The sequence below is a fragment of the Heterodontus francisci genome, chromosome 41 (assembly GCF_036365525.1).
Source record: "Heterodontus francisci isolate sHetFra1 chromosome 41, sHetFra1.hap1, whole genome shotgun sequence".
In the NCBI taxonomy this organism is placed as follows: domain Eukaryota; kingdom Metazoa; phylum Chordata; class Chondrichthyes; order Heterodontiformes; family Heterodontidae; genus Heterodontus; species Heterodontus francisci.
The window spans coordinates 10,111,038-10,181,813 of record NC_090411.1 but is presented as its reverse complement, the minus strand read 5'-3'; the positions used below and the strand labels follow the sequence as shown (position 1 = coordinate 10,181,813).

Sequence of the window (70,776 nt, the reverse complement as noted above, 5' to 3'; positions counted from 1 at the left end):
TTCATCAGATGGTCTGAAACGTTAACTCTGCTTCTCTCTCCACAAATGCTGCCAGACCTGCTGAGTATTTCCAGCACTTTTGGTTTTTGTTTCAGATTTCCAGCATCTGCGGTATTTTGCTTTTATTTAAATTTCTGATGTTTTCTCCTTAACCTCATTTGAAAAAACAGTCAGTAAGACATGTCTTTGATTTACACTGCAAAAAAGCAGTTTCTTTAAAAAAAAATCAGTCTAGTTAAAGTAAAGTGTTTTGAAAGTTCAAATTGGATTTCTACTTCTTAGTGAACATAACTTCAAGGCTTCAAGACTGAAGCTCATCTTTAATGAAAAACACTCTTTGGTGCCTTTCATGGTTGCAAAACTAAATTTTAATCATAATAAATCCACACCTTCACCTTTAACTTAAACTGTAATTCGATTTTTAATATCCCATTTCTGGGTGCACAATCTTAAATTGAAATGAACACACGCAACGATCACATTCACACATAATTCTGTATGTGTGCGTGTGTGCATGTGTGTGTGTATGTGTGTGTGTTTGTATGTGTGTGTGTTTGTATGTGTGTGTGTCAGTGTGTGTGTGTGTGCATGTGTTTGTGTGTGTGCGTGTTTGTGTGTGCGTGTATGTGTGTTTGTGTGTGCGTGTATGTGTGTTTGCGTGTGCGTGTATGTGTATATGTGTGTATTTGTGTATATGTGTGTATTTGTGTATGTGTGTGTGTATATGTGTGTATTTGTGTGTGCATGTCTGTGTATTTGTGTGTGTATGTTTGTGTGTGTATATGTGTGTGTGTATGTGTATATTTGTGTGTATATGTGTGTGTGTGTGTATTTGTGTGCATATGTGTGTCTGTATTTGTGTGTGTGTCCGTGAGTGTATGTGACAATTTTGGGATAAGGCATATTGATAAATAATAATTGATTTTCTATTTTAAAGCTACAAGAAAACCTGTCACTCTCTGGTTATTTGACAGAGAAAACACAAAGGGGTTAAAATCCTAATAATAAAAAAAACACTTGCTGCAGTCAAGTGGGAGTTGAACAATGGGAAGCACCCACACCCCTCACTAGGTGGCCATAATATAGCCATGAAGTTGAGGCCGTGGGGATACTTGCAGGATGTGTGATAGACCAGTCCAAGCTGTCAGGTGCTGAGGGAACTACAATAGTTCAAGTACTTGTTCTGGGATCTTCAGTGACACAGTCACCAAATCAGCCCCATGTTGAGATTTCAGAGGAAGAGGTGTTCATTGCAGGAGTCGGGATGTACCAGCAGCTCAACATGATAGGCAGCTCAATCCTCTGGATTTGAACAGACAAGAGGTGACGAGTCTTTGTCAGGAGGTGAGGGAGTTGAAGACGAGTCTCTGTCAGGAGGTGAGGGAGTTGAAGACGAGTCATTGTCAGGAGGTGAGGGAGTTGAAGACGAGTCTTTGTCAGGAGGTGAGGGAGTCGAAGACGAGTCTTTGTCAGGAGGTGAGGGAGTTGAAGACGAGTCTCTGTCAGGAGGTGAGGGAGTTGAAGACGAGTGTCTGTCAGGAGGTGAGGGAGTTGAAGACGAGTCTTTGTCAGGAAGTGAGGGAGTTGAAGACGAGTCTCTGTCAGGAGGTGAGGGAGTTGAAGATGAGTCTTTGTCAGGAGATGAGGGAGTTGAAGACGAGTCTTTGTCAGGAGGTGAGTGAGTTGAAGACGAGTCTTTGTCAGGAGGTGAGGGAGTTGAAGACGAGTCTTTGTCAGGAGGTGAGGGGATTTGAGGAAAATAATTTTTACTCAGAGGGTGGTTGGTATCTGGAACACACTGACTGAAGAGGTGGGAGAGGCAGGAACCCTCACAACATTTAAGAAGTATTTAGATGAGCACTTGAAATGCCATAGCATACAAGGCTACGGGCCAAGTGCTGGAAAATGGGATTAGAATAGTTAGGTGCTTGATGGCCTGCACAGACACGATGGGCCGAAGGGCCTGTTTCTGTGTAGTATAAATCCACGACTCTATGACCCCCACCCCAGGGCTGCTCGACCTGGATTGCTGAGCAGAGGGAACAATATCAGCTAACATGGGAGCAGGACGGAACCCAGCCCTGTCCATACAAGCAACCGTCAAGCTGAGGCACCGGTGCTGTTGGGTCCTTTGCTGAACCGGGGCACAATCTCTCGCATTGGGTTCCATCTCCCTGCCTAAGCCCCTCTGCTGGGCTTGTCCAGACATTGTCATGCAGGCCCCCACATGCCAGGAATGAGGCACATTAATTTCACCATATGGACATTAAATTTCAAATTGCTGCTGGAAAGAAGAGAAGGCCTGTGACAAGGGTTTGCCAGGCCCCTGGCTGGAAAGATATTTTTACATATTAACAGACAGTGCGTGGAACACAGGAGCTATCCGCTGCTTCAATATAATCCACAAACAGACGTGGTCAAACCAGTTAGTCACATGACTAACCTGCTTGGCAATCTGGGTTTCTTTCTGAATTTCAGCCTTTGAACTGGCAGAAAGCTGTTTGATCCTGGAAAAAAAGACCTCGCCTCGCTGGCTCGCCACAGCCTCGCCTGTCTGCTCCCATCTCTTTCTTTGGGAACTCCAAAACTCACTGAAGACACATGAACTCCAAGAGAGAAAAGTCTTCTACAGTGAACAAGGTTTGAGAAGAATACTGGGCCCCAACGAAAAGCAAGATCTACCGACAAGCAAGAACTCTACAGTGAGCTCGAAGAACCGTAACAACAACTCTTCAGATATTGCTTCAAACTTTTCAACTTAATTTTCTTCTGCTCTTTTCTGTCTCTATTTGCATGTGTGTATCACATGTGCATGCTAGCGTGGGCGCGTTGTGTATCCGTAGGCGTTAACCGAATTATAGTTTAAGTTCAAGTTTAATAAATTTCAACTTTTCTTCTTTAAACCTAAGAAAGCCTGTTTGTGCTGGTTTCTTTGCCTTATAATTGGAAAGCGGTGAACAATGATTCACCAAGGGGGAGCTAAAAACACAGTGTGTTTAAAATTAAACCCTGCTACGGTAAGACCAGGTGAAGGCTGAAAGGGAACCCTAGACCTCTTTCTCACCTGGTCGTGACAACGTGAACACACCCATCCCATCCCCACCGGCTGTCTAAGAGAGAAAGATAGAGGGAGAGATATACCAGAGTGACTGACTGGGCAGAGGGAATGAAAGGGAGATGAGCTCAATAAAGTGTCTCCAAAATTAAACAAAATAAAAACAATCAGTTCACGCAAGAGGATTTCAGTATCTGTAGCATTTTGACTTTTGTAAAAAAAAATCATTCTGAGCAGGGGTGAGGAGCTGAGAATCGAACCAGTGGCGGCAGTGGAGAGACTGTGGCTGCTATTTCCACTCCTATCCTGCAGGGGGCGCTCTGACTCTCCTCCTGCCCCCTCCCTCCGCACCTGGCCATTGGGGGTATTTTCAGATCCCAGTGATTCCTGATGCCATTCATTTCATGGAAATCGGGGGATAAATCTTCCAATCATGAGCTGGAAACACTGGGTCCCGCCTCTGGGCTGCTCTCGGTTGTTTTGTTTGTGGATTAATTGAATCATTGATGTAATCGGATATATCACCAAAATCTTCAACTGCTCTCTGAACTTGGACAGAGTCCAAGTCGAACTTATTAGCGAGAGGCAGCATGGTTTTGTGAAGGGGAGGTCGTGTCTCACTAACTTGATTGAGTTTTTTGAGGAAGTGATGAAGATGATTGATGAAGGAAGGGCAGTGGATGTTATCTATATGGACTTCAGTAAAGCCTTTGACAAGGTCCCTCATGGCAGACTGGTACAAAAGGTGAAGTCACACGGGATCAGAGGTGAGCTGGCAAGATGGATACAGATCTGGCTCAGTCATAGAAGACAGAGGGTAGCAGTGGAAGGGTGCTTTTCTGAATGGAGGACTGTGACTAGTGGTGTTCCGCAGGGATCAGTGCTGGGACCTTTGCTCTTTTTAGTATATATAAATGATTTGGAGGAAAATGTAGCTGGTCTGATTTGTAAGTTTGCGGACGACACAAAGGTTGGTGGAGTTGCGGATAGTGATGAGGATTGTCAGAGGATACAGCAGGATATAGATAGGTTGGAGACCTGGGCGGAGAAATGGCAGATGGCGTTTAATCTGGACAAATGTGAGGTAATGCATTTTGGAAAGTCTAATGCAGGTGGGAAGTATACAGTAAATGGCAGAACCCTTAGGAGTATTGACAGGCAGAGAGATCTGGGCGTACAGGTCCACAGGTCACTGAAAGTGGCAACGCAGGTGGATAAGGTAGTCAAGAAGGCATACAGCATGCTTGCCTTCATTGGTCGGGGCATAGAGTATAAAAATTGGCAATTCATGCTGCAGCTGTACAGAACTTTAGTTAGGCCACACTTAGAATATTGCGTGCAATTCTGGTCGCCACACTACCAGAAGGACATGGAGGCTTTGGAGAGGGTACAGAGGAGGTTTACTAGGATGTTGCCTGGTCTGGAGGGCATTAGCTATGAGGAGAGGTTGGATAAACTCGGATTGTTTTCATTGGAATGATGGAGTTGGAGGGGCGACATGATAGAGATTTACAAAGTTATGAGCGGCTTGGACAGAGTGGATAGTCAGAAGCTATTTCCCAGGGTGGAAGAGTCAGTTGCTAGGGGACAGAGGTTTAAGGTGAGAGGGGCAAAGTTTAGAGGGGATGTGTGAGGCAAGTTCTCTATACAGAGGGTGGTGGGTGCCTGGAACTTGCTGCCGGGGGAGGTGGTGGAAGCAGGTACAATAGCGACGTTTAAGAGGCATCTTGACAAATACATGAATAGGATGGGAATAGAGGGATACGGTCCCCAGAAGTGCAGAAGTGCAGGCATCAAGATCGGCGCAGGCTTGGAGGGCCGAATGGCCTGTTCCTGTGCTGTACTGTTCTTTGTTCTTTGTTTCATTGTTCTTTGAGTCACTCCATAAATAAATGTGTTTGTGCAGCAACTTAAAACCTGCAGCATATATCCAACATCTTCAAATATAAATTCAGAATTGTTATAATCCCTGGGAAAAGTTCCTGTAATCTTATATATTCTTCCAAAATGAAAGTATACGAGAGTATGCTCCTGGCCGGCAGCATGTCAGAATCCATGAGGAAGGGCATCATCACCCTCATCTACAAGCGGAAGGGGGAGAGGGCAGAAATCAGAAATTGGCAGCCCATCTCATTGCTTAATGTTGACTACAAGATTCTGTCCAAAGTCATAGCCAGTCGAGTCAAGTCTGCTCTGGAGTTGGTGATTCACCCCGATCAGACCTGTACTGTACCCGGCAGGAAGATCTCTGATAGTCTCGCGCTACTCAGGGACACGATCGCCTACGTACGGGACAGGAGGGTGGACACCTGCCTCATCAGCCTGGACCAGGAGAAGGCTTTTGACAGGATATCGCACACCGACATGATGGACGTGCTTTCCAAAATGGGGTTTGGGGAGGGAATCTGCAATTGGATCAAACTGCTCTTTGCAAAGATCAGTAGCGCAGTCTCATTCAATGGGTGGGAATCGGAAAGTTTCCCGATCAAATCTGGAGTCAGACAGGGCTGTCCTCTCTCCCCGGTCTTGTTTGTTTGCTGTATTGAACCCTTTGCTGAGTCTATTAGGAAGGATGCGAGCATAAGAGGGGTGACAATCCCAGGCATTGGAGGCACTCAGGTTAAAACCTCCCTGTACATGGATGACGTCGTCGTCTTCTGCTCGGATCCGCTGTCTGTGCGCAGACTGATGAGCATCTGCGACCAGTTCGAACTGGCCTCGGGAACCAAAGTTAACCATGGCAAGAGCGAGGCCATGTTCTTTGGGAACTGGGCTGACCGATCCTTTGTCCCCTTCACCGTCAGGTCAGACTACATGAAGGTGCTGGGGATACGCTTAGGAATGGCTGGGGCGTGCACCAAAACATGGGAGGAGCGAGTAGCCAAGGTACAACACAAGCTGAGCTTGTGGGGGCAGCGATCTCTCTCCATTGTGGGTAAGAACCTGGTCATCAGGTGCGAGGCGCTCACGTTGTTGCTGTACGTGGCGCAGGTCTGGCCCATACCCCACTCCTGCTCTGTGGCAGTCACCCGAGCCATTTTCCACTTCATCTGGGGATCCAAAATGGACCAGGTCCGGAGGGACACGATGTTCAAACCTCTGGATAAGGGCGGGAAAAATGTCTGCGGCTGCATCAAGCTGTGCGTAGACCTCCAGTACGTAAACTCCAAGTGTCACTACGTGCTGAGGTTCTATCTGTCCCCGGTGTTGCAAAGGATGGGCCTGGTCTCATTACCGCGGAACGCTCCATGCAGTTGGACCGTGCCATACCACCTATCCTTTGTGGAGCAGTTTCTGCAGGAGAACACCTTTGACCACCGATCCATCAGGCAGTGGTCTGCACGGAATGTCCTCAAGGCTCTACGGGGGAAGGAGACGGTGGATCCTGTTGGATGGTTCCCCGAGCAGACCGCCAAAGTCATTTGGCGGAATGCCTCATCACCAGAACTTTCAAACAAGCACCAAGATGTAGCTTGGCTGGTGGTGAGAAGAGCCCTCCCCGTCAGATCCTTCCTGCACGTCCGAAGTCTCACCCCCTCCGCACAATGCCCCCTTGGTGGCTGTGGTGGGGAAGAGACGGTTGCCCACCTCCTTCTGGAATGTGTCTTTGCAAAGCAGGTGTGGAAAGAGATGCAGTGATTTTAGTCGAGGTTCATCCCAAGCAGCTCTTTAACACAGGAGTCTGTGCTCTACGGGCTGTTCCCAGGGACGCACATCGAGACAAACATCAGCTGCTGCTGGAGGACTATCAATTCAATGAAAGACGCCCTTTGGTCTGCCCGAAACCTGCTGGTCTTCCAGCGCAAAGAGTTATCCACGACCGAATGTTGCAGACTGGCACATTCCAAGGTCCAGGACTACGTGCTGAGGGACGCACTAAGGCTTGGGGCAGCCGCAGCAAAGGCTCAATGGGGAAAGACCACAGTGTAAGGTCCCCCCACCAAGCTGAACTGAGGGGCTGGATCCTTGGGAAACCCCTTGAACTGCATCGGGAAACTTTCTGTCTCCTGTATAATGTAAAAATGTATCTGGCAGGACAAATGTGAAATGGAAGGAAACTGATCACCTTTGCACTGTTTGTATTTTTTGACTTGATGCTGTTTTAAACTGTTTGGGAATGTATTTTTTACAGATTTCTATGAATAAAGTATATTTTGGAAGTAAAAAAAACTGTTCTCATCAGTACTTACTTGGCAGAGAAGAGACCATGATCATTGCCTTTTGATCCTGGGGAAGCTTTGAGTAAAATGGCTATAACCAATTTTCGAGCTTCGGGCCAGGGAGTGCGCAACACCGTTCGGGTGGTCGTGAAGGACAAGGAAGGAGATGCACCGGTCGATCGCACCTTCTTCATCAAGAAAATTCTCTTCGATTGCTGCGGATTTCAAGCGACGGACGTCTTCTGCCTGCAGGATTTCCCCAGCAGTGGATACTTCGACGTGACGTTCCGGAACGTGGCGGGATGCATCAAGTTCCTGAAGGCGTTCAAGGAGAAAGGGGACCGGGTGCCACTGTCGATCCTCACAGCGGAGCCGCTCTTCACGCTTCCGTCACAACGGGACCGGGTGGTGACGATTCACCTCTGCAACCCCCATGTTCCGGTGGTGGATGTACTCACCTTTCTCGCCAGGTACGTCGAGGTGGCCGGCAGCAGCACTGATGTCAAGGACCCCTTTGGGATTTGGACCAGCAAGCAGCAGGTCAAGGTGACCTTGAAGGTAGATCCCAGTGGACCCATTATCCACCCTCCCTCCAGCTTCGCTATCGGGGGAAGTCGAGGCTTCTTGGTCTATGCTGGGCAGCACAGAAGTTGCTGCACCTGTGGCAAATCTGGTCACATGGCAGCCAACTGCAGCACGGTTGTTTGCAAGAACTGCAAGGAGGAAGGCCATCAGACCAAGGACTGTAAGCAGGCTAAGTGTTGCAACTTGTGCGGTGCGGCAGGCCATCTCTACAAAACCTGCCCCAAACGCTGCCTCAGTTACGCTCAGGCGGCAAGGTCCAAGGAAAGGCCGGGAGAAGGTTCGACGAAGGCGTCCGGTGTTCGAAAGGAGACCGGCAACCTTCTCCGCAGTGAGGAACTTCAACCTGAGAAGGAGAAGGAAGGGGAGGCAGCTGAAACCAGCGACCCAGCACCCACCCAGCGCCTGGAATCCCCTCCTCTCCAGACAGAATCAATGGAGGAGGAGGCAGCAGATGGACAAACAGGTCAGTGGCAAGTGGTCCAGAGGAAAACCACAAAGAAAAAACATCCAAAAGCAGAACAGGCCACCACCCAAACCAGTGGCAAGAGGAGGTTACCATCTGAGACAGACGACAGCAGCTTCTCTTCACTGGACGAGGAAGTGCTGGAAAGACGGCCCCTTCAAAAGAGGTGGCAGAACTCAAAGGGGCTTGCTCCGTCCACTCGACCTCGTATTGCAGTATCTCTGGGATAAGCCCTGATGGATTGGTGGTGAAAGATGTTTTTCTGCAGAAACCTTTCCAGGAAGGATAGGTGGTAGGGCACGGTGGAAGTGGATGGAGCATTCTGTGGCAATGTGGGGAGACCAGACCCATCCTTGACTTCTCCCAGAGATACTGCAATACCAGGTCGATGCGTGGAGTGGACTGAGCAAGCCCCTATTGTTGGAGAAATTTTCTTAGCTTTGCTAAGAAAATTACATAACTTTGTAGAAGCAGAAAAGCAGGAGACAGCTTGTAGCTAATCTAACCACAACCAACGGTCATAAATTGTAGACAGAGCAGCTAACCACAATCAGACATTACGGCCAGATATGGTGTCTGGAGTGGGCATTGAATTAAGGAACGAGCTTGTTATTGTTGAAACTGATGTTTCGCTGACCTCGGACCCTGCATGGTGCACCATTACGTAGGCAGTCTTGTGGGTGCTTATCTAATTGTGAAACTGTTAGCTCTGCCTTTTTTTTATACTATATAAGTCCACGGCGATCTGTAGCTCTTTGGGAGTAGCACTGAACCGCATTTAAGTAAGGTGTGCTCCCCCATGATATCATGCAATAAAGGGTTTGATTCTCAACGTCTGAGTCCGGAGAATTTGTTCAACAATTGGGCACAATCTGGATTTTCTTCAACAGTTTGGCGTAGTCGGCAGGATCCCTTTTGTATGGGATCCTGAATGAACCTAACGGGGATTAGGAACCTAAAGTAGAAAATCCAGTAAAATGTGGCGAATTCGGTGCAGTAGTAACAAATTCTGGGAATTTGGTGATCCTAATTTGAGTTTGCACGAGCTGTTCCTCCACCGGGTGGAGTCAAGAGGCTGTGGGACAAAAGGAGTTAGGACAACCGTCTGGGACGGTGAACGACTGGGTCTGTAACTAAACTACCAAATTGACCCGACAGGCACGTGATCGTTGCTCCTGAGTACACGAGCCGGAATCTGGCCCTAGAGAGAGAGGCTGTGGGACGGAGGGAGAACGAAAGAGCGTTGGCCTGAGAGACAGGGGTGTGCCGGTTAGCTGACCTTGAGAATTTAACATTAACTGCGCCTGTTCGTATCCTTGTGTCTATTTGTTTGTTGTGTCTTGTTTGTTTTCCTTTGTTTTAATGCTACTTGATTCATAGAAAAGAACTCGTAAATTTAGAAGGTTTTGAGAAAGTAGAAGTAAGAGTGGACTCAACGGCTTCCAAGAAGGAAGGGTTGCTCCCGGGGACAAGTAAACCATGTCCTCTGGAGAAAGGCGACCCGCGTCCGTTTGCCCCCTCGAAGGAGACGCAGAAGCGCCACGGTAAATATGTGTTTTAAAGATAGGAATGTTTTAGAGTAAAAACAAGTAACTGTGTCTTTGATTCGACTGTGAGAATGTCGGAAGCTTCCGCGAATGAATTGAATATCTGGGAAGAACAGCTTGTATTCTGTAGAACTGACTGTTGTTAACTCTTTGTTGTCTGGCTTTAATGTTAAAAGCATGAGTCTATTAAGTTGTTTGGAATTGAATGAGTGTGCAAAGTGATTGTTGAGTGTGTTCATTTCGATTTAAGATTGTGCACCCAGGAATGGGATATAAAATTGAATTATATTTTAAGTTAAAGTTATATTTTTAGTTGGTTTTGCAACTGTGAAAAGGTAATGAACAATTTTCTGAGGGATAAGCTTCAGCCTTGAAGGTCTGAAGATGTCTGGCAGAAATCTAATTTGGGGTTTGGAACATTGTTTTAATTGGAAACTCTGCTATTGTTTTATTTTACAGTCTAAATTTGAAGACATGTTTTACTGACTGTTATCTTGTTTTAAGGGAAAGAAAGGATAGAAAAGGAGATATAGGAAAGATTCTGTCTGTTTAAAAAGCTGGTGTTAAATCTTTTGTTGTAAGAATGTTAAATAACTTTTTCTTTAGCGTTTGGTTTTATTACAGTCATTTGAAAAGGTGCCTGAAGAAAGAGCAAGAAAATGATGTAATTTACCTATCTTTTAAAATAAGCACGTGCTATTCTGTTCTGTGTGTAGTTAATAAGTATTATAAGTTAATAAGTCTGAATTGAATTAATATTGTTAAGGTTAATTGATCTGTTTAAGTTGAAGAACTGGAAATGTCATTTGCAACCACAATGAACTTTCAAGTTTAGCATGTCGAGTTTTGGAGGAGTCTTAAGTTTCGGACAGGGGACTCACTCATATAACATCGGCAGTTTTGATTTTTAAATATTATTGCAATGAATTGGAATTGGAATCATCTTTGTTGTAAAATTCCTTGGATTAGGAACCTCTTACAAAAGATACTAAAAAGTTTGGAAACAATTGGAGTTTAATCTAAAATGCTGTCTTTCCTGATGGAGATGCTTTCCTCTGAAGTTGAAAATGTTACACATGATTTTGTTGTTTTTAAACCCTAAGGATACCAGAAGGATTGAAAAAAATTTAAAATGGATAGTTCTTTTCGATCAGAAAAAAAAGTTTTGTAAAGTGACGAAGCTGAGAATGTTTTGCTCCGCCCCCTTGGAGACAAACAAAGAACTTAACCCGCTGCAGCTTTTTGCATTGCTGAGAGTCAAATTTATACATATTGGACATTGCCAAATTTTACATTTCTAAGTTAACAGATAGAATTGGACAAATTAACCCATTGGGCTCAGGGGCAGAGCCACAATGGATTCTTTTTAAGCAGGTGACGGCAGGTTCCAAGGCCACATGAGAACTGATGCCACAACAAGAGATCCAGCAGCTTTGAGAATTTAAAACTTAATTGCAGACATCAAATATCATAGCATCTTTATCAATAAGACAAAATGCTTGAGAAGGAAAGCATTTCTGTCCTTAACATACAACAAGTACAACCAAGTCTGGGCATAAGAAATTGGAATCAATAAACAAAATTTAATTGATATGAGCGGTTATTTTAAAGCACTAAAAGGGAAATTTATCTGATATTTAAGAGGACAATCAAAGTTTTAGAAAATAACAAATCAGTGGTTTACTGTGTTGGACATTAGCAATGGGTTCTGGTCCATACAGTTGGCACAAGAGTGTCAATATAAATTTGCATTTACGTTCAAGGGACAACAGTACATCTGGACATGTCTCTCCCAGGGATTTTATAATAATCCATCGATATTCCACCTTCCTTCAGAAGGACAGAGTGAATGTTAGGCTGAAAATGTAACCGATAATGAAGGAAAAGGTTTCTTATTTGGGAATAGTAATAACACAGGGAAAGCATGACTCAGAGCAAAAGTGAGTGCAGACAATCCTCGAACTCCCCTAGCGCAAGATATTAAAGCTCTAAAAAAAAAGGACTGTTCCTATTTCTGGTTATGAGATTAAACAGACAAGAAGCACCAACCCCCACGGTTAATCCCACATCCGAATTACCGACGAGTAAGGTTACGACCCAACAGCCACAAGTGACTGGTCTCCCTTGCCCGGTCTTGACTACAGAACTAGAAAATAGACTTGCGATAATAAAACCTAATAAAATTGTATATGATAATATAAAGCTTGAGTTGGTACCGGTAATATTGATTTTCTCAGATATCCAGCTACCTGACTGGTGCCCTGAGAAGACCCGAGAATTGTACAAGGTATTACTGTAACAATTGTTGAGACAGGAATTTGGTAATGAGAAAATAATAAAGGGAAAGAGACATAAACGCAGTTTAGTGAATGACGCAGCCACAGTCCTTAATACAGGAACTTCAATTGTCAATACTATAGATTTGGAAAATGTGGACCAGAAGGTTAGAACTCTCAGTCAGCTAGTAAAGGATATTTTTTTTAAAAGGAACAAAAGGCACAGAAGTGGTGTAGCTAAAGTAGGACAGGATCTGTCAAAAACAGTGACAGGACTGGTGAGAGTACGGGAAGGTCATGCTCATACTATTAATGATATCATAGAAAAGGTAAAGGAGGTCCACGACATTTCAAATAATGAAAGTGTTTGTAGTACATATGGTCCGTGGATGTTAGAACAAACGAAGGAAAATTGGAGGCAAATTGATGCAGGACAGGTACCAGTTTGGATCAATTACACCCAGTTGGAGGACTTAGCTAGTCACACAAATGATAAAATTATCAGGTGCCAACTCAGAAAACTTAAGGTATGGAAAGGTCAGGAATGTGTAATTACAGGATCTATGAGTATTGGAGTAGTGTTGGGAATACCTGTAATTCTGAGAGATAAGTTAGGGATACAATTACATGAAGTAGAAAATATAGGAGCGATAAGGGGAAAAGATTACATAAAATACAATGATATTTTACCATATGTTGTGGAAATTGGAAAAGAGATAATTGGAACAACATTGTCCATTGTCTGAGTGTAGTCTGGAAAACCAGGTGATCATATGTCCTCATCCTATATATAAAACGGCAGAATCAAAATGTGGATTTAATACCACTGTAAATTGCACCATGAAGACTAGGAAAGCATTGTCAGGACAAACCCATGTGGCCTATATGGGAAAGGGGAGATATTGCTTAACCACCACAGCGAAGGAGTACCAGTATGGACATAAACGGACTTGTCCGGTGAGCAACAGTACATTTTGGTTCAACCCACAAATACCAACCCGAGTAGGGAAAATGGAGCTGGTACAGATCCATGAGCAAAAGACAGAAACGATAACTGTGACAGAAAGTATAAAGGAGGATTTGACAAATTACCTCCGAGAATATGAATATACTATTCAGCCATTGCCCACACGCTTGGGTAAAGAGAGATAGCAGCGAGAAGTCATTGCAAGCTGGAACAACAGTCGAAGATGCTACAAGATGAGATTGACAAGATAAATGATTCTACCTGGCAGGAGGACTTATGGAACTGGGGGTCAAACGTGCAGATACACCCCTGGTTGAGAATTATCTCCCATGTCCTGCCAGTGGTTTTGGGTATCATGGTGTTAGATGTGACATACTTAATTTGGCAACTTAAGAAATTGATTAGGCAATGCAAGAGGATGTATGAGCACAGGTTGGACAGCTACCCGAAAAGCAATTAGTGTTCGAGCTTGCTCTGTAAAAGGAGGGACAATTAGTTATGCCATAAAAGGGTAATTGGATAACCTTCTCATATGTACTTAAAGTGAGCAAATGAATGATCAATGTACTTTATGAAATTGTATTATGTTTGTACAATCGATTATGTAACAATGATGTTTAAATGAGATGGTAAATGTACAAGTGTACCACCTTTTATGTTGTAAACAAGTGATTGAAGCCCCTGCAAAACTTATGCCTTTACAGAGTTCCCGCTGCCCCCTTGTGATATAAGCAGGCGACGTATTGAGTGCGACCCCTCTGGGTGTTGAAGGCTGTTTCTAGACAATAGAGACCATTAAAGGCACCTAGGTGGGATCAAGGGAAGGATTCTGAAAAGGGTTGTAGAAGAGTCAAGAGGGGACTGTGAGAACAGAATTTTACAATTTTAAGAACAGAGATTATGGGAACATTTAAGCTGAGATTAATCAATCATGTATTGCTAGCTTGGCCTTGCGGCTGCTACAGCGCAATGGCAGGAAAGATATTATGCTTCAATGACTACTTTAAATACCTCTCCCCTCCACTTACGATGATATTGTGTTATCATGGCATGATAAAAGGAGGGATTGTTGGAGAAATTTTCTTAGCTTTGCTAATTATTACATAACTTTGTAGAAGCAGAAAAGCAGGAGACAGCTTGTAGCTAATCTAACCACAACCAACGGTCATAAATTGTAGACAGAGCAGCTAACCACAATCAGACATTACGGCCAGATATGGTGTCTGGAGTGGGCATTGAATTAAGGAACGAGCTTGTTATTGTTGAAACTGATGTTTCGCTGACCTCGGACCCTGCATGGTGCACCATTACGTAGGCAGTCTTGTGGGTGCTTATCTAATTGTGAAACTGTTAGCTCTGCCTTTTTTTTATACTATATAAGTCCACGGCGATCTGTAGCTCTTTGGGAGTAGCACTGAACCGCATTTAGGTAAGGTGTGCTCCCCCATGATATCATGCAATAAAGGGTTTGATTCTCAACGTCTGAGTCCGGAGAATTTGTTCAACAATTGGGCACAATCTGGATTTTCTTCAACACCTATTCCATCTCCCTGCCCCAAGAATCAATTTAATATATGGTCCCCAGATAAGGGGCGTATCAGATATTTTTCCCCAAAAATGTACTTTATTCATAAAAATCTGTAATAAAAAAAATGCATTACAAAACAGTTCAAAACAAAAGTGCAAAGGAAATCAGTTTTCTTCGATACAGGAGTGAGTTGTCTCACAACCCTTCCATTCCAATTTATATGTCATGTACATTTTACAGCAAAGCCATATCTGGTGTATACAGCCCGAGGGGTTTCCCATGGGTCCAGCCCCTCAGTTCAGCTTGGTGGGAGGACCTTACACTGTGGTCTTTCCCCAATGAGCCTTTGCGGCGTCTGCCCCAAGCTTTAGTGAGTGCCTCAGCACGTAGTCCTGGACTTTGGAATGGGCCAGTCTGCAGCACTCTTGTCGTGGATAACTCTTTGCACTGAAGACCAGCAAATTTCGGGCAGACCAAAGAGTGTCGTTCACCGAGTTGATGGTCCTCCAGCAGCAGTTAATGTTTATCTCGGTGTGCGTCCCTCGGAACAGACGGTAGAGCACAGACTCCTGTGTTATGGAGCTGCTCGGGATGAACCTCGACAAAAACCACTGCGTCTCTTTCCACACTTGCTTTGCAAAAGCACATTGCTGAAGGGGGTGGGCAACAGTCTGTTCCCCACCACAGCCACCTGGAGGGCAGCGTGCGGAGGCGGTGATATTGCAGGCGTGCAGAAAGGATCTGACGGGGAGGGCCTTTCTCACCACCAGCCAAACGACGTCTTGGTGCTTGTTTTGAAAGTTGTGATGATGAGGCATTGTGCCAAATGACTTTGGCAGTCTGCTCGAGGAACCATCCGACAGGATGCACCTTCTCCTTTTCATTTGGACCTTGAGGACATTGCGTGCAGACCACTGCCTGATGGGTTGGTGGTGAAAGGTGTTTTTCTGTAGAAACTTTTCCACGAAGGATAGGTGGTAGGGCACGGTGGAAGTGGATGGAGCATTCTGCAGCAATGTGGGCAGACCAGACCCTTCCTTGGCAAGATCGGGGCATGATAGAAGGTCAGCAGGTAGTGAGACTTGGTGCTTGCGTAGTTGGGTTGTAGGCAGAGCTTGATACCGTGGCACAGAAAAGTGGGCACGAGGATGAGGGGGAGGTTGTATAGGTTTTTTTGTGCCAAGCTTTATGCAGAGGCTTGAAGATGGTGTCTGTGCAGACAGGGTCCATTTTGGACATGGCGATAAAGTGTAAGATGGGTCGGGTGAGCGGCGTGGCGCAGGGTAGGAGTGGGGTATGGGGTGGCACATAGAGTAAGAACGTGAGCATCTGGCAGCTGATGAGCAGGTTGTTCGGCGCAATGGAGAGAGAGAACGCTGATACCACATGCTGAGTGTGTGGAACAAAGAACAAAGAACAGTACAGCACAAGAACAGGCCATTCGGCCCTCCAAACCTGCGCCGATCTTGATGCCTGCCTAAACTAACACCTTCTGCACTTCCGGGGCCCATATCCCTCTATTCCCTTCCTATTCATGTATTTGTCAAGATGTCTCTTAAACGTCGCTATCGTATCTGCTTCCACCACCTCCCCTGGCAGCAAGTTCCAGGCACTCACCACCCTCTGTGTAAAAAACTTGCCTCGCACATCCCCTCTAAACTTTTCCCCTCGCACCTTAAACCTATGTCCCCTAGTAACTGACTCTTCCACCCTGGGAAAAAGCTTCTGACTATCCACTCTGTCCAATCCACTCATAACTTTGTGAACCTCTATCATGTCGCCCCTCCACCTCCGTCGTTCCAGTGAAAACAATCCGAGTTTTTCCAACCTCTCCTCATAGCTAATGCCCTCCAGACCAGGCAACATCCTAGTAAACCTCCTCTGTACCCTCTCCAAAGCCTCCATGTCCTTCTGGTAGTGTGGCGACAAGAATTGCACGCAATATTCTAAGTGTGGCCGAACTAAGGTTCTGTGCAGCTGCAGCATGACTTGTCAATTTTTATACTCTAAGCCCCGACCGATGAAGGCAAGCACGCCGTTGGCCTTCTTGACTACCTTATCCACCTGCGTTGCCACTTTCAGTGACCTGTGGACCTGTATGCCCAGATCTCTCTGCCTGTCAATACTCCTCAGGGTTCTGCCATTTACTGTATACCTCCCACCTGCATTAGACCTTCCAAAATGCATTACCTCACATTTGTCCAGATTAAACTCCATCTGCCATTTCTCTGCCCAAGTATCCAACCGATCTATATCCTGCTGTATCCTCTGACAATCCTCATCATTATCCGCAACTCCACCAACCTTTGTGTCGTCCGCAAACTTAATAATCAGGCCAGCTCCATTTTCCTCCAAATCATTTATATATACTACAAACAGCAAAGGTCCCAGCACTGATCCCTGCGGAATACCACTAGTCACATCCCTCCATTCAGAAAAACACCCTTCCACTGATACCCTCTGTCTTCTATGACCGAGCCAGTTCTGTATCCATCTTGCCAGCTCACCTCTGATCCCATGTGACTTCACCTTTTGTACCAGTCTGCCCTGAGGGACCTTGTCAAAGGCTTTACTAAACTCCATATAGACAACATTCACTGCCCTTCCTTCATCAATCATCCTCGTCACTTCCTCAAAAAACTCAATCAAATTAGGAAGACACGACCTCCCTTTCACAAAACCATGCTGTCTCTCGCTAATAAGATAAAAGAGAAGTTAGGAAGTAAGCAGCAATATAAAAAGCTGGGATATACACTCAGTTCTAATTTTACTTTGTAAAACCAGGGGACAGTGCAAACACAGACTCCCACTACCACTAATTTTGCAGTCAAGTATCCCACATTTGGGGATATGACAAGCATCAACACACTTTTTTTTTCCAAGATATACTTTATTCATAAAAATCTGTGAAAAATACATTTCCAAACAGTTTCAAGCAGCACCAAAAAATACAAACATTGCAAGGGAGATCAGTTTCCTTCTATACAATTATGAGTTGCCTCACAACCCTTCCATTTCACATTTGTCATGCCATATACATTTTTACATTTTACAGCTCACAAAATTTTCCCGATACAGTTCGAGGGGTTTCCCATGGATCCAGCCCCTCAGTTCAGCTGGGTGGGGGGACCTTACACTGTGGTCTTTCCCCATTGAGCCTTTGCTGCGGCTGCCCCAAGCTTTAGTGCGTCCCTCAGCACGTAGTCCTGGATCTTGGAATGTGCCAGTCTGCAACATTCGGTGGTGGACAACTCTTTGCGCTGGAAGACCAGCAAGTTTCGGGCAGACCAAAGGGCGTCTTTCACTGAATTGATAGTCCTCCAGCAGCAGTTGATGTTTGTCTCGGTGTGCGTCCCTGGGAGCAGCCCGTAGAGCACAGACTCCTGTGTTACAGAGCTGCTTGGGATGAACCTCGACAAAAACCACTGCATCTCTTTCCACACCTGCTTTGCGAAGACACATTCGAGGAGGAGGTGGGCGACCGTCTCTTCCCCGCCACAGCCACCGCCGGGGCATTGCGCGGAGGGGGCGAGACTTCGGGCGTGCAGGAAGGATCTGACAGGGAGGGCCCTTCTCACCACCAGCCAAGCTACGTCTTGGTGCTTGTTTGAAAGTTCTGGTGATGAGGCATTCCGCCAAATGACTTTGACGGTCTGCTCGGGGAACCATCCGACAGGATCCCCCGTCTCCTTTTCCCGTAGGGCCTTGAGGACATTCCGTGCAGACCACTGCCTGATGGATCGGTGGTCAAAGGTGTTTTCCCGCAGAAACTGCTCCACGAGGGATAGGTGGTACGGCACGGTCCAACTGCATGGAGCGTTCCACGGCAATGTGACCAGGCCCATCCTTCGCAACACCGGGGACAGATAGAACCTCAGCACGTAGTGACACTTGGAGTTTGCGTAGTGGAGGTCTACACACAGCTTGATGCAGCCGCACACGAAGGTGGTCAACAGGATGAGGGCCACGTTGGGTACATTTTTCCCGCCCTCATCCAGAGATTTGAACATCGTGTCCCTCTGGAAACGGTCCATTTTAGATCCCCAGACGAAGCGGAAAATGGCTCGGGTGACTGCCACAGCACAGGAGTGGGGTATGGGCCAGACCTGCGCCACGTACAGCAACAACGTGAGCGCCTCGCACCTGAGACCAGGTTCTTACCCACAATGGAGAGAGATCGCTGCCCCCACATGCTCAACTTTTGTTGTACCTTGGCTACTCGCTCCTCCCAGGTTTTGGTGCACGCCCCGGCCCTTCCAAACCATATCCCCAGCACCTTCAGGTCGTCTGACCTGATGGTGAAGGGGACAAAGGATCGGTCAGCCCAGTTCCCAAAGAACATGGCCTCGCTCTTGCTGTGGTTAACTTTGGCTCCCGAGGCCAGTTCGAACTGGCAGATGCTCATCAGTCTGCGCACAGACAGCGGATCCGAGCAGAAGACGGCGACATCATCCATGCACAGGGAGGTTTTCACCTGAGTACCTCCGCTGCCTGGGATTGTCACCCCTCTTATGCTCGCATCCTTCCAAATAGACTCAGCAAAGGGTTCAATACAGCAAACAAACAAGACCGGGGACAGAGGACAGCCCTGTCTGACTCCAGATTGGATCGGGAAGCTTTCCAATTCCCAACCATTGATTGAGACTGCGCTACTGATGTTTGTGTCGTGCAGTTTGATCCAATTGCAGATTCAGTCCCCAAATCCCATTTTGGAAAGCACGTCCATCATGTAGGTGTGCGATATCCTGTCAAAAGCCTTCTCCTGGTCCAGGCTGATGAGGCAGGTGTCCACCCTCCTGTCCCGCACGTAGGCGATCGTATCCCTGAGTAGCGCGAGACTATCAGAGATCTTCCTGCCAGGTACAGTGCAGGTCTGATCGGGGTGGATCACCAACTCCAGAGCAGACTTGACTCGACTGGCTATGACTTTGGACAGAATCTTGTAGTCAACATTAAGCAGTGAGATGGGCCGCCAATTTCTGATTTCTGCCCTCTCCCCCTTCCGCTTGTAAATGAGGGTGATGATGCCTTTCCTAATGGATTCTGACAAGGTGCCGTGCAGGAGCATACTCTTGTATACTTCCAGCAGGTCCGGGCCGACCCAGTCCCACAGGGCCGAATACAACTCAACCGGTAAGCTGTCGCTTCCGGAAGTTTTACATGTCTCGAAGGACTCGACGGCCTTTGTCAGCTCGTCCTGAGTTAGCGGTTTGTCCACTCTCTCCCTCCTGCTGTCATCTAAGACCTCTGTGATAGATGACAGGAAGGACTGGGAGGCTCTGCTGTCTGTGGGCTTTGCGTCATACAGCCCAGCATAAAAGGATTTGCTGCTCCTTAGTCTGTCGGACTGTGAATACGTTACCGAGCCGTCCTCTTCCTTCAGGCTGCTGATAACAGAGCTCTCTCTGTGTACCTTTTGGAAGAAGTAACGCGAGCACGTCTCATCCTGCTCAATGGAGCGGACTCTGGACCGGAAGATGATCTTGGAGGCCTCCTTGGCAAAGAGCGAGGCCTGCTGGCTCTTCACCTCTTGGAGGTCCTCCTTGACCTCGACCCCCATTGACTGCAACCGGAGTAGATTTTGCATAATTTTCTGGAGTCGGGACAGTTCCCTCTGTCTCTCTCTCGCCTTCTGAACACCTTTGCGGATGAAGAACCTCTTGTTGTTCTCCTTGATCGCTTGCCACCAGTGAACTGGAGACTCAAAGAGGGGTTTCACGGTCCTCCAACCATTGTAATCCCTTTTGAGTTCCTCAACGTTCTCTGGGGTCAGCAGTGTCGCATTGAGCTTCCACGTCCCTCTGCCAACCCGCTGGTCGTCCTGTAAGTGACAGTCGGCCAGTAAGAGGCAGTGGTCGGAGAAGAACACCGGCTTGACGTCGGTGGATCCGACCGTGACAGCACGGGACACAAACAGGAAGTCAATCCTGGAACGGGCAGACCCGTCCGATCTTGACCATGTGTATCTGCGCTGCGCTCCGTCTGCAGGTTTGCTGAAGACGCCGTGCAGTTTGGCATCTGGTTTTTCATGCAGGGGTGACATCGGGGGCGTCTTGTAGGCAGCAAGGATTGGGCTGTCTTCTACTGTTTCCCTCTGTTCCTCCTTGAAAACATCACTACTCCCGGCTTCCCGGAGATGAGGTGCACCAAACGTGTCTTTGCTCTTGGTGTCCCGGAGCTGGGTTGTGTTGGCCATGTCGTTAGGTGTGGCGCCTTGGGGTTGGGGTATGTCAGGCCCATCACAGCTTCCCGTGCCCGGGGGCTTTATCTTCCATCTCCTTTCAGTTCTGCCGTCTCTTTTGAAGGGGCTGTCGTTCCAGCACTTCTTCGTTCAGTGAAAAGGAGAAGCAATAACCTGCAAACTGCGGTTCTTGCGTGCGTCAGGCCCGGCGTCCGGCCTCTAGGTCAAAGTAACCATGGGGTGGGCGAGCTGAGGGTGAAAGAGGCGACGGCAGGCGATCTTTGAGCAAGAGCTCCTTTTGTTGCTGGGCCTTGCAACCAGCAAGGAAAGCACGCGTGCATGCGCAGCCATTCCTTGCGCTTCTCTGCGAGACATTGCATCGAAAAAAAAGCACATGCGACTGGGAGCAAAGGGCAGCCTGCAGCTGCTCGATAATCCAACAGGGGGCAGCATGGGGCCCTGTCGCGACCTCACGGCGCAGATGGAGGCCCGCACAGAAGTTGAGCTCAGCAGCACAGCCAAGGAAAGAAAGCATCTGAAAATGCGACCGAGCAGCAGCGCAGTTGCTTTTCCAAATTCTATTTTTCAGCAGAGTTCTCGCCCCCATGGAGTGGGGAAGCTGCACCGCTCCTGGAGACACTGCAATACCAGGCCGATGCATGGAGTGGACGGAGCAAGCCCCTGTTCCATCTCCCTGTCCCAAAAATCAAAGCTCGGTGGAACGGTAAGCTGCAGGAAGGACATAGAGAGGCTGCAAAGAGATAGAGACAGGTTAAGTAAGTGGGCAACAAGATGGAAAATGGTGTATAATGTCGGGAAATGTGAAGTTGATCACTTCGGTTGTAAAAATAGAAAAGCAGAATTTTTTTCAAAGGTGTGAATCTGCCGAGTGTTGATGTTCAGACAGACTTGGGAATATTTGTCCAAGAAATGCACAAAGTTAACATGGAGCTGCAGCAGGCTATTAGGAAGGCAAATGGCATGTTAGCCTTTATTGCAAGAGGGTTGGAGTACAGGAATAAAGAAGTCTTACTAAAATTGTGCCAATCTTTGCTGAGACCGCACCTGGAATATTGTGTGCAGTTTTGGTCTCCACTTTTAAGAAAGGATATACTTGCACTGGAGGCAGTGCAGCGAAGATTTACTAAATTGGTCCCTGGGATGAGGCGGTGGTCCTATTTTGAGAGGCTGAGTAAATTGGGCCTATATTCTCTGGAGTTTAGAAGAATGAGAGGTGATCTAATTGAGACATACAACATTATGAAAGGGCTTGATAGGGTAGAAGCTGAGGGATTATTTCTGCTGGTCGGGGAATCTAGAACACGGGGGCACAGTCTCAGGATAAGGGGCCGATCATTCAGGACTGAGATGAAGAGAAATTACTGCATTCAAAGAGTTGTGAATCTTTGGAATTCTCTACCCCTGACGGTTGTGGATGCTCCGACATTGTATATATTTAAGGCTGGGATAGATAGATTTTTGGTCTTGTTGGGAATTAAGGGATATGGGAAGCAGGCAGGAAAGTGGAATTGAAGCCCAAGATCAGCCATGATCATATTAAATGGTGCAGATGGACCATATGGTCTATTCCTGCTCCTATTTCTTGTGTTTTTGAGAACAAGTTTATTAAGTTTCATGCAAACTATTGCAATAAATTCAGGCAGTGCTATACATTCTAACGTGGGCGAGATACTTCCTGGATGAGGAAGGCACATTTTTTTATTGCAGCTTTCTCCTTGTTTCTCTCTCTTGCCTTTTCCCTTTGTTTTCTTGTTTCTGGTTCTCTCCACCGTGCAGAACTGACCAGTAGTTTCTCTTTTATCCTGGGTCTTATCCAATTAACCTTCTCAAGGTCTTTGCATCCTGTGCCTTCTTATCAACTTGAGAGAGACCTGCTAGACAGTTCTCAGCCAGCTCTTCAAGGACTATTAGCTCCAGGTGCAGTGGGCTTGTTACAGTTTGACATAATTTGCCACAGTGCCTCTGCCTTGGCATCTTTTGTATTATGCCCCATTTTTTCTACTTTTTTATACGACAAGAATTCTTTCGTAGGGTTAAAGGTTTAATAATCTTACAGGTTTTAGAAACAATAATCAGGGAAAAAAATCAACAGACATTTGGAGAGGTTTCAATTAATTAAGGATAGCCAGCACAGATTTGTAAAAGGCAGATCATGCTTGACAAATCGAATTACATTTTTTAATGAAGTAACAGAGACGGTTGATGAAGGAAATGCGGTGAATGTTCTTGAGATGGATTTTAAGAAAGCATTCGATAAGGTACCACCGTGTCCAATTGGATAAAAATGGCTAAAGGAAAGAAAAGAGCAAGTTGTGGTAAATGGTTGTTTTTCACCCTGGAAGATGGTAGACAGTGGTGTTCTCCAAATGTCAGTGCTAGAACCACTGCATTTTTTGCTATATATAAATGACTTGGATCTTGGAATACAGAGTAGAATCTCAAAATTTGTTAATGATACCAAACTTGGAGCTGTGGCAAACAGTGAGGATGATACAAATTGCCTGTAACAATACATAGATAGGCTAGCAGAATGGGCAGACAAGTGGCAAATAGAATCGAATACAGACCAGTGTGAGGTGATGTATTTTGGTAGAAGGGATGGGTGAGCCATTATAGACTTAATGGCCGTGCAATCTAAAGATGTAGGAAGGAACAGAGGGACTTGGGGGTGCATGAGCATCGAAGTTTGAAGGTAGCTGAACATAGGGAGAGAATGGTTAGCAAAGCATATGGGATCTTGGGTTTCATAAATAGAGGCATTGAGTACAAAAGCAGGAAAGTTATGCTGAACCTTTATAAAGCTCTGGCTAGGCCCCAACTGGAGAATTGTGTCTAGTTCTGGTCACCACACTTTAGGAAGGATGTGAGAATCCTTGAGAGGGTGCAGAGGAGATTTAGCAGAATGGTACCTGGGATGGGGGATTTTAGTTACAAAGTTAGGTTGGAAAAGTTGGGCTTGTTCTCCCTCGAGCAAAGGAGATTGAGGGGAGATTTGATAGAGGTGTACAAGAGCATGACAGGCTTAGGTAAGTTAGACAAGGTAAAACGGTTCCCATTAACTGCTGGTACAAGGTCTAGGGAACGCTGATTGAAGGTTTTGGACAAGAGAGGCAGGTGGAATGTGAGGAAGAAGCTTTTTTTATTCAGCAAGTGGGAATGACCTGGAACTCGCTGCCCACGAGGGCGGTAGAAAGGGAGACACTCAATGATTTCAAAAGTAAATTGTATGGACACTTGAAGGGCTATGGGAATCGAGCAGAGGAGTGAGTCTGACTGGATTGCTCCATGGAACGCCAGTATGGACTGATGGGCTGAATAGCCTCCTTATATCCGGTAAATGACTCTATGGCTCTAATTCATAATCATAAGATCATAAGGACTAGGAGCAGGAGTCGGCCGTCCGGCCCGTCGAGCCTGCTCCGCCATTCAATAAGATCATGGCTGATCTTTTTGTGGACTCAGATCCACTTACCCGCGCTCTCACCGTATCCCTTAATTCCTTTATTGTTCAAAAAGATATCTACCTTAGCTTTAAAGACGTTTACTGAAGAAGCGTCAACTACTTCACTGGGCAAAGAATTCCATAGATTAACAACCCTCTGGGTGAAGAAGTTCCTTCTTAATTCAGTCCTAAATCTGCTCCCTCTAATCTTGAGGCTATGCCCTCTTGTCCTCGCTTCACCTGCCAGTGGAAACATCCTCTCTACTTGTATCTTATCTATTCCCTTCATGATTTTATATGTTTCTATAAGATCCCCCCTCATTCTTCTGAACTCCAATGAATATAATCCCAACGTCTTGCCACTGGTTTGGGTGGTGGCTTTGGGATGTTTTTTCTTTGTGGTTTTCCTCTGGACCACTTGCCACTGACCTGTTTGTCCATCTGCTGCCTCCTCCTCCATTGATTCTGTCTGTGGAGTCGGGGTTTCCAGGCGCTGGGTAGGTGCTGGGTCGTTGGTTTCAGCTGCCTCTCCTTCCTTCTCAGGTTGAAGTTCCTCACTGAGGAGAAAGTTGCTGGTCTCCTTTCGAACAGCGGACGCCTTCGTCGAACCTTCTCCCGGCCTATCCTTGGACCTTGCCGCCTGAGCATAGCTGAGGCAACGTTTGGGGCAGGTCTTGTAGAGATGGCCTGCCGCACCGCACAAGTTGCAACACTTCGTCTGCTTACAGTCCTTGGTCTGATGGCCTTCCTCCTTGCAGTTCTTGCAAACAACCGTGCTGCAGTTGGCTGCCATGTGACCAGATTTGCCACAGGTGCGGCAAACTCTGGGCTGTCCAGCGTAGACCAAGAAGCCTCGACTTCCCCCGATAGCTAAGCTGGAGGGAGGGTGGATGATGGCTCCACTGGGATCCACCTTCAAGATCACCTTGACCCGCCGCTTGCTGGTCCAGATCCCAGAGGGGTCCTTGACATCAGTACTGCTGCCGGCCACCTCGACGTACCTGGCGAGAAAGGTGAGTTCATCCACCACCGGAACATGGGGGTTGTAGAGGTGAATCGTCACCACCCGGTCCCGTTGTGACGGAAGCGTGAAGAGCGGCTCCGCTGTGAGGATCGACAGTGGCGCCCGGTCCCCTTTCTCCTTGAACGGCTTCAGGAACTTGATGCATCCCGCCACGTTCCGGAACGTCACGTCGAAGTATCCACTGCTGGGGAAATCCTGCAGGCAGAAGACGTCCGTCGCTTGAAATCCGCAGCAATCGAAGAGAATTTTCTTGATGAAGAAGGTGCGATCGACCGGTGCATCTCCTTCCTTGTCCTTCACGACCACCCGAACGGTGTTGCGCACTCCCTGGCCCGAAGCTCGAAAATTGGTTATAGCCATTTTACTCAAAGCTTCCCCAGGATCAAAAGGCAATGATCATGGTCTCTTCTCAATCAAATAAGCACTGAGAAGAACAGATTTTTTTTTTTTATTTCCAAAATATACTTTATTCATAAAAATCTGTAAAAATTACATTGCCAAACAGTTTCCAAACAGCACCAAAAAATACAAACATTGCAAGGGAGATCAGTTTCCTTCAATACTGTCATGAGTTTCTTCCCAACCCTTCCGTTTCACAATTGTCATGTCAATTACAGTTTTACATTTACAGCAATTGAGAATATTAACAATACAGTTGGAGGGGTTTCCCATTGATCCAGCCCCTCAGTCCAGCTTGGTGGGGGAACCTAACACTGTGGTCTTTCCCCATTGAGCCTTTGCTGCGGCTGCCCCAAGCTTTAGTGCGTCCCTCAGCACGTAGTCCTGGACCTTGGAATGTGCCAGTCTGCAACATTCGGTGGTGGACAACTCTTTGCGCTGGAAGACCAGCAAGTTTCGGGCAACAGTTTTTTTTTTTTTTATATTTCCAAAATATACTTTATTCATAAAAATCTGTAAAAATTACATTGCCAAACAGTTTCCAAACAGCACGAAAAAATACAAACATTGCAAAAGAGATCAGTTTCTTTCAATAATGTCATGAGTTTCTTCCCAACCCTTCCGTTTCACAATTGTCATGTCAATTACAGTTTTACATTTACAGCAATTGAGAATATTAACGATACAGTTCGAGGGGCTTCCCATGGTTCCAGCCCCTCAGTCCAGCTTGGTGGGGGAACCTTACACTGTGGTCTTTCCCCATTGAGCCTTTGCTGCGGCTGCCCCAAGCTTTAGTGCGTCCCTCAGCACGTAGTCCTGGACCTTGGAATGTGCCAGTCTGCAACATTCGGTGGTGGACAACTCTTTGCGCTGGAAGACCAGCAAGTTTCGGGCAGACCAAAGAGCGTCTTTCACCGAATTGATAGTCCTCCAGCAGCAGTTGATGTTTGTCTCGGTGTGCGTCCCTGGGAACAGCCCGTAGAGCACAGACTCCTGTGTTACAGAGCTGCTTGGGATGAACCTTGACAAAAACCACTGCATCTCTTTCCACACCTGCTTTGCAAAGGCACATTCCAGGAGGAGGTGGGCGACCGTCTCTTCCCCACCACAGCCAACGCGGGGGCACTGTGCGGAGGGGGCGAGACTTCGGGTGTGCATGAAGGATCTGACGGGGAGGGCCCTTCTCACCACCAGCCAAGCTACGTCTTGGTGCTTGTTTGAAAGTTCTGGTGATGAGGCATTCCGCCAAATGACTTTGACGGTCTGCTCGGGGAACCATCCGACAGGATCCACCGTTTCCTTTTCCCGTAGGGCCTTGAGGACATTCCGTGCAGACCACTGCCTGATGGACCGGTGGTCAAAGGTGTTTTCCCGCAGAAACTGCTCCACGAAGGATAGGTGGTACGGCGCCGTCCAACTACATGGTGCGTTCCGCGGCAATGTGACCAGGCCCATCCTTCGCAACACCGGGGACAGATAGAACCTCAGCACGTAGTGACACTTGGAGTTTGCGTACTGGGGATCTACACATAGCTTGATGCAGCCGCACACGAAGGTGGTCATCAGGATGAGGGCCACGTTGGGTACATTTTTCCCGCCCTTGTCCAGAGATTTGAACATCGTGTCCCTCCGGACCCGGTCCATTTTAGATCCCCAGACGAAGCGGAAAGTGGCTCGGGTGACTGCCACGGCGCAGGAGTGGGGTATGGGCCAGACCTGCGCCACGTAGAGCAACAACGTGAGCGCCTCGCACCTGATGACCAGGTTCTTACCCACAATGGAGAGAGATCGCTGCCCCCACATGCCCAACTTTTGTCGTACCTTGGCTACTCGCTCCTCCCATGTTTTGGTGCACGCCCCGGCACTTCCGAACCATGTCCCCAGCACCTTCAGGTAATCTGACCTGACGGTGAAGGGGACAAAGGATCGGTCAGCCCAGTTCCCAAAGAACATGGCCTCGCTCTTGCCGTGGTTAACTTTGGCTCCCGAGGCCAGTTCGAACTGGTCGCAGATGCTCATCAGTCTGCGCACGGACAGCGGATCCGAGCAGAAGACGGCGACGTCATCCATGTACAGGGAGGTTTTGACCTGAGTGCCTCCGCTGCCTGGGATTGTCACCCCTCTTATGCTCGCATCCTTCCTAATAGACTCAGCAAAGGGTTCAATACAGCAAACAAACAAGACCGGGGACAGAGGACAGCCCTGTCTGACTCCAGATTTGATCGGGAAACTTTCAGATTCCCACCCGTTGATTGACACTGCGCTACTGATGTTTGTGTAGAGCAGTTGGATCCAATTGCAGATTCCCTCCCCAAACCCCATTTTAGGTGTGCGATATCCTGTCAAAAGCCTTCTCCTGGTCCAGACTGATGAGGCAGGTGTCCACCCTCCTGTCCCGTACGTAGGCGATCGTATCCCTGAGTAGCGCGAGACTATCAGAGATCTTCCTGCCGGGTACAGTACAGGTCTGATCGGGGTGAATCACCAACTCCAGAGCAGACTTGACTCGACTGGCTATGACTTTGGACAGAATCTTGTAATCAACATTAAGCAGTGAGATGGGCCGCCAATTTCTGATTTCTGCCCTCTCCCCCTTCTGCTTGTAAATGAGGGTGATGATGCCTCTTCTCATGGATTCTGACATGCTGCCGGCCAGGAGCATACTCTCGTATACTTCCAGCAGGTCCGGGCCGACCCAGTCCCACAGGGACGAGTACAACTCGACCGGTAAGCCGTCGCTCCCGGGAGTTTTACTCGTCTCGAAAGACTCGACGGCCTTTGTCAGCTCGTCCAGAATTAGCGGCTTGTCCAGTCTCTCCCTCCTGCTGTCATCTAGGACCTCTGTGATAGATGACAGGAAGGACTGGGAGGCTCTGCTGTCTGTGGGCTTCGCGTCATACAGCCCAGCATAAAAGGATTTGCTGATCCTTAGTATGTCGGACTGCGAAGACGTTACCGAGCCATCTTCTTCCTTCAGGCTGCTGATAACAGAGCTCTCTCTGTGTACCTTTTGGAAGAAGTAACGCGAGCACGTCTCATCCTGCTCGATGGAGCGGACTCTGGACCGGAAGATGATCTTGGAGGCCTCCTTGGCAAAGAGCGAGGCCTGCTGGCTCTTCACCTCTTGGAGGTCCTCCTTGACCTCGACCCCCATTGACTGCAACCGGAGTAGATTTTGCATAATTTTCTGGAGTCGGGACAGTTCCCTCTGTCTCTCTCTCGCCTTCTGAACACCTTTGTGGATGAAGAACCTCTTGATGTTCTCCTTTATCGCTTCCCACCAGTGAACTGGAGACTCAAAGAGGGGTTTCACGGTCCTCCAACCTTTGTAATCCCTTTTGAGTTCCTCAACGTTCTCTGGGGTCAGCAGTGTCGCATTGAGCTTCCACGTCCCTCTGCCAACCCGCTGGTCGTCCTGTAAGTGACAGTCGGCCAGTAAGAGGCAGTGGTCGGAGAAGAACACCGGCTTGACGTCGGTGGATCCGACCGTGACAGCACGGGACACAAACAGGAAGTCAATCCTGGAACGGGCAGACCCGTCCGATGTTGACCATGTGTATCTGCGCTGCGCTCCGTCTGCAGGTTTGCTGAAGACGTCGTGCAGTTTGGCATCCTTAACTGTTTCTATGAGGAATCTGGACGTAGCTTCCAGTTTGCCGTCGTCACTGCCGGATCGTCCAGCCGCATCGATGATGCAGTTGAAGTCACCGCCTAGAATGACCGGCCTGGACGTCGCCAGCAGCAGTGGGAGCTGCTGGAAGACAGTCAGCCGCTCACTGCGTTGTACCGGGGCGTACACGTTGATCAACCGGAGCGGAGCGTTGTTGTACATCACGTCTGCTACGAGGAGGCGGCCGCCCACCACCTCCTTAACTTCGGAGATGGTGAAGTTACCTCCCCGCAGCAGAATACCCAGGCCGGAGGAACGGCAGTCATTACCCCCCGACCAGATCGATGGCCCGTGGGACCACCATCGCGACCACTGCCTGTAGGTGCTGAGGTGTGGTATTCCACACTCCTGCAGAAACAGTAGGTCAGCTTTGACCTTGGCAAGGTAATCCAAGGTTGAAAAGTTTCGGGCAACAGTTACTACACTTGATCTTAGCCAAAAGGCCGAGAAGCGATGGCTGTAAATCTGCGTTTGCTGCGCGCGTCAGGCCCGGCGTGCGGCCTCAACGTCAAAGTAGCCGCCGGGTGGGCGAGCCTAGGGCGAAAGAGGCGATGGCGGGCGGTCTTTGAGCCAGAGCTCCTTTTGTTGCCGGGCCTTGCAAGCAGAAAGGAAAGCACGCGTGCATGCCACGCGCAGCCATTCCTTGCGCTTCTGCGCGAGGCATTGCGCAGGAAAAAAGACACGCGCGCGCTGGGCAGCAAAGGGCGGCCTGCAACTGCGGGGCAATCCAACAGGGGGCAGCGTAGCGCCCACGGAAAACTGCAGCAAAGTCAGCCGAGCAGCAGCGCCGTCACTATTGCGAATTCTATTTTTCAGCAGGGGTCTCGCCCCCATGGAGGGGGGAAGCTGCACCGCTCCTGGAAACACTGCAATACCAGGTGGATGCATGGAGTGGACGGGGCAAGCCCCTGCTCCATCTCCCTGTCCCAAAAATCAATTTAATATTTGGTCCCCAGATAGGGGACGTATCAGATATTAAACTGATAAGAACAGATACTACTTTTTTTTTTATTTCCAAAATATACTTTATTCATAAAACTCTGTAAAAATTACATTGCCAAACAGTTTCCAAACAGCACGAAAAAATACAAACATTGCAAAAGAGATCAGTTTCTTTCAATAATGTCATGAGTTTCTTCCCAACCCTTCCGTTTCACAATTGTCATGTCAATTACAGTTTTACATTTACAGCAATTGAGAATATTAACGATACAGTTCGAGGGGCTTCCCATGGTTCCAGCCCCTCAGTCCAGCTTGGTGGGGGAACCTTACACTGTGGTCTTTCCCCATTGAGCCTTTGCTGCGGCTGCCCCAAGCTTTAGTGCGTCCCTCAGCACGTAGTCCTGGACCTTGGAATGTGCCAGTCTGCAACATTCGGTGGTGGACAACTCTTTGCGCTGGAAGACCAGCAAGTTTCGGGCAGACCAAAGGGCGTCTTTCACCGAATTGATAGTCCTCCAGCAGCAGTTGATGTTTGTCTCGGTGTGCGTCCCTGTGAACAGCCCGCAGAGCACAGACTCCTGTGTTACAGAGCTGCTTGGGATGAACCTTGACAAAAACCACTGCATCTCTTTCCACACCTGCTTTGCAAAGGCACATTCCAGGAGGAGGTGGGCGACCGTCTCTTCCCCACCACAGCCAACGCGGGGGCACTGTGCGGAGGGGGCGAGACTTCGGGTGTGCATGAAGGATCTGACGGGGAGGGCCCTTCTCACCACCAGCCAAGCTACGTCTTGGTGCTTGTTTGAAAGTTCTGGTGATGAGGCATTCCGCCAAATGACTTTGACGGTCTGCTCGGGGAACCATCCGACAGGATCCACCGTTTCCTTTTCCCGTAGGGCCTTGAGGACATTCCGTGCAGACCACTGCCTGATGGACCGGTGGTCAAAGGTGTTTTCCCGCAGAAACTGCTCCACGAAGGATAGGTGGTACGGCTCCGCCCAACTGCATGGTGCGTTCCGCGGCAATGTGACCAGGCCCATCCTTCGCAACACCGGGGACAGATAGAACCTCAGCACGTAGTGACACTTGGAGTTTGCGTACTGGGGATCTACACATAGCTTGATGCAGCCGCACACGAAGGTGGTCATCAGGATGAGGGCCACGTTGGGTACATTTTTCCCGCCCTTGTCCAGAGATTTGAACATCGTGTCCCTCCGGACCCGGTCCATTTTAGATCCCCAGACGAAGCGGAAAATGGCTCGGGTGACTGCCACGGCGCAGGAGTGGGGTATGGGCCAGACCTGCGCCACGTAGAGCAACAACGTGAGCGCCTCGCACCTGATGACCAGGTTCTTACCCACAATGGAGAGAGATCGCTGCCCCCACATGCCCAACTTTTGTCGTACCTTGGCTACTCGCTCCTCCCAGGTTTTGGTGCACGCCCCGGCACTTCCGAACCATGTCCCCAGCACCTTCAGGTAATCTGACCTGACGGTGAAGGGGACAAAGGATCGGTCAGCCCAGTTCCCAAAGAACATGGCCTCGCTCTTGCCGTGGTTAACTTTGGCTCCCGAGGCCAGTTCGAACTGGTCGCAGATGCTCATCAGTCTGCGCACGGACAGCGGATCCGAGCAGAAGACGGCGACGTCATCCATGTACAGGGAGGTTTTGACCTGAGTGCCTCCGCTGCCTGGGATTGTCACCCCTCTTATGCTCGCATCCTTCCTAATAGACTCAGCAAAGGGTTCAATACAGCAAACAAACAAGACCGGGGACAGAGGGCAGCCCTGTCTGACTCCAGATTTGATCGGGAAACTTTCCGATTCCCACCCGTTGATTGAGACTGCGCTACTGATGTTTGTGTCGAGCAGTTGGATCCAATTGCAGATTCCCTCCCCAAACCCCATTTTGGAAAGCACGTCCATCATGTAGGTGTGCGATATCCTGTCAAAAGCCTTCTCCTGGTCCAGGCTGATGAGGCAGGTGTCCACCCTCCTGTCCCGTACGTAGGCGATCGTATCCCTGAGTAGCGCGAGGCTATCAGAAATCTTCCTGCCGGGTACAGTACAGGTCTGATCGGGGTGAATCACCAGCTCCAGAGCAGACTTGACTCGACTGGCTATGACTTTGGACAGAATTTTGTAATCAACATTAAGCAGTGAAATGGGCCGCCAATTTCTGATTTCTACCCTCTCCCCCTTCTGCTTGTAAATGAGGGTGATGATGCCTTTTCTCATGGATTCTGACATGCTAATAAGAACAGATTTTTTTTTTTTTTTTTTTATTTCCAAAATATACTTTATTCATAAAAATCTGTAAAAATTACATTGCCAAACAGTTTCCAAACAGCACCAAAAAATACAAACATTGCAAGGGAGATCAGTTTCCTTCAATACTGTCATGAGTTTCTTCCCAACCCTTCCGTTTCACAATTGTCATGTCAATTACAGTTTTACATTTACAGCAATTCAGAATATTAACGATACAGTTCGAGGGGTTTCCCATGGATCCAGCCCCTCAGTCTAGCTTGGTGGGGGAACCTTACACTGTGGTCTTTCCCCATTGAGCCTTTGCTGCGGCTGCCCCAAGCTTTAGTGCGTCCCTCAGCACGTAGTCCTGGACCTTGGAATGTGCCAGTCTGCAACATTCGGTGGTGGACAACTCTTTGCGCTGGAAGACCAGCAAGTTTCGGGCAGACCAAAGGGCGTCTTTCACCGAATTGATAGTCCTCCAGCAGCAGTTGATGTTTGTCTCGGTGTGCGTCCCTGGGAACAGCCCGTAGAGCACAGACTCCTGTGTTACAGAGCTGCTTGGGATGAACCTTGACAAAAACCACTGCATCTCTTTCCACACCTGCTTTGCAAAGGCACATTCCAGGAGGAGGTGGGCGACCGTCTCTTCCCCACCACAGCCAACGCGGGGGCACTGTGCGGAGGGGGCGAGACTTCGGGTGTGCATGAAGGATCTGACGGGGAGGGCCCTTCTCACCACCAGCCAAGCTACGTCTTGGTGCTTGTTTGAAAGTTCTGGTGATGAGGCATTCCGCCAAATGACTTTGACGGTCTGCTCGGGGAACCATCCGACAGGATCCACCGTTTCCTTTTCCCGTAGGGCCTTGAGGACATTCCGTGCAGACCACTGCCTGATGGACCGGTGGTCAAAGGTGTTTTTCCGCAGAAACTGCTCCACGAAGGATAGGTGGTACGGCACGTCCCAACTGCACGGAGCGTTCCGCGGCAATGTGACCAGGCCCATCCTTCGCAACACCGGGGACAGATAGAACCTCAGCACGTAGTGACACTTGGAGTTTGCGTACTGGGGATCTACACATAGCTTGATGCAGCCGCACACGAAGGTGGTCATCAGGATGAGGGCCACGTTGGGTACATTTTTCCCGCCCATGTCCAGAGATTTGAACATCGTGTCCCTCCGGACCCGGTCCATTTTAGATCCCCAGACGAAGCGGAAAATGGCTCGGGTGACTGCCACGGCGCAGGAGTGGGGTATGGGCCAGACCTGCGCCACGTAGAGCAACAACGTGAGCGCCTCGCACCTGATGACCAGGTTCTTACCCACAATGGAGAGAGATCGCTGCCCCCACGTGCCCAACTTTTGTCGTACCTTGGCTACTCGCTCCTCCCATGTTTTGGTGCACGCCCCGGCACTTCCGAACCATATCCCCAGCAAGTTCAGGTAATCTGACCTGACGGTGAAGGGGACAAAGGATCGGTCAGCCCAGTTCCCAAAGAACATGGCCTCGCTCTTGCCGTGGTTAACTTTGGCTCCCGAGGCCAGTTCGAACTGGTCGCAGATGCTCATCAGTCTGCGCACGGACAGCGGATCCGAGCAGAAGACGGCGACGTCATCCATGTACAGGGAGGTTTTGACCTGAGTGCCTCCGCTGCCTGGGATTGTCACCCCTCTTATGCTCGCATCCTTCCTAATAGACTCAGCAAAGGGTTCAATACAGCAAACAAACAAGACCGGGGAAAGAGGACAGCCCTGTCTGACTCCAGATTTGATCGGGAAACTTTCAGATTCCCACCCGTTGATTGAGACTGCGCTACTGATGTTTGTGTAGAGCAGTTGGATCCAATTGCAGATTCCCTCCCCAAACCCCATTTTGGAAAGCACGTCCATCATGTAGGTGTGCGATATCCTGTCAAAAGCCTTCTCCTGGTCCAGGCTGATGAGGCAGGTGTCCACCCTCCTGTCCCGTACGTAGGCGATCGTATCCCTGAGTAGCGCGAGGCTATCAGAGATCTTCCTGCCGGGTACAGTACAGGTCTGATCGGGGTGAATCACCAACTCCAGAGCAGACTTGACTCGACTGGCTATGACTTTGGACAGAATCTTGTAATCAACATTAAGCAGTGAGATGGGCCGCCAATTTCTGATTTCTACCCTCTCCCCCTTCTGCTTGTAAATGAGGGTGATGATGCCTTTTCTCATGGATTCTGACATGCTACCGGCCAGGAGCATACTCTCGTATACTTCCAGCAGGTCCGGGCCGACCCAGTCCCACAGGGCCGAGTACAACTCGACCGGTAAGCCGTCGCTCCCGGGAGTTTTACTCGCCTCGAAAGACTCGACGGCCTTTGTCAGCTCGTCCAGAGTTAGCGGCTTGTCCAGTCCCTCCCTCCTGCTGTCATCTAAGACCTCTGTGATAGATGACAGGAAGGACTGGGAGGCTCTGCTGTCTGTGGGCTTCGCGTCATACAGCCCAGCATAAAAGGATTTGCTGATCCTTAGTATGTCGGACTGCGAAGACGTTACCGAGCCATCTTCTTCCTTCAGGCTGCTGATAACAGAGCTCTCTCTGTGTACCTTTTGGAAGAAGTAACGCGAGCACGTCTCATCCTGCTCGATGGAGCGGACTCTGGACCGGAAGATGATCTTGGAGGCCTCCTTGGCAAAGAGCGAGGCCTGCTGGCTCTTCACCTCTTGGAGGTCCTCCTTGACCTCGACCCCCATTGACTGCAACCGGAGTAGATTTTGCATAATTTTCTGGAGTCGGGACAGTTCCCTCTGTCTCTCTCTCGCCTTCTGAACACCTTTGTGGATGAAGAACCTCTTGATGTTCTCCTTAATCGCTTCCCACCAGTGAACTGGAGACTCAAAGAGGGGTTTCACGGTCCTCCAACCTTTGTAATCCCTTTTGAGTTCCTCAACGTTCTCTGGGGTCAGCAGTGTCGCATTGAGCTTCCACGTCCCTCTGCCAACCCGCTGGTCGTCCTGTAAGTGACAGTCGGCCAGTAAGAGGCAGTGGTCGGAGAAGAACACCGGCTTGACGTCGGTGGATCCGACCGTGACAGCACGGGACACAAACAGGAAGTCAATCCTGGAACGGGCAGACCCGTCCGATCTTGACCATGTGTATCTGCGCTGCGCTCCGTCTGCAGGTTTGCTGAAGACGTCGTGCAGTTTGGCATCCTTAACTGTTTCTACTAGGAATCTGGACGTAGCGTCCAGTTTGCTGTCGTCACTGCCGGATCGTCCAGCCGCATCGATGATGCAGTTGAAGTCACCGCCTAGGATGACCGGCCTGGACGTCGCCAGCAGCAGTGGGAGCTGCTGGAAGACGGTCAGCCGCTCGCTGCGTTGTACCGGGGCGTACACGTTGATCAACCGGAGCGGAGCGTTGTTGTACATCACGTCTGCTACGAGGAGGCGGCCGCCCACCACCTCCTTAACTTCGGAGATGGTGAAGTTACCTCCCCGCAGCAGAATACCCAGGCCGGAGGAACGGCAGTCATTACCCCCCGACCAGATCGATGGCCCGTGGGACCACCATCGCGACCACTGCCTGTAGGTGCTGAGGTGTGGTATTCCACACTCCTGCAGAAACAGTAGGTCAGCTTTGACCTTGGCAAGGTAATCCAAGGTTGAAACACATCGCGTAGTCGATTTAATGCTACGCACATTAATGGAAGCAATTCTTACACCCATTTTTTACTAAAAATTAGTTGTTGCTTCCCATACCATTTGTCCTCGCTAGTCCCAGTCCTTCCCCTTCGGGATGTTCCTGCATACCCATCGTATGCGCAAGCAGTTTCACGTTGGTTGGGCTCAGAAACCCCTCCTGATTTTTCATGCAGGGTTTGTGCCGCTCGGGTGACATCGGGGGGGTCTTGTAGGCAGAGAGGATTGGGTTGTCCTCAGCTGCTTCCATCTGTTCCTCCTCGAAAACATCACAGCTCCCGGTCTCCCGGAGCTCAGGTGCGCCAGACGTGTCTTTGCTCCCGGTGTCCCGGAGCTGAGATGCGTTGGCCACGTCGTTACGTGTGGGGAATTGGGGTTGGGGCACGCCGGACCCATCACAGCTTCCAGTGCCCGGGGGCTGGGATGCTGGATCATCCATCTCGGAGTTCTGCCGCCTCTTTTGAAGGGGCTGTCGTTCCAGCATTTCCCCGTCCAGTGAAGAGGAGTTGTTGCAGTCTGATTCAGATGAAAGCCTCCTCTTGCCACTGGTTTGGGTGGTGGCTTTGGGATGTTTTTTCTTTGTGGTTTTCCTCTGGACCACTTGCCACTGACCTGTTTGTCCATCTGCTGCCTCCTCCTCCATTGATTCTGTCTGTGGAGGAGGGGTTTCCGGGCGCTGGGTAGGTGCTGGGTCGTTGGTTTCAGCCGCCTCCCCTTCCTTCTCAGGTTGAAGTTCCTCACTGCGGAGAAGGTTGCTGGTCTCCTTTCGAACAGCGGACGCCTTCGTCGAACCTTCGCCCGGCCATTCCTTGGACCTTGCCGCCTGAGCATAGCTGAGACAACGTTTGGGGCAGGTCTTGTAGAGATGGCCTGCCGCACCGCACAAGTTGCAACACTTAGTCTGCTTACAGTCCTTGGTCTGATGGCCTTCCTCCTTGCAGTTCTTGCAAACAACCGTGCTGCAGTTGGCTGCCATGTGACCAGGTTTGCCACAGGTGCGACAAACTCTGGGCTGCCCAGCGTAGACCAAGAAGCCTCGACTTCCCCCGATAGCGAAGCTGGAGGGAGGGTGGATGATGGCTCCACTGGGATCTACCTTCAAGGTCACCTTGACCTGCCGCTTGCTGGTCCAGATCCCAAAGGGGTCCTTGACATCAGTGCTGCTGCCGGCCACCTCGACGTACCTGGCGAGAAAGGTGAGTACATCCACCACCGGAACATGGGGGTTGTAGAGGTGAATCGTCACCACCCGGTCCCGTTGTGACGGAAGCGTGAAGAGCGGCTCAGCTGTGAGGATCGACAGTGGAGCCCGGTCCCCTTTCTCCTTGAACGCCTTCAGGAACTTGATGCATCCCGCCACATTCCGGAACGTCACGTCGAAGTATCCACTGCTGGGGAAATCCTGCAGGCAGAAGACATCCGTCGCTTGAAATCCGCAGCAATCGAAGAGAATTTTCTTGATGAAGAAGGTGCGATCGACCGGTGCATCTCCTTCCTTGTCCTTCACAACCACCCGAACGGTGTTGCGCACTCCCTGGCCCGAAGCTCGAAAATTGGTTATAGCCATTTCACTCAAAGCTTCCCCAGGATCAAAAGGCAATGATCATGGTCTCTTCTCAATCAAATAAGCACTGATAAGAACAGATACACTTGATCTTAGCCAAAAGGCCGAGAAGCGATGGCCGTAAAACTGCGTTTGCTGCGCGCGTCAGGCCCGGCGTGCGGCCTCTACGTCAAAGTAGCCGCCGGGTGGGCGAGCCTAGGGCGAAAGAGGCGACGGCGGGCGGTCTTTGAGCCAGAGCTCCTTTTGTTGCCGGGCCTTGCAAGCAGAAAGGAAAGCACGCGTGCATGCCACGCGCAGCCATTCCTTGCGCTTCTGCGCGAGGCATTGCGCAGGAAAAAAGACACGCGCGCGCGCTGGGCAGCAAAGGGCGGCCTGCAACTGCGGGGCAATCAAACAGGGGGCAGCGTAGCGCCCACGGAAAACTGCAGCAAAGTCAGCCGAGCAGCAGCGCCGTCACTATTGCGAATTCTATTTTTCAGCAGGGGTCTCGCCCCCATGGAGGGGGGAAGCTGCACCGCTCCTGGAAACACTGCAATACCAGGTGGATGCATGGAGTGGACGGTGCAAGCCCCTGTTCCATCTCCCTGTCCCAAAAATCAATTTAATATTTGGTCCCCAGATAGGGGACGTATCAGATATTAAACTAATAAGAACAGATTTTTTTTTTTTATTTCCAAAATATACTTTATTCATAAAAATCTGTAAAAATTACATTGCCAATCAGTTTCCAAACAGCACGAAAAAATACAAACATTGCAAAAGAGATCAGTTTCTTTCAATAATGTCATGAGTTTCTTCCCAACCCTTCCGTTTCACAATTGTCATGTCAATTACAGTTTTACATTTACAGCAATTGAGAATATTAACGATACAGTTCGAGGGGCTTCCCATGGTTCCAGCCCCTCAGTCCAGCTTGGTGGGGGAACCTTACACTGTGGTCTTTCCCCATTGAGCCTTTGCTGCGGCTGCCCCAAGCTTTAGTGCGTCCCTCAGCACGTAGTCCTGGACCTTGGAATGTGCCAGTCTGCAACATTCGGTGGTGGACAACTCTTTGCGCTGGAAGACCAGCAAGTTTCGGGCAGACCAAAGGGCGTCTTTCACCGAATTGATAGCCCTCCAGCAGCAGTTGATGTTTGTCTCGGTGTGCGTCCCTGGGAACAGCCCGTAGAGCACAGACTCCTGTGTTCCAGAGCTGCTTGGGATGAACCTTGACAAAAACCACTGCATCTCTTTCCACACCTGCTTTGCAAAGGCACATTCCAGGAGGAGGTGGGCGACCGTCTCTTCCCCACCACAGCCAACGCGGGGGCACTGTGCGGAGGGGGCGAGACTTCGGGTGTGCATGAAGGATCTGACGGGGAGGGCCCTTCTCACCACCAGCCAAGCTACGTCTTGGTGCTTGTTTGAAAGTTCTGGTGATGAGGCATTCCGCCAAATGACTTTGACGGTCTGCTCGGGGAACCATCCGACAGGATCCACCGTTTCCTTTTCCCGTAGGGCCTTGAGGACATTCCGTGCAGACCACTGCCTGATGGACCGGTGGTCAAAGGTGTTTTTCCGCAGAAACTGCTCCACGAAGGATAGGTGGTACGGCGCCGCCCAACTGCACGGAGCATTCCGCGGCAATGTGACCAGGCCCATCCTTCGCAACACCGGGGACAGATAGAGCCTCAGCACGTAGTGACACTTGGAGTTTGCGTACTGGGGATCTACACATAGCTTGATGCAGCCGCACACGAAGGTGGTCATCAGGATGAGGGCCACGTTGGGTACATTTTTCCCGCCCATGTCCAGAGATTTGAACATCGTGTCCCTCCGGACCCGGTCCATTTTAGATCCCCAGACGAAGCGGAAAATGGCTCGGGTGACTGCCACGGCGCAGGAGTGGGGTATGGGCCAGACCTGCGCCACGTAGAGCAACAACGTGAGCGCCTCGCACCTGATGACCAGGTTCTTACCCACAATGGAGAGAGATCGCTGCCCCCACATGCCCAACTTTTGTCGTACCTTGGCTACTTGCTCCTCCCATGTTTTGGTGCACGCCCCGGCACTTCCGAACCATATCCCCAGCACCTTCAGGTAATCTGACCTGACGGTGAAGGGGACAAAGGATCGGTCAGCCCAGTTCCCAAAGAACATGGCCTCGCTCTTGCCGTGGTTAACTTTGGCTCCCGAGGCCAGTTCGAACTGGTCGCAGATGCTTATCAGTCTGCGCACGGACAGCGGATCCGAGCAGAAGACGGCGACGTCATCCATGTACAGGGAGGTTTTGACCTGAGTGCCTCCGCTGCCTGGGATTGTCACCCCTCTTATGCTCGCATCCTTCCTAATAGACTCAGCAAAGGGTTCAATACAGCAAACAAACAAGACCGGGGACAGAGGACAGCCCTGTCTGACTCCAGATTTGATCGGGAAACTTTCAGATTCCCACCCGTTGATTGACACTGCGCTACTGATGTTTGTGTAGAGCAGTTGGATCCAATTGCAGATTCCCTCCCCAAACCCCATTTTGGAAAGCACGTCCATCATGTAGGTGTGCGATATCCTGTCAAAAGCCTTCTCCTGGTCCAGGCTGATAAGGCAGGTGTCCACCCTCCTGTCCCGTACGTAGGCGATCGTATCCCTGAGTAGCTCGAGGCTATCAGAGATCTTCCTGCCAAGTACAGTACAGGTCTGATCGGGGTGAATCACCAGCTCCAGAGCAGACTAGACTCGACTGGCTATGACTTTGGACAGAATCTTGGAATCAACATTAAGCAGTGAGATGGGCCGCCAAATTCTGATTTCTACCCTCTCCCCTTCTGCTTGTAAATGAGGGTGATGATGCCTTTTCTCATGGATTCTGACATGCTAATAAGAACAGATTTTTTTTTTTATTTCCAAAATATACTTTATTCATAAAAATCTGTAAAAATTACATTGCCAAACTGTTTCCAAACAGCACGAAAAAATACAAACATTGCAAAAGAGATCAGTTTCTTTCAATAATGTCATGAGTTTCTTCCCAACCCTTCCGTTTCACAATTGTCATGTCAATTACAGTTTTACATTTACAGCAATTGAGAATATTAACGATACAGTTCGAGGGGCTTCCCATGGTTCCAGCCCCTCAGTCCAGCTTGGTGGGGGAACCTTACACTGTGGTCTTTCCCCATTGAGCCTTTGCTGCGGCTGCCCCAAGCTTTAGTGCGTCCCTCAGCACGTAGTCCTGGACCTTGGAATGTGCCAGTCTGCAACATTCGGTGGTGGACAACTCTTTGCGCTGGAAGACCAGCAAGTTTCGGGCAGACCAAAGGGCGTCTTTCACCGAATTGATAGTCCTCCAGCAGCAGTTGATGTTTGTCTCGGTGTGCGTCCCTGGGAACAGCCCGTAGAGCACAGACTCCTGTGTTACAGAGCTGCTTGGGATGAACCTTGACAAAAACCACTGCATCTCTTTCCACACCTGCTTTGCAAAGGCACATTCCAGGAGGAGGTGGGCGACCGTCTCTTCCCCACCATAGCCAACGCGGGGGCACTGTGCGGAGGGGGCGAGACTTCGGGTGTGCATGAAGGATCTGACGGGGAGGGCCCTTCTCACCACCAGCCAAGCTACGTCTTGGTGCTTGTTTGAAAGTTCTGGTGATGAGGCATTCCGCCAAATGACTTTGACGGTCTGCTCGGGGAACCATCCGACAGGATCCACCGTTTCCTTTTCCCGTAGGGCCTTGAGGACATTCCGTGCAGACCACTGCCTGATGGACCGGTGGTCAAAGGTGTTTTTCCGCAGAAACTGCTCCACGAAGGATAGGTGGTACGGCGCCGTCCAACTACATGGTGCGTTCCGCGGCAATGTGACCAGGCCCATCCTTCGCAACACCGGGGACAGATAGAACCTCAGCACGTAGTGACACTTGGAGTTTGCGTACTGGGGATCTACACATAGCTTGATGCAGCCGCACACGAAGGTGGTCATCAGGATGAGGGCCACGTTGGGTACATTTTTCCCGCCCTTGTCCAGAGATTTGAACATCGTGTCCCTCCGGACCCGGTCCATTTTAGATCCCCAGACGAAGCGGAAAGTGGCTCGGGTGACTGCCACGGCGCAGGAGTGGGGTATGGGCCAGACCTGCGCCACGTAGAGCAACAACGTGAGCGCCTCGCACCTGATGACCAGGTTCTTACCCACAATGGAGAGAGATCGCTGCCCCCACATGCCCAACTTTTGTCGTACCTTGGCTACTTGCTCCTCCCATGTTTTGGTGCACGCCCCGGCACTTCCGAACCATGTCCCCAGCACCTTCAGGTAATCTGACCTGACGGTGAAGGGGACAAAGGATCGGTCAGCCCAGTTCCCAAAGAACATGGCCTCGCTCTTGCCGTGGTTAACTTTGGCTCCCGAGGCCAGTTCGAACTGGTCGCAGATGCTCATCAGTCTGCGCACGGACAGCGGATCCGAGCAGAAGACGGCGACGTCATCCATGTACAGGGAGGTTTTGACCTGAGTGCCTCCGCTGCCTGGGATTGTCACCCCTCTTATGCTCGCATCCTTCCTAATAGACTCAGCAAAGGGTTCAATACAGCAAACAAACAAGACCGGGGAAAGAGGACAGCCCTGTCTGACTCCAGATTTGATCGGGAAACTTTCAGATTCCCACCCGTTGATTGAGACTGCGCTACTGATGCTTGTGTAGAGCAGTTGGATCCAATTGCAGATTCCCTCCCCAAACCCCATTTTGGAAAGCACGTCCATCATGTAGGTGTGCGATATCCTGTCAAAAGCCTTCTCCTGGTCCAGGCTGATGAGGCAGGTGTCCACCCTCCTGTCCCGTACGTAGGCGATCGTATCCCTGAGTAGCGCGAGGCTATCAGAGATCTTCCTGCCGGGTACAGTACAGGTCTGATCGGGGTGAATCACCAGCTCCAGAGCAGACTTGACTCGACTGGCTATGACTTTGGACAGAATCTTGTAATCAACATTAAGCAGTGAGATGGGCCGCCAATTTCTGATTTCTACCCTCTCCCCCTTCTGCTTGTAAATGAGGGTGATGATGCCTTTTCTCATGGATTCTGACATGCTACCGGCCAGGAGCATACTCTCGTATACTTCCAGCAGGTCCGGGCCGACCCAGTCCCACAGGGCCGAGTACAACTCGACCGGTAAGCCGTCGCTCCCGGGAGTTTTACTCGCCTTGAAAGACTCGACGGCCTTTGTCAGCTCGTCCAGAGTTAGCGGCTTGTCCAGTCCCTCCCTCCTGCTGTCATCTAAGACCTCTGTGATAGATGACAGGAAGGACTGGGAGGCTCTGCTGTCTGTGGGCTTCGCGTCATACAGCCCAGCATAAAAGGATTTGCTGATCCTTAGTATGTCGGACTGCGAAGACGTTACCGAGCCATCTTCTTCCTTCAGGCTGCTGATAACAGAGCTCTCTCTGTGTACCTTTTGGAAGAAGTAACGCGAGCACGTCTCATCCTGCTCGATGGAGCGGACTCTGGACCGGAAGATGATCTTGGAGGCCTCCTTGGCAAAGAGCGAGGCCTGCTGGCTCTTCACCTCTTGGAGGTCCTCCTTGACCTCGACCCCCATTGACTGCAACCGGAGTAGATTTTGCATAATTTTCTGGAGTCGGGACAGTTCCCTCTGTCTCTCTCTCGCCTTCTGAACACCTTTGTGGATGAAGAACCTCTTGATGTTCTCCTTAATCGCTTCCCACCAGTGAACTGGAGACTCAAAGAGGGGTTTCACGGTCCTCCAACCATTGTAATCCCTTTTGAGTTCCTCAACGTTCTCTGGGGTCAGCAGTGTCGCATTGAGCTTCCACGTCCCTCTGCCAACCCGCTGGTCGTCCTGTAAGTGACAGTCGGCCAGTAAGAGGCAGTGGTCGGAGAAGAACACCGGCTTGACGTCGGTGGATCCGACCGTGACAGCACGGGACACAAACAGGAAGTCAATCCTGGAACGGGCAGACCCGTCCGATCTTGACCATGTGTATCTGCGCTGCGCTCCGTCTGCAGGTTTGCTGAAGACGTCGTGCAGTTTGGCATCCTTAACTGTTTCTATGAGGAATCTGGACGTAGCGTCCAGTTTGCTGTCGTCACTGCCGGATCGTCCAGCCGCATCGATGATGCAGTTGAAGTCACCGCCTAGGATGACCGGCCTGGACGTCGCCAGCAGCAGTGGGAGCTGCTGGAAGACGGTCAGCCGCTCGCTGCGTTGTACCGGGGCGTACACGTTGATCAACCGGAGCGGAGCGTTGTTGTACATCACGTCTGCTACGAGGAGGCGGCCGCCCACCACCTCCTTAACTTCGGAGATGGTGAAGTTACCTCCCCGCAGCAGAATACCCAGGCCGGAGGAACGGCAGTCATTACCCCCCGACCAGATCGATGGCCCGTGGGACCACCATCGCGACCACTGCCTGTAGGTGCTGAGGTGTGGTATTCCACACTCCTGCAGAAACAGTAGGTCAGCTTTGACCTTGGCAAGGTAATCCAAGGTTGAAACACATCGCGTAGTCGATTTAATGCTACGCACATTAATGGAAGCAATTCTTACACCCATTTTTTACTAAAAATTAGTTGTTGCTTCCCATACCATTTGTCCTCGCTAGTCCCAGTCCTTCCCCTTCGGGATGTTCCTGCATACCCATCGTATGCGCAAGCAGTTTCACGTTGGTTGGGCTCAGAAACCCCTCCTGATTTTTCATGCAGGGTTTGTGCCGCTCGGGTGACATCGGGGGGGGTCTTGTAGGCAGAGAGGATTGGGTTGTCCTCAGCTGCTTCCATCTGTTCCTCCTCGAAAACATCACAGCTCCCGGTCTCCCGGAGCTCAGGTGCGCCAGACGTGTCTTTGTTCCCGGTGTCCCGGAGCTGAGATGCGTTGGCCACGTCGTTACGTGTGGGGAATTGGGGTTGGGGCACGCCGGGCCCATCACACTTCCAGTGCCCGGGGGCTGGGACGCTTGATCATCCATCTCGGAGTTCTGCCGCCTCTTTTGAAGGGGCTGTCGTTCCAGCATTTCCCCGTCCAGTGAAGAGGAGTTGTTGCAGTCTGATTCAGAAGAGAGCCTCCTCTTGCCACTGGTTTGGGTGGTGGCTTTGGGATGTTTTTTCTTTGTGGTTTTCCTCTGGACCACTTGCCACTGACCTGTTTGTCCATCTGCTGCCTCCTCCTCCATTGATTCTGTCTGTGGAGGAGGGGTTTCCGGGCGCTGGGTAGGTGCTGGGTCGTTGGTTTCAGCCGCCTCCCCTTCCTTCTCAGGTTGAAGTTCCTCACTGCGGAGAAGGTTGCTGGTCTCCTTTCGAACAGCGGACGCCTTCGTCGAACCTTCGCCCGGCCATTCCTTGGACCTTGCCGCCTGAGCATAGCTGAGACAACGTTTGGGGCAGGTCTTGTAGAGATGGCCTGCCGCACCGCACAAGTTGCAACACTTAGTCTGCTTACAGTCCTTGGTCTGATGGCCTTCCTCCTTGCAGTTCTTGCAAACAACCGTGCTGCAGTTGGCTGCCATGTGACCAGATTTGCCACAGGTGCGGCAAACTCTGGGCTGCCCAGCGTAGACCAAGAAGGCTCGACTTCCCCCGATAGCGAAGCTGGAGGGAGGGTGGATGATGGCTCCACTGGGATCTACCTTCAAGGTCACCTTGACCTGCCGCTTGCTGGTCCAGATCCCAAAGGGGTCCTTGACATCAGTGCTGCTGCCGGCCACCTCGACGTACCTTGCGAGAAAGGTGAGTACATCCACCACCGGAACATGGGGGTTGTAGAGGTGAATCGTCACCACCCGGTCCCGTTGTGACGGAAGCGTGAAGAGCGGCTCCGCTGTGAGGATCGACAGTGGCGCCCGGTCCCCTTTCTCCTTGAACGCCTTCAGGAACTTGATGCATCCCGCCACGCTCCAGAACGTCACGTCGAAGTATCCACTGCTGGGGAAATCCTGCAGGCAGAAGACGTCCGTCGCTTGAAATCCGCAGCAATCGAAGAGAATTTTCTTGATGAAGAAGGTGCGATCGACCGGTGCATCTCCTTCCTTGTCCTTCACGACCACCCGAACGGTGTTGCGCACTCCCTGGCCCGAAGCTCGAAAATTGGTTATAGCCATTTTACTCAAAGCTTCCCCAAGATCAAAAGGCAATGATCATGGTCTCTTCTCAATCAAAGAAGCACTGATAAGAACAGACATTACTTTTTTTTTTATTTCCAAAATATACTTTATTCATAAAAATCTGTAAAAATTACATTGCCAAACAGTTTCCAAACAGCACCAAAAAATACAAACATTGCAAGGGAGATCAGTTTCCTTCAATACTATCATGAGTTTCTTCCCAACCCTTCCGTTTCACAATTGTCATGTCAATTACAGTTTTACATTTACAGCAATTCAGAATATTAACGATACAGTTCGAGGGGTTTCCCATGGATCCAGCCCCTCAGTCTAGCTTGGTGGGGGAACCTTACACTGTGGTCTTTCCCCATTGAGCCTTTGCTGCGGCTGCCCCAAGCTTTAGTGCGTCCCTCAGCACGTAGTCCTGGACCTTGGAATGTGCCAGTCTGCAACATTCGGCGGTGGACAACTCTTTGCGCTGGAAGACCAGCAAGTTTCGGGCAGACCAAAGGGCGTCTTTCACCGAATTGATAGTCCTCCAGCAGCAGTTGATGTTTGTCTCGGTGTGCGTCCCTGGGAACAGCCCGTAGAGCACAGACTCCTGTGTTACAGAGCTGCTTGGGATGAACCTTGACAAAAACCACTGCATCTCTTTCCACACCTGCTTTGCAAAGGCACATTCCAGGAGGAGGTGGGCGACCGTCTCTTCCCCACCACAGCCAACGCGGGGGCACTGTGCGGAGGGGGCGAGACTTCGGGTGTGCATGAAGGATCTGACGGGGAGGGCCCTTCTCACCACCAGCCAAGCTACGTCTTGGTGCTTGTTTGAAAGTTCTGGTGATGAGGCATTCCGCCAAATGACTTTGACGGTCTGCTCGGGGAACCATCCGACAGGATCCACCGTTTCCTTTTCCCGTAGGGCCTTGAGGACATTCCGTGCAGACCACTGCCTGATGGACCGGTGGTCAAAGGTGTTTTTCCGCAGAAACTGCTCCACGAAGGATAGGTGGTACGGCGCCGCCCAACTGCACGGTGCGTTCCGCGGCAATGTGACCAGGCCCATCCTTCGCAACACCGGGGACAGATAGAACCTCAGCACGTAGTGACACTTGGAGTTTGCGTACTGGGGATCGACACATAGCTTGATGCAGCCGCACACGAAGGTGGTCATCAGGATGAGGGCCACGTTGGGTACATTTTTCCCGCCCATGTCCAGAGATTTGAACATCGTGTCCCTCCGGACCCGGTCCATTTTAGATCCCCAGACGAAGCGGAAAATGGCTCAGGTGACTGCCACGGCGCAGGAGTGGGGTATGGGCCAGACCTGCGCCACGTAGAGCAACAACGTGAGCGCCTCGCACCTGATGACCAGGTTCTTACCCACAATGGAGAGAGATCGCTGCCCCCACATGCCCAACTTTTGTCGTACCTTGGCTACTCGCTCCTCCCATGTTTTGGTGCACGCCCCGGCACTTCCGAACCATTTCCCCAGCACCTTCAGGTAATCTGACCTGACGGTGAAGGGGACAAAGGATCGGTCAGCCCAGTTCCCAAAGAACATGGCCTCGCTCTTGCCGTGGTTAACTTTGGCTCCCGAGGCCAGTTCGAACTGGTCGCAGATGCTCATCAGTCTGCGCACGGACAGCGGATCCGAGCAGAAGACGGCGACGTCATCCATGTACAGGGAGGTTTTGACCTGAGTGCCTCCGCTGTCTGGGATTGTCACCCCTCTTATGCTCGCATCCTTCCTAATAGACTCAGCAAAGGGTTCAATACAGCAAACAAACAAGACCGGGGACAGAGGACAGCCCTGTCTGACTCCAGATTTGATCGGAAAACTTTCAGATTCCCACCCGTTGATTGACACTGCGCTACTGATGTTTGTGTAGAGCAGTTGGATCCAATTGCAGATTCCCTCCCCAAACCCCATTTTGGAAAGCACGTCCATCATGTAGGTGTGCAATATCCTGTCAAAGGCCTTCTCGTGGTCCAGGCTGATGAGGCAGGTGTCCACCCTCCTGTCCCGTACGTAGGCGATCGTATCCCTGAGTAGCGCGAGGCTATCAGAGATCTTCCTGCCGGTTACAGTACAGGTCTGATCGGGGTGAATCACCAGCTCCAGAGCAGACTTGACTCGACTGGCTATGACTTTGTAAGCACTGATAAGAACAGACACTACACTTGATCTTAGCCAAAAGGCCGAGAAGCGATGGCCGTAAAACTGCGTTTGCTGCGCGCGTCAGGCCCGGCGTGCGGCCTCTACGTCAAAGTAGCCGCCGGGTGGGCGAGCCTCGGGCGAAAGAGGCGACGGCGGGCGGTCTTTGAGCCAGAGCTCCTTTTGTTGCCGGGCCTTGCAAGCAGAAAGGAAAGCACGCGTGCATGCCACGCGCAGCCATTCCTTGCGCTTCTGCGCGAGGCATTGCGCAGGAAAAAAGACAACCGCGCGCGCTGGGCAGCAAAGGGCGGCCTGCAACTGCGGGGCAATCCAACAGGGGGCAGCGTAGTGCCCACGGAAAACTGCAGCAAAGTCAGCCGAGCAGCAGCGCCGTCACTATTGCGAATTCTATTTTTCAGCAGGGGTCTCGCCCCCATGGAGGGGGGAAGCTGCACCGCTCCTGGAAACACTGCAATACCAGGTGGATGCATGGAGTGGACGGGGCAAGCCCCTGCTCCATCTCCCTGTCCCAAAAATCAATTCAATATTTGGTCCCCAGATAGGGGACGTATCAGATATTAAACTGATAAGAACAGATTTTTTTTTTTATTTCCAAAATATACTTTATTCATAAAAATCTGTAAAAATTACATTTCCAAACAGTTTCCAAACAGCACGAAAAAATACAAACATTGCAAGGGAGATCAGTTTCTTTCAATAATGTCATGAGTTTCTTCCCAACCCTTCCGTTTCACAATTGTCATGTCAATTACAGTTTTACATTTACAGCAATTGAGAATATTAACGATACAGTTCGAGGGGCTTCCCATGGTTCCAGCCCCTCAGTCCAGCTTGGTGGGGGAACCTTACACTGTGGTCTTTCCCCATTGAGCCTTTGCTGCGGCTGCCCCAAGCTTTAGTGCGTCCCTCAGCACGTAGTCCTGGACCTTGGAATGTGCCAGTCTGCAACATTCGGCGGTGGACAACTCTTTGCGCTGGAAGACCAGCAAGTTTCGGGCAGACCAAAGGGCGTCTTTCACCGAATTGATAGTCCTCCAGCAGCAGTTGATGTTTGTCTCGGTGTGCGTCCCTGGGAACAGCCCGTAGAGCACAGACTCCTGTGTTACAGAGCTGCTTGGGATGAACCTTGACAAAAACCACTGCATCTCTTTCCACACCTGCTTTGCAAAGGCACATTCCAGGAGGAGGTGGGCGACCGTCTCTTCCCCACCACAGCCAACGCGGGGGCGAGACTTCGGGTGTGCATGAAGGATCTGACGGGGAGGGCCCTTCTCAACACCAGCCAAGCTACGTCTTGGTGCTTGTTTGAAAGTTCTGGTGATGAGGCATTCCGCCAAATGACTTTGACGGTCTGCTCGGGGAACCATCCGACAGGATCCACCGTTTCCTTTTCCCGTAGGGCCTTGAGGACATTCCGTGCAGACCACTGCCAGATGGACCGGTGGTCAAAGGTTAAACTGATAAGAACAGATACTACACTTGATCTTAGCCAAAAGGCCGAGAAGCGATGGCCGTAAAACTGCGTTTGCTGCGCGCGTCAGGCCCGGCGTGCGGCCTCTACGTCAAAGTAGCCGCCGGGTGGGCGAGCCTCGGGCGAAAGAGGCGACGGCGGGCGGTCTTTGAGCCAGAGCTCCTTTTGTTGCCGGGCCTTGCAAGCAGAAAGGAAAGCACGCGTGCATGCCACGCGCAGCCATTCCTTGCGCTTCTGCGCGAGGCATTGCGCAGGAAAAAAGACAACCGCGCGCGCTGGGCAGCAAAGGGCGGCCTGCAACTGCGGGGCAATCCAACAGGGGGCATCGTAGTGCCCACGGAAAACTGCAGCAAAGTCAGCCGAGCAGCAGCGCCGTCACTATTGCGAATTCTATTTTTCAGCAGGGGTCTCGCCCCCATGGAGGGGGGAAGCTGCACCGCTCCTGGAAACACTGCAATACCAGGTGGATGCATGGAGTGGACGGGGCAAGCCCCTGCTCCATCTCCCTGTCCCAAAAATCAATTCAATATTTGGTCCCCAGATAGGGGACGTATCAGATATTAAACTGATAAGAACAGATTTTTTTTTTTATTTCCAAAATATACTTTATTCATAAAAATCTGTAAAAATTACATTGCCAAACAGTTTCCAAACAGCACGAAAAAATACAAACATTGCAAAAGAGATCAGTTTCTTTCAATAATGTCATGAGTTTCTTCCCAACCCTTCCGTTTCACAATTGTCATGTCAATTACAGTTTTACATATACAGCAATTGAGAATATTAACGATACAGTTCGAGGGGCTTCCCATGGTTCCAGCCCCTCAGTCCAGCTTGGTGGGGGAACCTTACACTGTGGTCTTTCCCCATTGAGCCTTTGCTGCGGCTGCCCCAAGCTTTAGTGCGTCCCTCAGCACGTAGTCCTGGACCTTGGAATGTGCCAGTCTGCAACATTCGGTGGTGGACAACTCTTTGCGCTGGAAGACCAGCAAGTTTCGGGCAGACCAAAGGGCGTCTTTCACCGAATTGATAGTCCTCCAGCAGCAGTTGATGTTTGTCTCGGTGTGCGTCCCTGGGAACAGCCCGTAGAGCACAGACTCCTGTGTTACAGAGCTGCTTGGGATGAACCTTGACAAAAACCAATGCATCTCTTTCCACACCTGCTTTGCAAAGGCACATTCCAGGAGGAGGTGGGCGACCGTCTCTTCCCCACCACAGCCAACGCAGGGGCACTGTGAGGAGGAGACGAGACTTCGGGTGTGCATGAAGGATCTGACGGGGAGGGCCCTTCTCACCACCAGCCAAGCTACGTCTTGGTGCTTGTTTGAAAGTTCTGCTGATGAGGCATTCCGCCAAATGACTTTGACGGTCTGCTCGGGGAACCATCCGACAGTATCCACCGTTTCCTTTTCCCGTAGGGCCTTGAGGACATTCCGTGCAGACCACTGCCTGATGGACCTGTGGTCAAAGGTTAAACTGATAAGAACAGATACTACACTTGATCTTAGCCAAAAGGCCGAGAAGCGATGGCCGTAAAACTGCGTTTGCTGCGCGCGTCAGGCCCGGCGTGCGGCCTCTACGTCAAAGTAGCCGCCGGGTGGGCGAGCCTCGGGCGAAAGAGGCGACGGCGGGCGGTCTTTGAGCCAGAGCTCCTTTTGTTGCCAGGCCTTGCAAGCAGAAAGGAAAGCACGCGTGCATGCCACGCGCAGCCATTCCTTGCGCTTCTGCGCGAGGCATTGCGCAGGAAAAAAGACACGCGCGCGCGCTGGGCAGCAAAGGGCGGCCTGCAACTGCGAGGCAATCCAACAGGGGGCAGCGTAGCGCCCAGGGAAAACTGCAGCAAAGTCAGCCGAGCAGCAGCGCCGTCACTATTGCGAATTCTATTTTTCAGCAGGGGTCTCGCCCCCATGGAGGGGGGAAGCTGCACCGCTCCTGGAAACACTGCAATACCAGGTGGATGCATGGAGTGGACGGGGCAAGCCCCTGTTCCATCTCCCTGTCCCAAAAATCAATTTAATATTTGGTCCCCAGATAGGGGACGTATCAGATATTAAACTGATAAGAACAGATACTTTTTTTTTTTATTTCCAAAATATACTTTATTCATAAAAATCTGTAAAAATTACATTGCCAAACAGTTTCCAAACAGCACGAAAAAATACAAACATTGCAAAAGAGATCAGTTTCTTTCAATAATGTCATGAGTTTCTTCCCAACCCTTCCGTTTCACAATTGTCATGTCAATTACAGTTTTACATATACAGCAATTGAGAATATTAACGATACAGTTCGAGGGGCTTCCCATGGTTCCAGCCCCTCAGTCCAGCTTGGTGGGGGAACCTTACACTGTGGTCTTTCCCCATTGAGCCTTTGCTGCGGCTGCCCCAAGCTTTAGTGCGTCCCTCAGCACGTAGTCCTGGACCTTGGAATGTGCCAGTCTGCAACATTCGGTGGTGGACAACTCTTTGCGCTGGAAGACCAGCAGGTTTCGGGCAGACCAAAGGGCGTCTTTCACCGAATTGATAGTCCTCCAGCAGCAGTTGATGTTTGTCTCGGTGTGCGTCCCTGGGAACAGCCCGTAGAGCACAGACTCCTGTGTTACAGAGCTGCTTGGGATGAACCTTGACAAAAACCAATGCATCTCTTTCCACACCTGCTTTGCAAAGGCACATTCCAGGAGGAGGTGGGCGACCGTCTCTTCCCCACCACAGCCAACGCGGGGGCACTGTGTGGAGGGGGCGAGACTTCGGGTGTGCATGAAGGATCTGACGGGGAGGGCCCTTCTCACCACCAGCCAAGCTACGTCTTGGTGCTTGTTTGAAAGTTCTGCTGATGAGGCATTCCGCCAAATGACTTTGATGGTCTGCTCAGGGAACCATCCGACAGGATCCACCGTTTCCTTTTCCCGTAGGGCCTTGAGGACATTCCGTGCAGACCACTGCCTGATGGACCGGTGGTCAAAGGTGTTTTTCCGCAGAAACTGCTCAACGAAGGATAGGTGGTACGGCGCCGCCCAACTGCACGGAGCGTTCCGCGGCAATGTGACCAGGCCCATCCTTCGCAACACCGGGGACAGATAGAACCTCAGCACGTAGTGACACTTGGAGTTTGCGTACTGGGGATCTACACATAGCTTGATGCAGCCGCACACGAAGGTGGTCATCAGGATGAGGGCCACGTTGGGTACATTTTTCCCGCCCATGTCCAGAGATTTGAACATCGTGTCCCTCCGGACCCGGTCCATTTTAGATCCCCAGACGAAGCGGAAAATGGCTCGGGTGACTGCCACGGCGCAGGAGTGGGGTATGGGCCAGACCTGCGCCACGTAGAGCAACAACGTGAGCGCCTCGCACCTGATGACCAGGTTCTTACCCACAATGGAGAGAGATCGCTGCCCCCACATGCCCAACTTTTGTCGTACCTTGGCTACTCGCTCCTCCCATGTTTTGGTGCACGCCCCGGCCCTTCCGAACCATATCCCCAGCACCTTCAGGTAAACTGACCTGACGGTGAAGGGGACAAAGGATCGGTCAGCCCAGTTCCCAAAGAACATGGCCTCGCTCTTGCTGTGGTTAACTTTGGCTCCCGAGGCCAGTTCGAACTGGTCGCAGATGCTCATCAGTCTGCGCACGGACAGCGGATCCGAGCAGAAGACGGCGACGTCATCCATGTACAGGGAGGTTTTGACCTGAGTGCCTCCGCTGCCTGGGATTGTCACCCCTCTTATGCTCGCATCCTTCCTAATAGACTCAGCAAAGGGTTCAATACAGCAAACAAACACGACCGGGGACAGAGGACAGCCCTGTCTGACTCCAGATTTGATCGGGAAACTTTCAGATTCCCACCCGTTGATTGACACTGCGCTACTGATGTTTGTGTAGAGCAGTTGGATCCAATTGCAGATTCCCTCCCCAAACCCCATTTTGGAAAGCACGTCCATCATGTAGGTGTGCGATATCCTGTCAAAAGCCTTCTCCTGGTCCAGGCTGATGAGGCAGGTGTCCACCCTCCTGTCCCGTACGTAGGCGATCGTATCCCTGAGTAGCGCGAGACTATCAGAGATCTTCCTGCCGGGTACAGTACAGGTCTGATCGGGGTGAATCACCAACTCCAGAGCAGACTTGACTCGACTGGCTATGACTTTGGACAGAATCTTGTAATCAACATTAAGCAGTGAGATGGGCCGCCAATTTCTGATTTCTGCCCTCTCCCCCTTCTGCTTGTAAATGAGGGTGATGATGCCTTTTCTCATGGATTCTGACATGCTGCCGGCCAGGAGCATACTCTCGTATACTTCCAGCAGGTCCGGGCCGACCCAGTCCCACAGGGCCGAGTACAACTCGACCGGTAAGCCGTCGCTCCCGGGAGTTTTACTCGTCTCGAAAGACTCGACGGCCTTTGTCAGCTCGTCCAGAGTTAGCGGCTTGTCCAGTCTCTCCCTCCTGCTGTCATCTAAGACCTCTGTGATAGATGACAGGAAGGACTGGGAGGCTCTGCTGTCTGTGGGCTTCGCGTCATACAGCCCAGCATAAAAGGATTTGCTGATCCTTTGTATGTCGGACTGCGAAGACGTTTCCGAGCCATCTTCTTCCTTCAGGCTGCTGATAACAGAGCTCTCTCTGTGTACCTTTTGGAAGAAGTAACGCGAGCACGTCTCATCCTGCTCGATGGAGCGGACTCTGGACCGGAAGATGATCTTGGAGGCCTCCTTGGCAAAGAGCGAGGCCTGCTGGCTCTTCACCTCTTGGAGGTCCTCCTTGACCTCGACCCCCATTGACTGCAACCGGAGTAGATTTTGCATAATTTTCTGGAGTCGGGACAGTTCCCTCTGTCTCTCTCTCGCCTTCTGAACACCTTTGTGGATGAAGAACCTCTTGATGTTCTCCTTTATCGCTTCCCACCAGTGAACTGGAGACTCAAAGCGGGGTTTCACGGTCCTCCAACCTTTGTAATCCTTTTTGAGTTCCTCAACGTTCTCTGGGGTCAGCAGTGTCGCATTGAGCTTCCACGTCCCTCTGCCAACCCGCTGGTCGTCCTGTAAGTGACAGTCGGCCAGTAAGAGGCAGTGGTCGGAGAAGAACACCGGCTTGACGTCGGTGGATCCGACCGTGACAGCACGGGACACAAACAGGAAGTCAATCCTGGAACGGGCAGACCCGTCCGATCTTGACCATGTGTATCTGCGCTGCGCTCCGTCTGCAGGTTTGCTGAAGACGTCGTGCAGTTTGGCATCCTTAACTGTTTCTACTAGGAATCTGGACGTAGCGTCCAGTTTGCTGTCGTCACTGCCGGTTCGTCCAGCCGCATCGATGATGCAGTTGAAGTCACCGCCTAGGATGACCGGCCTGGACGTCGCCAGCAGCAGTGGGAGTTGCTGGAAGACGGTCAGCCGCTCGCTGCGTTGTACCGGGGCGTACACGTTGATCAACCGGAGCGGAGCGTTGTTGTACATCACGTCTGCTACGAGGAGGCGGCCGCCCACCACCTCCTTAACTTCGGAGATGGTGAAGTTACCTCCCCGCAGCAGAATACCCAGGCCGGAGGAACGGCAGTCATTACCCCCCCGACCAGATCGATGGCCCGTGGGACCACCATCGCGACCACTGCCTGTAGGTGCTGAGGTGTGGTATTCCACACTCCTGCAGAAACAGTAGGTCAGCTTTGACCTTGGCAAGGTAATCCAAGGTTGAAACACATCGCGTAGTAGATTTAATGCTACGCACATTAATGGAAGCAATCCTTACACCCATTTTTTTCTAAAAATTATTTGTTGCTTCCCATACCATTTGTCCTCGCTAGTCCCAGTCCTTCCCCTTCGGGATGTTCCTGCATACCCATCGTATGCGCAAGCAGTTTCACGTTGGTTGGGCTCAGAAACCCCTCCTGATTTTTCATGCAGGGTTTGTGCCGCTCGGGTGACATCGGGGGGGGTCTTGTAGGCAGAGAGGATTGGGTTGTCCTCAGCTGCTTCCATCTGTTCATCCTCGAAAACATCACAGCTCCCGGACTCCCGGAGCTCAGGTGCGCCAGACGTGTCTTTGCTTCCAGTGTCGCAGAGCTGAGATGCGTTGGCCACTTCGTTACGTGTGGGGCATTGGGGTTGGGGCACGCCGGGCCCATCACATCTTCCAGTGCCCGGGGGCTGGGATGCTTTATCATCCATCTCGGAGTTCTGCCGCCTCTTTTGAAGGGGCTGTCGTTCCAGCATTTCCCCGTCCAGTGAAGAGGAGTTGTTGCAGTCTGATTCAGAAGAGAGCCTCCTCTTGCCACTGGTTTGGGTGGTGGCTTTGGGATGTTTTTTCTTTGTGGTTTTCCTCTGGACCACTTGCCACTGACCTGTTTGTCCATCTGCTGCCTCCTCCTCCATTGATTCTGTCTGTGGGGGAGGGGTTTCCAGGCACTGGGTAGGTGCTGGGTCGTTGGTTTCAGCCGCCTCCCCTTCCTTCTCAGGTTGAAGTTCCTCACTGCGGAGAAGGTTGCTGGTCTCCTTTCGAACAGCGGACGCCTTCGTCGAACCTTCGCCCGGCCATTCCTTGGACCTTGCCGCCTGAGCATAGCTTAGACAACGTTTGGGACAGGTCTTGTAGAGATGGCCTGCCGCACCGCACAAGTTGCAACACTTAGTCTGCTTACAGTCCTTGGTCTGATGGCCTTCCTCCTTGCAGTTCTTGCAAACAACCGTGCTGCAGTTGGCTGCCATGTGACCAGATTTGCCACAGGTGCGGCAAACTCTGGGCTGCCCAGCGTAGACCAAGAAGCCTCGACTTCCCCCGATAGCGAAGCTGGAGGGAGGGTGGATGATGGCTCCACTGGGATCTACCTTCAAGGTCACCTTGACCTGCCGCTTGCTGGTCCAGATCCCAAAGGGGTCCTTGACATCAGTGCTGCTGCCGGCCACCTCGACGTACCTGGCGAGAAAGGTGAGTACATCCACCACCGGAACATGGGGGTTGTAGAGGTGAATCGTCACCACCCGGTCCCGTTGTGACGGAAGCGTGAAGAGCGGCTCCGCTGTGAGGATCGACAGTGGCGCCCGGTCCCCTTTCTCCTTGAACGCCTTCAGGAACTTGATGCATCCCGCCACGTTCCGGAACATCACGTCGAAGTATCCACTGCTGGGGAAATCCTGCAGGCAGAAGACATCCGTCGCTTGAAATCCGCAGCAATCGAAGAGAATTTTCTTGATGAAGAAGGTGCGATCGACCGGTGCATCTCCTTCCTTGTCCTTCACGACCACCCGAACGGTGTTGCGCACTCCCTGGCCCGAAGCTCGAAAACTGGTTATAGCCATTTTACTCAAAGCTTCCCCAGGATCAAAAGGCAATGATCATGGTCTCTTCTCAATCAAATAAGCACTGATAAGAACAGATTTTTTTTTTATTTCCAAAATATACTTTATTCATAAAAATCTGTAAAAATTACATTGCCAAACAGTTTCCAAACAGCACGAAAAAATACAAACATTGCAAGCGAGATCAGTTTCTATCAATAATGTCATGAGTTTCTTCCCAACCCTTCCGTTTCACAATTGTCATGTCAATTACAGTTTTACATTTACAGCAATTGAGAATATTAACGATACAGTTCGAGGGGCTTCCCATGGTTCCAGCCCCTCAGTCCAGCTTGGTGGGGGAACCTTACACTGTGGTCTTTCCCCATTGAGCCTTTGCTGCGGCTGCCCCAAGCTTTAGTGCGTCCCTCAGCACGTAGTCCTGGACCTTGGAATGTGCCAGTCTGCAACATTCGGTGGTGGACAACTCTTTGCGCTGGAAGACCAGCAAGTTTCGGGCAGACCAAAGGGCGTCTTTCACCGAATTGATAGTCCTCCAGCAGCAGTTGATGTTTGTCTCGGTGTGCGTCCCTGGGAACAGCCCGTAGAGCACAGACTCCTGTGTTACAGAGCTGCTTGGGATGAACCTTGACAAAAACCACTGCATCTCTTTCCACACCTGCTTTGCAAAGGCACATTCCAGGAGGAGGTGGGCGACCGTCTCTTCCCCACCACAGCCAACGCGGGGGCACTGTGCGGAGGGGGCGAGACTTCGGGTGTGCATGAAGGATCTGACGGGGAGGGCCCTTCTCACCACCAGCCAAGCTACGTCTTGGTGCTTGTTTGAAAGTTCTGGTGATGAGGCATTCCGCCAAATGACTTTGACGGTCTGCTCGGGGAACCATCCGACAGGATCCACCGTTTCCTTTTCCCGTAGGGCCTTGAGGACATTCCGTGCAGACCACTGCCTGATGGACCGGTGGTCAAAGGTGTTTTTCCGCAGAAACTGCTCCACGAAGGATAGGTGGTACGGCGCCGCCCAACTGCACGGTGCGTTCCGCGGCAATGTGACCAGGCCCATCCTTCGCAACACCGGGGACAGATAGAACCTCAGCACGTAGTGACACTTGGAGTTTGCGTACTGGGGATCTACACATAGCTTGATGCAGCCGCACACGAAGGTGGTCATCAGGATGAGGGCCACGTTGGGTACATTTTTCCCGCCCATGTCCAGAGATTTGAACATCGTGTCCCTCCGGACCCGGTCCATTTTAGATCCCCAGACGAAGCGGAAAATGGCTCGGGTGACTGCCACGGCGCAGGAGTGGGGGATGGGCCAGACCTGCGCCACGTAGAGCAACAACGTGAGCGCCTCGCACCTGATGACCAGGTTCTTACCCACAATGGAGAGAGATCGCTGCCCCCACATGCCCAACTTTTGTCGTACCTTGGCTATTCGCTCCTCCCATGTTTTGGTGCACGCCCCGGCCCTTCCGAACCATATCCCCAGCACCTTCAGGTAATCTGACCTGACGGTGAAGGGGACAAAGGATCGGTCAGCCCAGTTCCCAAAGAACATGGCCTCGCTCTTGCCGTGGTTAACTTTGGCTCCCGAGGCCAGTTCGAACTGGTCGCAGATGCTCATCAGTCTGCGCACGGACAGCGGATCCGAGCAGAAGACGGCGACGTCATCCATGTACAGGGAGGTTTTGACCTGAGTGCCTCCGCTGCCTGGGATTGTCACCCCTCTTATGCTCGCATCCTTCCTAATAGACTCAGCAAAGGGTTCAATACAGCAAACAAACAAGACCGGGGACAGAGGACAGCCCTGTCTGACTCCAGATTTGATCGGGAAACTTTCCGATTCCCACCCGTTGATTGACACTGCGCTACTGATGTTTGTGTAGAGCAGTTGTATCCAATTGCAGATTCCCTCCCCAAACCCCATTTTGGAAAGCACGTCCATCATGTAGGTGTGCGATATCCTGTCAAAAGCCTTCTCCTGGTCCAGGCTGATGAGGCAGGTGTCCACCCTCCTGTCCCGTACGTAGGCGATCGTATCCCTGAGTAGCGCGAGGCTATCAGAGATCTTCCTGCCGGGTACAGTACAGGTCTGATCGGGGTGAATCACCAGCTCCAGAGCAGACTTGACTCGACTGGCTATGACTTTGGACAGAATCTTGTAATCAACATTAAGCAGTGAGATGGGCCGCCAATTTCTGATTTCTACCCTCTCCCCCTTCTGCTTGTAAATGAGGGTGATGATGCCTTTTCTCATGGATTCTGACATGCTGCCGGCCAGGAGCATACTCTCGTATACTTCCAGCAGGTCCGGGCCGACCCAGTCCCACAGGGCCGAGTACAACTCGACCGGTAAGCCGTCGCTCCCGGGAGTTTTACTCGCCTCGAAAGACTCGACGGCCTTTGTCAGCTCGTCCAGAGTTAGCGGCTTGTCCAGTCCCTCCCTCCTGCTGTCATCTAAGACCTCTGTGACAGATGACAGGAAGGACTGGGAGGCTCTGCTGTCTGTGGGCTTCGCGTCATACAACCCAGCATAAAAGGATTTGCTGATCCTTAGTATGTCGGACTGCGAAGACGTTACCGAGCCATCTTCTTCCTTCAGGCTGCTGATAACAGAGCTCTCTCTGTGTACCTTTTGGAAGAAGTAACGCGAGCACGTCTCATCCTGCTCGATGGAGCGGACTCTGGACCGGAAGATGATCTTGGAGGCCTCCTTGGCAAAGAGCGAGGCCTGCTGGCTCTTCACCTCTTGGAGGTCCTCCTTGACCTCGACCCCCATTGACTGCAACCGGAGTAGATTTTGCATAATTTTCTGGAGTCGGGACAGTTCCCTCTGTCTCTCTCTCGCCTTCTGAACACCTTTGTGGATGAAGAACCTCTTGATGTTCTCCTTAATCGCTTCCCACCAGTGAACTGGAGACTCAAAGAGGGGTTTCACGGTCCTCCAACCTTTGTAATCCCTTTTGAGTTCCTCAACGTTCTCTGGGGTCAGCAGTGTCGCATTGAGCTTCCACGTCCCTCTGCCAACCCGCTGGTCGTCCTGTAAGTGACAGTCGGCCAGTAAGAGGCAGTGGTCGGAGAAGAACACCGGCTTGACGTCGGTGGATCCGACCGTGACAGCACGGGACACAAACAGGAAGTCAATCCTGGAACGGGCAGACCCGTCCGATCTTGACCATGTGTATCTGCGCTGCGCTCCGTCTGCAGGTTTGCTGAAGACGTCGTGCAGTTTGGCATCCTTAACTGTTTCTACTAGGAATCTGGACGTAGCGTCCAGTTTGCTGTCGTCACTGCCGGATCGTCCAGCCGCATCGATGATGCAGTTGAAGTCACCGCCTAGGATGACCGGCCTGGACGTCGCCAGCAGCAGTGGGAGCTGCTGGAAGACGGTCAGCCGCTCGCTGCGTTGTACCGGGGCGTACACGTTGATCAACCGGAGCGGAGCGTTGTTGTACATCACGTCTGCTACGAGGAGGCGGCCGCCCACCACCTCCTTAACTTCGGAGATGGTGAAGTTACCTCCCCGCAGCAGAATACCCAGGCCGGAGGAACGGCAGTCATTACCCCCCGACCAGATCGATGGCCCGTGGGACCACCATCGCGACCACTGCCTGTAGGTGCTGAGGTGTGGTATTCCACACTCCTGCAGAAACAGTAGGTCAGCTTTGACCTTGGCAAGGTAATCCAAGGTTGAAACACATCGCGTAGTCGATTTAATGCTACGCACATTAATGGAAGCAATTCTTACACCCATTTTTTACTAAAAATTAGTTGTTGCTTCCCATACCATTTGTCCTCGCTAGTCCCAGTCCTTCCCCTTCGGGATGTTCCTGCATACCCATCGTATGCGCAAGCAGTTTCACGTTGGTTGGGCTCAGAAACCCCTCCTGATTTTTCATGCAGGGTTTGTGCCGCTCGGGTGACATCGGGGGGGTCTTGTAGGCAGAGAGGATTGGGTTGTCCTCAGCTGCTTCCATCTGTTCCTCCTCGAAAACATCACAGCTCCCGGTCTCCCGGAGCTCAGGTGCGCCAGACGTGTCTTTGCTCCCGGTGTCCTGGAGCTGAGATGCGTTGGCCACGTCGTTACGTGTGGGGCATTGGGGTTGGGGCACGCTGGGCCCATCACAGCTTCCAGTGCCCGGGGGCTGGGATGCTTTATCATCCATCTCGGAGTTCTGCCGCCTCTTTTGAAGGGGCTGTCGTTCCAGCATTTCCCCGTCCACTGAAGATCAAATAAGCACTGATAAGAACAGATACTACACTTGATCTTAGCCAAAAGGCCGAGAAGCGATAGCCGTAAAACTGCATTTGCTGCGCGCGTCAGGCCCGGCGTGCGGCCTCTACGTCAAAGTAGCCGCCGGGTGGGCGAGCCTCGGGCGAAAGAGGCGACGGCGGGCGGTCTTTGAGCCAGAGCTCCTTTTGTTGCCGGGCCTTGCAAGCAGAAAGGAAAGCACGCGTGCATGCCACGCGCAGCCATTCCTTGCGCTTCTGCGCGAGGCATTGCGCAGGAAAAAAGACACGCGCGCGCGCTGGGTAGCAAAGGGCGGCCTGCAACTGCGGGGCAATCCAACAGGGGGCAGCGTAGCGCCCAGGGAAAACTGCAGCAAAGTCAGCCGAGCAGCAGCGCCGTCACTATTGCGAATTCTATTTTTCAGCAGGGGTCTCACCCCCATGGAGGGGGGAAGCTGCACCGCTCCTAGAAACACTGCAATACCAGGTGGATGCATGGAGTGGACGGGGCAAGCCCCTGTTCCATCTCCCTGTCCCAAAAATCAATTTAATATTTGGTCCCCAAATAGGGGACGTATCAGATATTAAACTGATAAGAACAGATACTTTTTTTTTTCCAAAATATACTTTATTCATAAAAATCTGTAAAAATTACATTGCCAAACAGTTTCCAAACAGCACGAAAAAATACAAACATTGCAAAAGAGATCAGTTTCTTTCAATAATGTCATGAGTTTCTTCCCAACCCTTCCGTTTCACAATTGTCATGTCAATTACAGTTTTACATTTACAGCAATTCAGAATATTAACGATACAGTTCGAGGGGCTTCCCATGGTTCCAGCCCCTCAGTCCAGCTTGGTGGGGGAACCTTACACTGTGGTCTTTCCCCATTGAGCCTTTGCTGCGGCTGCCCCAAGCTTTAGTGCGTCCCTCAGCACGTAGTCCTGGACCTTGGAATGTGCCAGTCTGCAACATTCGGTGGTGGACAACCGATTTTTTTTTTTTTATTTCCAAAATATACTTTATTCATAAAAATCTGTAAAAATTACATTGCCAAACAGTTTCCAACCAGCACGAAAAAATACAAACATTGCAAAAGAGATCAGTTTCTTTCAATAATGTCATGAGTTTCTTCCCAACCCTTCCGTTTCACAATTGTCATGTCAATTACAGTTTTACATTTACAGCAATTGAGAATATTAACGATACAGTTCGAGGGGCTTCCCATGGTTCCAGCCCCTCAGTCCAGCTTGGTGGGGGAACCTTACACTGTGGTCTTTCCCCATTGAGCCTTTGCTGCGGCTGCCCCAAGCTTTAGTGCGTCCCTCAGCACGTAGTCCTGGACCTTGGAATGTGCCAGTCTGCAACATTCGGTGGTGGACAACTCTTTGCGCTGGAAGACCAGCAGGTTTCGGGCAGACCAAAGGGCGTCTTTCACCGAATTGATAGCCCTCCAGCAGCAGTTGATGTTTGTCTCGGTGTGCGTCCCTGGGAACAGCCCGTAGAGCACAGACTCCTGTGTTACAGAGCTGCTTGGGATGAACCTTGACAAAAACCACTGCATCTCTTTCCACACCTGCTTTGCAAAGGCACATTCCAGGAGGAGGTGGGCGACCGTCTCTTCCCCACCACAGCCAACGCGGGGGCACTGTGCGGAGGGGGCGAGACTTCGGGTGTGCATGAAGGATCTGACGGGGAGGGCCCTTCTCACCACCAGCCAAGCTACGTCTTGGTGCTTGTTTGAAAGTTCTGGTGATGAGGCATTCCGCCAAATGACTTTGACGGTCTGCTCGGGGAACCATCCGACAGGATCCACCGTTTCCTTTTCCCGTAGGGCCTTGAGGACATTCCGTGCAGACCACTGCCTGATGGACCGGTGGTCAAAGGTGTTTTTCCGCAGAAACTGCTCCACGAAGGATAGGTGGTACGGCGCCGCCCAACTGCACGGAGCGTTCCGCGGCAATGTGACCAGGCCCATCCTTCGCAACACCGGGGACAGATAGAACCTCAGCACGTAGTGACACTTGGAGTTTGCGTACTGGGGATCGACACATAGCTTGATGCAGCCGCACACGAAGGTGGTCATCAGGATGAGGGCCACGTTGGGTACATTTTTCCCGCCCTTGTCCAGAGATTTGAACATCGTGTCCCTCCGGACCCGGTCCATTTTAGATCCCCAGACGAAGCGGAAAATGGCTCGGGTGACTGCCACGGCGCAGGAGTGGGGTATGGGCCAGACCTGCGCCACGTAGAGCAACAACGTGAGCGCCTCGCACCTGATGACCAGGTTCTTACCCACAATGGAGAGAGACCGCTGCCCCCACATGCCCAACTTTTGTCGTACCTTGGCTACTCGCTCCTCCCATGTTTTGGTGCACGCCCCGGCCCTTCCGAACCATATCCCCAGCACCTTCAGGTAATCTGACCTGACGGTGAAGGGGACAAAGGATCGGTCAGCCCAGTTCCCAAAGAACATGGCCTCGCTCTTGCCGTGGTTAACTTTGGCTCCCGAGGCCAGTTCGAACTGGTCGCAGATGCTCATCAGTCTGCGCACGGACAGCGGATCCGAGCAGAAGACGGCGACGTCATCCATGTACAGGGAGGTTTTGACCTGAGTGCCTCCGCTGCCTGGGATTGTCACCCCTCTTATGCTCGCATCCTTCCTAATAGACTCAGCAAAGGGTTCAATACAGCAAACAAACAAGACCGGGGAAAGAGAACAGCCCTGTCTGACTCCAGATTTGATCGGGAAACTTTCAGATTCCCACCCGTTGATTGACACTGCGCTACTGATGTTTGTGTAGAGCAGTTGGATCCAATTGCAGATTCCCTCCCCAAACCCCATTTTGGAAAGCACGTCCATCATGTAGGTGTGCGATATCCTGTCAAAAGCCTTCTCCTGGTCCAGACTGATGAGGCAGGTGTCCACCCTCCTGTCCCGTACGTAGGCGATCGTATCCCTGAGTAGCGCGAGGCTATCAGAGATCTTCCTGCCGGGTACAGTACAGGTCTGATCGGGGTGAATCACCAGCTCCAGAGCAGACTTGACTCGACTGGCTATGACTTTGGACAGAATCTTGTAATCAACATTAAGCAGTGAGATGGGCCGCCAATTTCTGATTTCTACCCTCTCCCCCTTCTGCTTGTAAATGAGGGTGATGATGCCTTTTCTCATGGATTCTGACATGCTACCGGCCAGGAGCATACTCTCGTATACTTCCAGCAGGTCCGGGCCGACCCAGTCCCACAGGGCCGAGTACAACTCGACCGGTAAGCCGTCGCTCCCGGGAGTTTTACTCGCCTCGAAAGACTCGACGGCCTTTGTCAGCTCGTCCAGAGTTAGCGGCTTGTCCAGTCCCTCCCTCCTGCTGTCATCTAAGACCTCTGTGATAGATGACAGGAAGGACTGGGAGGCTCTGCTGTCTGTGGGCTTCGCGTCATACAGCCCAGCATAAAAGGATTTGCTGATCCTTAGTATGTCGGACTGCGAAGACGTTACCGAGCCATCTTCTTCCTTCAGGCTGCTGATGACAGAGCTCTCTCTGTGTACCTTTTGGAAGAAGTAACGCGAGCACGTCTCATCCTGCTCGATGGAGCGGACTCTGGACCGGAAGATGATCTTGGAGGCCTCCTTGGCAAAGAGCGAGGCCTGCTGGCTCTTCACCTCTTGGAGGTCCTCCTTGACCTCGACCCCCATTGACTGCAACCGGAGTAGATTTTGCATAATTTTCTGGAGTCGGGACAGTTCCCTCTGTCTCTCTCTCGCCTTCTGAACACCTTTGTGGATGAAGAACCTCTTGATGTTCTCCTTAATCGCTTCCCACCAGTGAACTGGAGACTCAAAGAGGGGTTTCACGGTCCTCCAACCATTGTAATCCCTTTTGAGTTCCTCAACGTTCTCTGGGGTCAGCAGTGTCGCATTGAGCTTCCACGTCCCTCTGCCAACCCGCTGGTCGTCCTGTAAGTGACAGTCGGCCAGTAAGAGGCAGTGGTCGGAGAAGAACACCGGCTTGACGTCGGTGGATCCGACCGTGACAGCACGGGAAACAAACAGGAAGTCAATCCTGGAACGGGCAGACCCGTCCGATCTTGACCATGTGTATCTGCGCTGCGCTCCGTCTGCAGGTTTGCTGAAGACGTCGTGCAGTTTGGCATCCTTAACTGTTTCTATGAGGAATCTGGACGTAGCGTCCAGTTTTCTGTCGTCACTGCCGGATCGTCCAGCCGCATCGATGATGCAGTTGAAGTCACCGCCTAGGATGACCGGCCTGGACGTCGCCAGCAGCAGTGGGAGCTGCTGGAAGACGGTCAGCCGCTCGCTGCGTTGTACCGGGGCGTACACGTTGATCAACCGGAGCGGAGCGTTGTTGTACATCACGTCTGCTACGAGGAGGCGGCCGCCCACCACCTCCTTAACTTCGGAGATGGTGAAGTTACCTCCCCGCAGCAGAATACCCAGGCCGGAGGAACGGCAGTCATTACCCCCCGACCAGATCGATGGCCCGTGGGACCACCATCGCGACCACTGCCTGTAGGTGCTGAGGTGTGGTATTCCACACTCCTGCAGAAACAGTAGGTCAGCTTTGACCTTGGCAAGGTAATCCAAGGTTGAAACACATCGCGTAGTCGATTTAATGCTACGCACATTAATGGAAGCAATTCTTACACCCATTTTTAACTAAAAATTAGTTGTTGCTTCCCATACCATTTGTCCTCGCTAGTCCCAGTCCTTCCCCTTCGGGATGTTCCTGCATACCCATCGTATGCGCAAGCAGTTTCACGTTGGTTGGGCTCAGAAACCCCTCCTGATTTTTCCTGCAGGGTTTGTGCCGCTCGGGTGACATCGGGGGGGTCTTGTAGGCAGAGAGGATTGGGTTGTCCTCAGCTGCTTCCATCTGTTCCTCCTCGAAAACATCACAGCTCCCGGTCTCCCGGAGCTCAGGTGCGCCAGACGTGTCTTTGCTCCCGGTGTCCCGGAGCTGAGATGCGTTGGCCACGTCGTTACGTGTGGGGAATTGGGGTTGGGGCACGCCGGGCCCATCACAGCTTCCAGTGCCCGGGCGCTGGGATGCTTGATCATCCATCTCGGAGTTCTGCCGCCTCTTTTGAAGGGGCTGTCGTTCCAGCATTTCCCCGTCCAGTGAAGAGGAGTTGTTGCAGTCTGATTCAGAAGAGAGCCTCCTCTTGCCACTGGTTTGGGTGGTGGCTTTGGGATGTTTTTTCTTTGTGGTTTTCCTCTGGACCACTTGCCACTGACCTGTTTGTCCATCTGCTGCCTCCTCCTCCATTGATTCTGTCTGTGGAGGAGGGGTTTCCGGGCGCTGGGTAGGTGCTGGGTCGTTGGTTTCAGCCGCCTCCCCTTCCTTCTCAGGTTGAAGTTCCTCACTGCGGAGAAGGTTGCTGGTCTCCTTTCGAACAGCGGACGCCGTCGTCGAACCTTCGCCCTGCCATTCCTTGGACCTTGCCGCCTGAGCATAGCTGAGACAACGTTTGGGGCAGGTCTTGTAGAGATGGCCTGCCGCACCGCACAAGTTGCAACACTTAGTCTGCTTACAGTCCTTGGTCTGATGGCCTTCCTCCTTGCAGTTCTTGCAAACAACCGTGCTGCAGTTGGCTGCCATGTGACCAGATTTGCCACAGGTGCGACAAACTCTGGGCTGCCCAGCGTAGACCAAGAAGCCTCGACTTCCCCCGATAGCGAAGCTGGAGGGAGGGTGGATGATGGCTCCACTGGGATCTACCTTCAAGGTCACCTTGACCTGCCGCTTGCTGGTCCAGATCCCAAAGGGGTCCTTGACATCAGTGCTGCTGCCGGCCACCTCGACGTACCTGGCGAGAAAGGTGAGTACGTCCACCACCGGAACATGGGGGTTGTAGAGGTGAATCGTCACCACCCGGTCCCGTTGTGACGGAAGCGTGAAGAGCGGCTCCGCTGTGAGGATCGACAGTGGCGCCCGGTCCCCTTTCTCCTTGAACGCCTTCAGGAACTTGATGCATCCCGCCACGTTCCGGAACGTCACGGCGAAGTATCCACTGCTGGGGAAATCCTGCAGGCAGAAGACGTCCGTCGCTTGAAATCCGCAACAATCGAAAAGAATTTTCTTGATGAAGAAGGTGCGATCGACCGGTGCATCTCCTTCCTTGTCCTTCACGACCACCCGAACGGTGTTGCGCACTCCCTGGCCCGAAGCTCGAAAATTGGTTATAGCCATTTTACTCAAAACTTCCCCAGGATCAAAAGGCAATGATCATGGTCTCTTCTCAATCAAATTTTTTTTTTTTTTTTATTTCCAAAATATACTTTATTCATAAAAATCTGTAAAAATTACATTGCCAAACAGTTTCCAAACAGCACGAAAAAATACAAACATTGCAAGCGAGATCAGTTTCTATCAATAATGTCATGAGTTTCTTCCCAACCCTTCCGTTTCACAATTGTCATGTCAATTACAGTTTTACATTTACAGCAATTGAGAATATTAACGATACAGTTCGAGGGGCTTCCCATGGTTCCAGCCCCTCAGTCCAGCTTGGTGGGGGAACCTTACACTGTGGTCTTTCCCCATTGAGCCTTTGCTGCGGCTGCCCCAAGCTTTAGTGCGTCCCTCAGCACGTAGTCCTGGACCTTGGAATGTGCCAGTCTGCAACATTCGGTGGTGGACAACTCTTTGCGCTGGAAGACCAGCAAGTTTCGGGCAGACCAAAGGGCGTCTTTCACCGAATTGATAGTCCTCCAGCAGCAGTTGATGTTTGTCTCGGTGTGCGTCCCTGGGAACAGCCCGTAGAGCACAGACTCCTGTGTTACAGAGCTGCTTGGGATGAACCTTGACAAAAACCACTGCATCTCTTTCCACACCTGCTTTGCAAAGGCACATTCCAGGAGGAGGTGGGCGACCGTCTCTTCCCCACCACAGCCAACGCGGGGGCACTGTGCGGAGGGGGCGAGACTTCGGGTGTGCATGAAGGATCTGACGGGGAGGGCCCTTCTCACCACCAGCCAAGCTACGTCTTGGTGCTTGTTTGAAAGTTCTGGTGATGAGGCATTCCGCCAAATGACTTTGACGGTCTGCTCGGGGAACCATCCGACAGGATCCACCGTTTCCTTTTCCCGTAGGGCCTTGAGGACATTCCGTGCAGACCACTGCCTGATGGACCGGTGGTCAAAGGTGTTTTTCCGCAGAAACTGCTCCACGAAGGATAGGTGGTACGGCGCCGCCCAACTGCACGGTGCGTTCCGCGGCAATGTGACCAGGCCCATCCTTCGCAACACCGGGGACAGATAGAACCTCAGCACGTAGTGACACTTGGAGTTTGCGTACTGGGGATCTACACATAGCTTGATGCAGCCGCACACGAAGGTGGTCATCAGGATGAGGGCCACGTTGGGTACATTTTTCCCGCCCATGTCCAGAGATTTGAACATCGTGTCCCTCCGGACCCGGTCCATTTTAGATCCCCAGACGAAGCGGAAAATGGCTCGGGTGACTGCCACGGCGCAGGAGTGGGGGATGGGCCAGACCTGCGCCACGTAGAGCAACAACGTGAGCGCCTCGCACCTGATGACCAGGTTCTTACCCACAATGGAGAGAGATCGCTGCCCCCACATGCCCAACTTTTGTCGTACCTTGGCTATTCGCTCCTCCCATGTTTTGGTGCACGCCCCGGCCCTTCCGAACCATATCCCCAGCACCTTCAGGTAATCTGACCTGACGGTGAAGGGGACAAAGGATCGGTCAGCCCAGTTCCCAAAGAACATGGCCTCGCTCTTGCCGTGGTTAACTTTGGCTCCCGAGGCCAGTTCGAACTGGTCGCAGATGCTCATCAGTCTGCGCACGGACAGCGGATCCGAGCAGAAGACGGCGACGTCATCCATGTACAGGGAGGTTTTGACCTGAGTGCCTCCGCTGCCTGGGATTGTCACCCCTCTTATGCTCGCATCCTTCCTAATAGACTCAGCAAAGGGTTCAATACAGCAAACAAACAAGACCGGGGACAGAGGACAGCCCTGTCTGACTCCAGATTTGATCGGGAAACTTTCCGATTCCCACCCGTTGATTGACACTGCGCTACTGATGTTTGTGTAGAGCAGTTGTATCCAATTGCAGATTCCCTCCCCAAACCCCATTTTGGAAAGCACGTCCATCATGTAGGTGTGCGATATCCTGTCAAAAGCCTTCTCCTGGTCCAGGCTGATGAGGCAGGTGTCCACCCTCCTGTCCCGTACGTAGGCGATCGTATCCCTGAGTAGCGCGAGGCTATCAGAGATCTTCCTGCCGGGTACAGTACAGGTCTGATCGGGGTGAATCACCAGCTCCAGAGCAGACTTGACTCGACTGGCTATGACTTTGGACAGAATCTTGTAATCAACATTAAGCAGTGAGATGGGCCGCCAATTTCTGATTTCTACCCTCTCCCCCTTCTGCTTGTAAATGAGGGTGATGATGCCTTTTCTCATGGATTCTGACATGCTGCCGGCCAGGAGCATACTCTCGTATACTTCCAGCAGGTCCGGGCCGACCCAGTCCCACAGGGCCGAGTACAACTCGACCGGTAAGCCGTCGCTCCCGGGAGTTTTACTCGCCTCGAAAGACTCGACGGCCTTTGTCAGCTCGTCCAGAGTTAGCGGCTTGTCCAGTCCCTCCCTCCTGCTGTCATCTAAGACCTCTGTGACAGATGACAGGAAGGACTGGGAGGCTCTGCTGTCTGTGGGCTTCGCGTCATACAACCCAGCATAAAAGGATTTGCTGATCCTTAGTATGTCGGACTGCGAAGACGTTACCGAGCCATCTTCTTCCTTCAGGCTGCTGATAACAGAGCTCTCTCTGTGTACCTTTTGGAAGAAGTAACGCGAGCACGTCTCATCCTGCTCGATGGAGCGGACTCTGGACCGGAAGATGATCTTGGAGGCCTCCTTGGCAAAGAGCGAGGCCTGCTGGCTCTTCACCTCTTGGAGGTCCTCCTTGACCTCGACCCCCATTGACTGCAACCGGAGTAGATTTTGCATAATTTTCTGGAGTCGGGACAGTTCCCTCTGTCTCTCTCTCGCCTTCTGAACACCTTTGTGGATGAAGAACCTCTTGATGTTCTCCTTAATCGCTTCCCACCAGTGAACTGGAGACTCAAAGAGGGGTTTCACGGTCCTCCAACCTTTGTAATCCCTTTTGAGTTCCTCAACGTTCTCTGGGGTCAGCAGTGTCGCATTGAGCTTCCACGTCCCTCTGCCAACCCGCTGGTCGTCCTGTAAGTGACAGTCGGCCAGTAAGAGGCAGTGGTCGGAGAAGAACACCGGCTTGACGTCGGTGGATCCGACCGTGACAGCACGGGACACAAACAGGAAGTCAATCCTGGAACGGGCAGACCCGTCCGATCTTGACCATGTGTATCTGCGCTGCGCTCCGTCTGCAGGTTTGCTGAAGACGTCGTGCAGTTTGGCATCCTTAACTGTTTCTACTAGGAATCTGGACGTAGCGTCCAGTTTGCTGTCGTCACTGCCGGATCGTCCAGCCGCATCGATGATGCAGTTGAAGTCACCGCCTAGGATGACCGGCCTGGACGTCGCCAGCAGCAGTGGGAGCTGCTGGAAGACGGTCAGCCGCTCGCTGCGTTGTACCGGGGCGTACACGTTGATCAACCGGAGCGGAGCGTTGTTGTACATCACGTCTGCTACGAGGAGGCGGCCGCCCACCACCTCCTTAACTTCGGAGATGGTGAAGTTACCTCCCCGCAGCAGAATACCCAGGCCGGAGGAACGGCAGTCATTACCCCCCGACCAGATCG

At 51.3% G+C, this 70,776-nt stretch overlaps 1 non-coding gene and 12 pseudogenes across 1 annotated transcript; all 13 read right to left on the bottom strand.

Moving 5' to 3' along the window:
- Positions 1–21,383: 21,383 nt before the first annotated feature.
- On the bottom strand, positions 21,384–21,473 carry LOC137354829 (U2 spliceosomal RNA; annotated as a pseudogene).
- An 8,203-nt stretch (positions 21,474–29,676) lies between these two features.
- LOC137354820 (U2 spliceosomal RNA) lies at positions 29,677–29,773 on the bottom strand (annotated as a pseudogene).
- Positions 29,774–30,159: 386 nt separating this feature from the next.
- Positions 30,160–30,341, bottom strand: LOC137354142 (U2 spliceosomal RNA). Its single transcript, XR_010970290.1, has one exon. It is a non-coding gene; the product is annotated as a U2 spliceosomal RNA (small nuclear RNA).
- A 7,415-nt stretch (positions 30,342–37,756) lies between these two features.
- Positions 37,757–37,862, bottom strand: LOC137354830 (U2 spliceosomal RNA; annotated as a pseudogene).
- A 388-nt stretch (positions 37,863–38,250) lies between these two features.
- On the bottom strand, positions 38,251–38,428 carry LOC137354444 (U2 spliceosomal RNA; annotated as a pseudogene).
- A 9,433-nt stretch (positions 38,429–47,861) lies between these two features.
- Positions 47,862–48,041, bottom strand: LOC137354793 (U2 spliceosomal RNA; annotated as a pseudogene).
- A 388-nt stretch (positions 48,042–48,429) lies between these two features.
- On the bottom strand, positions 48,430–48,606 carry LOC137354385 (U2 spliceosomal RNA; annotated as a pseudogene).
- Positions 48,607–49,413: 807 nt separating this feature from the next.
- LOC137354492 (U2 spliceosomal RNA) lies at positions 49,414–49,515 on the bottom strand (annotated as a pseudogene).
- A 388-nt stretch (positions 49,516–49,903) lies between these two features.
- LOC137354384 (U2 spliceosomal RNA) lies at positions 49,904–50,080 on the bottom strand (annotated as a pseudogene).
- An 823-nt stretch (positions 50,081–50,903) lies between these two features.
- On the bottom strand, positions 50,904–51,005 carry LOC137354499 (U2 spliceosomal RNA; annotated as a pseudogene).
- Positions 51,006–51,393: 388 nt separating this feature from the next.
- Positions 51,394–51,573, bottom strand: LOC137354182 (U2 spliceosomal RNA; annotated as a pseudogene).
- A 9,386-nt stretch (positions 51,574–60,959) lies between these two features.
- On the bottom strand, positions 60,960–61,060 carry LOC137354728 (U2 spliceosomal RNA; annotated as a pseudogene).
- A 388-nt stretch (positions 61,061–61,448) lies between these two features.
- Positions 61,449–61,623, bottom strand: LOC137354236 (U2 spliceosomal RNA; annotated as a pseudogene).
- Between the last annotated feature and the right edge of the window lie 9,153 nt (positions 61,624–70,776).